The following is a 64162-nucleotide window of genomic DNA, read 5'->3' as shown; positions in this document are numbered from 1 at the left end:
GCAACTGAGGGAGCTGACTTAAATGAGTAAGCAGCTGATGTGCCAAAAAGCTGCAAAACATTATCAGGCAGCTGGTGCTCATAGCAAGCCTCACCAGACAGCTTCAATCCATATCGAATGTACAGGATGGAGTTAAGGGTCTGCAAGGACATCCGATTTCTAAGTTTGCTTTTTACCACACTCATCTGGCTGAATAATCTCTCGACCTCAGCATTCGAGTGTGGCAAGGACAACACAGACACAGCAGCCATGGCAAGTTCTTGAAACGGATTGATATCAGCTGTATCCCTGAACTTCCAAATCTCACTCCAGAAGCCCAGTGTGTTTTTTGTCTCCTTCCATTTACTAAGATGGATGGCACGCCATTGCTGGACAATCTCGTTTATCTCTGCAGGGGAGTAGCCAAGGAGCTTGGCTATTTTTTCTATTTCTCCATGGCTCTTGTTGTGCTTTTGAGTTTCCTCCACATTGACAACTGACATGTACTGCAATGCTTTGATGTTGTCTGGCAGTCTCACCCTCAACTCATTAGTGAAGGAGATGGTGAAGGCTACACACCGCTTTCGGACATTGTTTTCATCCTCAGGCACAAGGTGGAGCACAGCTGCCTTTGACTCAAAAAGGTAACCAAGGTACGGTTTGGGACTGATGTATCCATGTATTGGCCCTTTGAGTACAACAACATTTGCCAGTGGATTCAGCACCCTGCTGCTCACAGACTTGATCAGGCTAACCAAGCTGTCAAGTAGCTTCAAAGGATCTACTTGTTCTCCCTCAAAAGCCTTGATGGCCAACTGTACCACAATATGTTTTGAGGATCACTGTACATGGAGTATAAAACATCAGCCATGTAGCAGTGTTCACTGGACTTGGTGACTGCAAAATGCAGCCTAAGGTCCTCCCACTTGTCCAAAATGCGTGAAACCGCAGGTTCAATGGAGAGCCAACGTGTGACACACACCTTGGTTATCTGTAAAGGTTTCTCCCCACAGTTGATGTTCTCATATGTGGCCTTGTAGGCCTTCCTGCGCTTTGGAGACACTGAAAACCAGTTATAAGTCTCTCGTACCAAGGACTTCACACTACGGGGGATGGTGTCATTGGAAGCATGACTGCAGAGAGTGGAACACACAGCGAATAAAAACCAGATATTTGAGGCCATACTCCTTCCTCAGCACTTTATGGACCCCATTGTTATTCCCCGTCATAACAGAGGCATTGCCAGTCCCTATCCCCAGGAGTTTCTCTTTGGTAAGACAACACTTCTTGAGGAAAGCCACAACAGCACGGGGCTATAGATTTGGCATCTCCTCCCTCCAACTCAACAAGCCCCAGAAATGTTGAAACAGTTGTCTGCTTGGTGTCACTAAAGTACCTTATCACAACCCCCCAGGTACTTAGAAACACTTACATCCGTGGACTCATCGAGGAGGAGGCTATAACGCTGGTCACCCACATCTGTGACCAACTTTTTCAGAAAGTTTGGTGCTAGAACACCATTAATCATTTCTGTGCACTTTGTCCTGTCTGTTTTGAAGTGGGTAGCAGCAGTGGAGTCTGAGAAAGCAGCATGGAACAGTGTTCAGCGATAGCTAATAGTTGATTTTTTTGAAATCGTGTCGCTAGAGGGGTCTGAATACTCGCTAAATATAGCAAGAAAGTTGCTAAGTTGGCAACACTGCTCCAGCCCTGGAGTCGCATAGTGTCAAATTCGTCATGGGAACCACTAGATATAATTAGATATATACAGTCGCCGTCCTGTCCTTTTTTAAATTAGTTGCAAATAACATAAATATTTTTTGTTTCCTGTCGATTTTGTTCATTTTTTTCCCCAATTCCTAGCCATACAAGCTAGAACCGCCACGTACACTTGAAACAAATGGACATTCCACAGGTGGAGATAAGGGAAACGAAGAGTGCACCATTTAACATATACTACCGTTAAAAAATGTGTGGTCACTAGGAAATGTCATTCTTTTTGAAAGAAAACCACATTTTCTGTCCATTAAAATAACATCAAATTGATCAGAAATCAGTGTAGACATTGTTAATGTTATAAATGACTATTGTCGATGGAAATGGCTGATTTTTAAATTAAATATCTACATAGGCATACAGAGGCCCATTATCAGCAACCATCACTCCTGTGTTCCAATGACACATTTTGTTAGTTAATCCCAGTTTATCATTTTAAAAGACTAATTGATCATTAGAAAACCCTTTTGCAATTATGTTAGCATAGCTGAAAACTGTTGTGCTCATTAAAGAAGTAATAAAACTGGCCTTCTTTAGACTAGTTTAGATTTGGACAAAACAGAGATGCTTGTTCTAGGTTCCAAGAAACAAAGAGGTCTGTTGAATCTGACAATTAATTTTGATGGTTGTACAGTCGTCTCAAATAAAACTGTGAAGGACCTCGGCGTTACTCTGGAACCGGATCTCTCTTGACGAACATATCAAGACTGTTTCAAGGACAGCTTTTTTCCATCTACGTAACATTACAAAAATTAGAAACTTTCTGTCCAAAAATGATGCAGAAAAATTAATCCATGCTTCTAGGTTAGATTACTGCAATGCTCTCCTTTCCGGCTACCTGGATAAAGCACTAAATAAAATTCAGTTAGTGCTAAACACGGATGCTAGAAACTTGACTAGAACCAAAAAAGGTGATCATATTACTCCAGTGCTAGCCTCTCTACACTGGCATCCTGAGATAGGACTGATTTCAAGGTTTTACTGCTAACCTACAAAGCATTACATGGGCTTGCTCCTACCTATTATTCCGATTTGGCCCTACATACACCAAGTCCCGTGGTCTTGGCTTGCTAGACACTAAAGCATGCAGAGAAGTATTCAGGTATTCTGTTACTGTTTGTTTGAACTTTAGAATGTGCAAAATGACAGCACAGTCTGTGATGGTCTTTTGTAACTCAGAAAAGTTTCAAAACTTGTGCTGACTGTAATAAACTCCAACTGGACTTGAACAGTCTATCTCCTTTCCCAGTTTCATCAACAGTTTTGAATACACACTGTTCCAGATGCAATGGGGGTTGTACCTAATAAAGTGACCACTGACCACTGTATCTATAGACTTTCCAGAATGTGTTCTGGGAATACCAGGGGTATTAAACATTTGGCTGTAAGTGTTGAGCAGTTGACTCTATTACCTCAGGAGATGGTACCATTCAGCTTGTCTGGGGATGACAAAGAAGGACTTCAACAAAGACAAAATAGAAAATGATTGGAAGGGGTAGAAATTCAACATTGGCCATGGTGACAATCCAGGATGACTTCTGCCACGCTCAAAACAACTGGAAACTCGGAACTGGGAAATCTCAGACTTCAGTTCAAGACAACTGGGGAAAAAAGAGCTCAGACTGGGAAAATACGTTTTGAACAGTCATCTGACTCGGAATTGCAAGTCGGGAACTCTTGCCTCTTTCTAGAGCTCTGACCTGAAGATCACTGACATCATCATGATTCAACAGTTTTTTTCCGAGTTGTCTTGAAAGCGCCATAAATCCATAGAATGCCAGAATTTGATGACCAGTAGTGCATTGTTCAGGGAAAAGTTATAAGGAAAATGGTGACCTAGAACTTTTAAGTGTGTGCCCTCAGGCCACTACTCTACATCACATATCTATAACACAAAATCCATATGTATGTTTGTGTCTGTGTCTCTTCACAGTCCCCGCTATTCCATAAGGAGTATTTTTATACGCTTTTTCAGTCTGATTTTACTTCTTGCATAAGTTACTTAGAGCTCCATGTAGTCACGTCTCTATGTAGCCATGAGCCTCACCTGCCAACTGTAAACCCTTTCTCCATCCCATTCCCCCAGTAAAGCAAGCAAATAAACGTAGGGGGGAGGCTGTGATTGTAATTTATGTAGTAAATTACTTTTCCTGTCAATCACTTTATTTGATAAACTTCCTTTATTGTGCATGCGTGTCCCTTTTTGGACTTTTGGGGCCCTAAGCAAGATTTAGTTGGTGCCCCCCTCCCCCTCCCGACTTTATTCTTAAAATATTGCCACCAATATTATCATGCAAAAAAATTAATAATCCAAGTAACACCACCCGTCGCTGTTTATTTATTTTTTCTCTTCGATTGGCCCTAATATTCTTCTGTATTAAAATTGGAATAAAGCCATATTATATCTTTTTTTAAATCACAACAGCTGTGATTGAAACAAAGTTTGAATACAATTTTATAAATGCCGATAGATAATTTGTTGGCCATGATGGAATCTTTTTGTGTCTGTATAATTAATTATGCGAGAAATGGCAGTTTTCTTTATTATTTTGGTTAGGTCAGGGTGTGACATGGGTGATGTATGTGTTTTTGGACTGTTTAGGGGTTTTGCATGTTTATGGGGGTGTATACTATCTAGGTGTTTATGTATGTCTATGGTTGCCTAGATTGGTTCTCAATTAGAGGCAGCTGTTTATCGTTGTCTCTGATTGGGAACCATATTTAGGCAGCCATCTTCTTTGGGTATTTCGTGGGTTATTGTCTATGTCTAGTTGCCTGTGTCTGCACTAGTTTTATATAGCTTCACGTTTGTTGTTTTGTATAGTTTGTTAAGTGTTCTTCATCTTCATTAAAATATCATGTATTCACATCACGCTGCGCCTTGGTCTCCTCCATACGACGAACTTGACAGAATAACCCCCCTTAAAAGGACCAAGTAGACCGGAACCTCCTACGACGGGCCGCAGACCGGAACCTCCCACGACGGGCCGCAGACCGGAACCTCCCACGACGGGCCGCAGACCGGAACCTCCCACGACGGGCCGCAGACCGGAACCTCCCACGACGGGCCGCAGACCGGAACCCCACGACGGGCCGCAGACCGGAACCTCCCACGACGGGCCGCAGACCGGAACCTCCCACGACGGGCCGCAGACCGGAACCTCCCACGACGGGCCGCAGACCGGAACCTCCCACGACGGGCCGCAGACCGGAACCTACCACGACGGGCCGCAGACCGGAACCTACCACGACGGGCCGCAGACCGGAACCTCCCACGACGGGCCGCAGACCGGAACCGCAGACCCTCCCACGACGGGCCGCAGACCGGAACCTACCACGACGGGCCGCAGACCGGAACCTACCACGACGCAGACCGGAACCTACCACGACGGGCGCAGACCGGAGACCGGGGAACCGGAACCACGACGGGCCGCAGACCGGAACCTACCACGACGGGCCGCAGACCGGAACCTCCCACGACGGGCCGCAGACCGGAACCTACCACAACGCAGTCCGGATCCGCCAGTCTCCCTCCAGTCCGGATCCGCCAGAGTCTCCCTCCAGTCCGGATCCGCCAGAGTCCAGTCCGGATCCGCCAGAGTCTCCCTCCAGTCCGGATCCGCCAGTCTCCCTCCAGTCCGGATCCGCAAGAGTCTCCTCCAGTCCGGATCCGCCAGAGTCTCCCTCCAGTCCGGATCCGCCAGAGTCTCCCTCCAGTCCGGATCCGCCAGAGTCTCCCTCCAGTCCGGATCCGCCAGAGTCTCCCTCCAGTCCGGATCCGCCAGAGTCTCCCTCCAATCCAGAGGCGCCACTCACTCCAGACTCGACCATCAGTCCAGTGGCGTCCTCTAGTCCGTGGTTGGCGGTGAGGATTGGCGGTGTTCATGGGTGATGTATGTGTTTGTCTTGGGGTTTTGTATGTTTATGGGGGTGTATACTATCTAGGTGTTTATGTATGTCTATGGTTGCCTCGAGGCAGCTGTTTATCATTGTCTCTGATTGAGAACCATATTTAGGCACCCATCTTCTTTGGGTATTTCGTGAGTTATTGTCTATGTCTAGTTGCCTGTGTCTGCACTAGTTTTATATAGCTTCACGTTTGGTTTGTTGTTTTGTATAGTTTGTTAAGTGTTCTTCGTCTTCATTAAAATATCATGTATTCACATCACGCTGCGCCTTGGTCTCCTCCATACGACAAACGTGACAACCAAGCTTGTCTGATGCTTTAGGCACTGTGACTAAAAATGAAGAATCTCAAATTACTAAAGAGGGAGCAATATAGCCTAACCGGTGCAGCACAGCTATTTTCAGGTCTCTCCAGAGATGTTCGATCGGGTTGAAGTCCGGGCTCTGGCTGGGCCACCCAAGGACATTAAGAGACTTGTTCCGAAGCTACTCCTTCGTTGTCTTGGCTATGTGCTTAGGGTCGTTGTCTTGTTGGAAAGTGAACTTCACCCCAGTCTGAGGTCCTGAGCACTCTGGAGAAGATTTTCATCAATGATCTCACTGTACTTTGCTCCGTTCATCTTTCCCTCGATCCTGACTAGTCTTCCAGTCCCTGCTGCTGAAAAACATCTCCACAGCACGATGCTGCCACCACCACTTTTTATTCTCCTGACCATTTCATACTGACTGAAAAAGTTTTTTTTATTATTTTTATTTATTTTTATTTCACCTTTATTTAACCAGGTAGGCTAGTTGAGAACAAGTTCTCATTTGCAACTGCGACCTGCCCAAGATAAAGCATAGCAGTGTGAACAGACAACACAGAATTACACATGGAGTAAACAATTAACAAGTCAATAACACAGTAGAAAAAAAGAGAGTCTATATACATTGTGTGCAAAAGGCATGAGGATGTGGGCGAATAATTACAATTTTGCAGATTAACACTGGAGTGATAAATGATCAGATGGTCATGTACAGGTAGAGATACTGGTGTGCAAAAGAGCAGAGAAGTAAATAAATAAAAACAGTATGGGGATGAGGTAGGTAAAAATGGGTGGGCTATTTACAGATAGACTATGTACAGCTGCAGCGATCGGTTAGCTGCTCAGATAGCAGATGTTTGAAGTTGGTGAGGGAGATAAAAGTCTTCAACTTCAGTGATTTTTGCAATTCGTTCCAGTCACAGGCAGCAGAGAACTGGAACGAAAGGTGGCCAAATTAGGTGTTGGCTTTAGGGATGATCAGTGAGATACACCTGCTGGAGCGCGTGCTACGGGTGTGTGTTGCCATCGTGACCAGTGAACTGAGATAAGGCGGAGCTTTACCTAGCATGGACTTGCAGATGACCTGGAGCCAGTGGGTCTGGCGACGAATATGTAGCGAGGGCCAGCCGACTAGAGCATACAGGTCGCAGTGGTGGGTGGTATAAGGTGCTTTAGTGACAAAACGGATGGCACTGTGATAAACTGCATCCAGTTTGCTGAGTAGAGTGTTGGAAGCTATTTTGTAGATGACATCGCCGAAGTCGAGGATCGGTAGGATAGTCAGTTTTACTAGGGTAAGTTTGGCGGCGTGAGTGAAGGAGGCTTTGTTGCGGAATAGAAAGCCGACTCTAGATTTGATTTTCGATTAGAGATGTTTGATATGAGTCTGGAAGGAGAGTTTACAGTCTAGCCAGACACCTAGGTACTTATAGATGTCCACATATTCAAGGTCGGAACCATCCAGGGTGGTAATGCTAGTCGGGCATGCGGGTGCAGGCAGCGATCGGTTGAAAAGCATGCATTTGGTTTTACTAGCATTTAAGAGCAGTTGGAGGCCACGGAAGGAGTATTGTATGGCATTGAAGCTTGTTTGGAGGTTAGATAGCCCAGTGTCCAAGGACGGGCCCTAAGTATATAGAATGGTGTCGTCTGCGTAGAGGTGGATCAGGGAATCGCCCGCAGCAAGAGCAACATCATTGATATATACAGAGAAAAGAGTCGGCCCGAGAATTGAACCCTGTGGCACCCCCATAGAGAATGTCAAAGTACCGGACAGCATGCCCTCCGATTTAACACACTGAACTCTGTCTGCAAAGTAGTTGGTGAACCAGGCAAGGCAGTCATCAGAAAAACCGAGGCTACTGAGTCTGCCGATAAGGGGGTGCCAGTGCTTTTGAGAATACTTTTCTTTGAATGTCTTTCAAACTGAATCGTGACTGCTCCTATTCTCAGTTTTCTATGACTTCTTGGCCTATGCAATTTTCTTAAAAACAAAATACATAATGAAACCGTCTTTGAAAGCAGCCAATTACAATACTAATGTCACCTCCTGCTGCTGCACACAGAGATCGGTTTGGGCTTTTGAGAATGAATGGTATGCTTCAAAATAAAAGCATGAGCTGACGCACACCCAAAAGTGTAGAGGTGCTGACTAACGGAAGGTTAACTGTATAATTTTTTTAATCAGGTGTAAGAACACTGACTACCCAGTAGCAGCTCACTTTGTTGAAGCTAACCATCCTATCTCCTCCCTCAAATACATAGGTATCGAGCATGCTACTATACCAATAAGAGGCGGTAACATCAAGACATTTAGACTACAGAGGGAGGCTTACTGGATCTCCTGCCTAAAAAACGCTGACCCCTAGTGGTTTGAATATTGACTTTGATCTCAGGCCCTTTTTATGAATAATGACATCAACTCAATTAACATATTTTTTCTTTGAACCACAAGAACGTATGAAATTAAATAATGAAACAAAGATGAAATTACACTAAATGTTACAATAATGATCGATGATATTAACATAATATATTCTACTATATATGGGATATACAGTACCAGTCAAAAGTTTGGACACACCTACCCATTCAAGGGTTTTCTTTATTTTGACTATTTTCTACATTATAGAATAATAGTGAATACATAAAAACTCTGAAATTACACATATGGAATCATGTAGTAACCAAAAATGTGTTACATTTTTTAAAATATATTTTATATTTCTTCAAAGTAGGAACCCTTTGCCTTGACGACAGCTTTGCACTTGGTTGTCATTCTCTCAACCAGCTTCACCTGGAATGCTTTTCCAACAGTCTTAAACAAGTTCCCACATACACTGAGCACTTGTTGCCTGCTTTCCCTTCACTCTGCGATCCAAATCATCCCAAACCATCTCAATTGGGTTGAGGCCAGGTCATCTGATGCAGCACTCCATCACTCTCCTTCTTGGTCAAATAGCCCTTATACAGCCTGGAGGTGTGTTGGGTCATTGTCCTGTTGAAAAACAAATGAGAGTCCAACTAAGCGCAAACCAGATGTGATGGCGTAGGGCTGCAGAATGCTGTGGTAGCCATTCAGGTTAAGTATGCCTTGAATTCTAAAGCCAGTCTCATCATAGCGCTTGATGGTTTTTGCAACCGCACTTGAAGAAACTTTCAATGTTCTTGAACTTTTCCGCATTGACTGACCTTCATTCAGTGACCGCATTGACTGACGCTGTTGAAAGGAGTGATGACGGGGGTGGCGTTAAGTGCTGAAGAGGTGCAGTTGAAATTGAAGCTTCTCGGAGTATGTGACGCCCGCTGTTTGGTGAGACGAAGATCCGGTGGAGAGTGTGGGGAAAGACATTGTCTGTCATGCAGAGTTTCGATGCAGAGTCTTTGCCAGATAAGGTCAAGGTAGGAAGTGTCAGTTATCCCGTGAGATCTTTTGTTCCAAAAATACTATGGCATTTTAGGTGTCAAGTTTATGGTCATGTTGCAGCAGTGTGTTGGAGGGATATGCCTAGCTGTGAGATGTGTGCAGAAGTGCATGACATGAAGCAATGTGTTATTGGTGGAGAAAGTTATGCGTGTTAGTTGTGGAGGTGCCCTTGTGGCTGGAGATCAGAGTTGTCCGGTGAGAGAAAGACAGATTGAGGTTGCTAGTACAGAAAGTGTTGTATGCCGAAGCAATGAAGAGAGTGGTAGAGAGGAAGATTGGTACAGGGTGAGGGATCCTGAGAGGATTCTTGTGAGTAGGCAGAGACCAAGAGAAAATGATGGGAAGAATATGTGCTTCAGTGAGGTGGACTTTTTAGCGTTTATAGACATGGTTGTCAATTGAATTGCAGAAATGGATCGAAGGTCACAGAAAATAGAGGTTGTGGTGGCAGCGGTAGAGAAGTACTTGGGATTGCAAGAATTTACTGCAGAACAGCTGCAGAGGGTGTTAAGTGGTAGTGTTATGTCCTCTCAGACCATTGGCCTGGAGTAGGATTAGATAGGGTTAAATAGTGGAATGGGGAGTTCTTTTCTTTTTTAGAGTGGGCTAATAGTTGGAAGGGCAATTTTCCTTTTCCCGAATGTTGTATTACTGTATCAAATAATTTAATGTGGGTAGGCAATGAATGGCCTCACACACCAGTACAGTAGGTGGCGGTGTATGCACATAAATTGGATGTGAGGGGGGGGTTGTTGTTTTTTATTATGGACAAAACAAATACAAAAACAGAAATATACAAGAGTACATCAACCTAACAGATATGTGTATTACATATGGAGATACAATTTCAATTTGTCAAAAAGTTTGATGGTGAGTATTGCTTTTTTGTTTTTACCTTTACTGATAATTTCAAAATAATATTTAAATTATTGTAAATAATGTGAAGGGGGGTTTATTCTTCTTAATTTTATGGGTAAAGAATCTTCCATGAAAAATTAACAATGGAAGTTAAATCAGAGTCCATATCAATGAAACATAATATCAGAGTCTCTCAGATCAATATCAATAGTTGTTTCTTTTCAAATAAATCTAACTCACTCCAAAATGTTCTGAGATGAGAACAGTCCCAAAATAAATGGTGAAGAGTTTCTGGATCACAACCAGAAACTTTCTTTTAGGAGAATATAGCAATACTCTAAGTGCAACTGTTGAAGATTTTGTAGGCTCAATACAGCTAAAAGGAATTTATATTTTAAACTATAAATGCAAGGCCAGCATCCCGGAGTCACCTCCTCACTGTTGATGTTGAGACTGGTGTTTTACGGGTTCTAATTAATGAAGCTTCCAGTTGAGGACTTGTGAGGCGTCGGTTTCTCAAACTAGACACTCTAATGTACTTGTCCTCTTGCTCAGTTGTGAACCGGGGCCTCCCACTCCTCTTTCTATTCTGGTTAGAGCCAGTTTGCGCTGTTCTGTGAAGGGAGTAGTACACAGCGTTGTACGAGATCTTAGTTTCTTGGCAATTTCTTGCATGGAATAGCCTTCATTTATCAGAACAAGAATAGACTGACGAGTTTCAGAAGAAAGTTATTTGTTTTGGGCCATTTTGAGCCTGTAATCGAACCCACAAATGCTGATGCTCTAGTCTAAAGAAGGCCAGTTTTATTGCTTCTTTAAATCAGCACAACAGTTTTCAGCTGTGCTAACATAATTGCAAAAGGGTTTTCTAATGATCAATTAGCCTTTTAAAATTATAAACTTGGATTAGCTAACACAACATGCCATTGGAACACAGGAGTGATGGTTGCTGGTAACGGGCCTATGTATGCATATGTAGAAAATCATATATATTTTTTAAATCAGTCGTTTCCTGCTACAATAGTCATTTACAACATTAACAATGTCTACACTGTATTTCTGATCAATTTGATGTTATTTTAATGGACAAAAAATGACATTTTCTTTAAAAAACAAGGACATTTCTAAGTGACCCCAGACTTGTGAACAATAGTGTATGTCTGCCCTTCATAAAACCAGACTGGCTATCATCAATGATTTGGTCAATACCTTTTTTAAGTCTTGTTGCAAAGATTGATGCAAGTAGCTTTCCATAATTCTTCATTAATGTGATTGGTCTCCAATTTTCTAACATCATAGGATCTTTGTTTGGTTTGGGTATTACAGATATTAGGCCTTGAGTCATAGAAACAGGCAGGACCCCAAAGTCAAATGTCTCCTTAAAAACATCCCCCTGAAAATATTTATAGAATTCACTAAAGGCCATCATTCCCTTGCCGATAATGTTTTTTATTTAATTCATAGAAATAAATTCATCACGAGACTTTTGGAAGTCTTCATCTATGAATTTAGCATAGTCTTTGACATAGTCTAGAAAAGTCACTAGTAGAACAGGCATTACTCGTGTAAAGATTACCACAGAATTCTGAAACATATTTTGAAATATCATTGGGGTTTTCATTTTCTTTGCAATCTATATTAAGCTTATGAATAGAGGTAAATTCTGATGTTTTTTTCTCTAAATTGTAAAAGTATGATGTTTTTTTTCACCCTCCTCCAACCATCTTCTTGATCTTACAAATGCCCCTTTTGCTCTCTTCATACATTCAGTCCATTTCTAAAATAACCAACCCTTTTCTTCTTCATCAAGGTCCTCCTTAGAGATTAGAGAAAGTATTTCCTTAAGTTTATCTTCCCTCAATCTTTTAAGTTCAGTGATTTCTTTACCTCTCTTCATGGCTGTTTGTCTTATTTCATACCTTATTAATTCCCAATATTTTCCATAAGACTTAACTGGAGGAAGGTCCAAATATTTTTCTTGTATAATATCTTTGGCATCCATCTTGAAATTATCATCTTCCAACAGTCTACTATTGAGTTTCCAATAACTGATTCGGGGTTTATTAACTTCAGATCCATTCATATTTAACGATTTTGAATATAACTTTATGATCAGTAAGAATGGATGGTTCAATGGATACCGTTACTACAGCGTTATCTAATGAATTAGAAATCAACCAGAAGTCAATTGTTGACTGTCTGGACATGTCCTTGTTACTCCAAGTGTAGTCCTTTTTATCAGGATATTTAGACTTCAAATATCAACTAAACCAAGACAGATCATTAAACTCAGTATTAACAATGCTGGATCTGTTAGGAGGGGATATCTATCAATCATCACATTAGATACATAATTAAAATCTCCACCCTAAGATCATTTTGATATCCTGAAATACACCTATCACTCTATTAATCTCTTCTTTAAATTCTTGAAATAATATCATGTTGTTTTGTTTGTTGTTGGATGCACAAATATTCCCTAATAAACACATTTCACTGTTGAAATTCACTGTTAAAATTAACCTAAATGGACATCTTAAAAATGCTTGACATGCAAGAGTGGTTGTTGCCATATGATAACCAGATATCGTTACCCCGTTGATTTTTCAAAAAAGCTAGAACGGAAGGACAAGCCTGAGTCTCTTGTAGAATGTAAAAGCCTGCATTAAACCGTTTGCGATACAGGAAAATAGCCTTACGTTTGAGTAAATGACGAACATCCCTGACATGAACTGAACAAAGAGATAGATATAAACTTCTACCAAAAACCTTGTTATGCTAATATAAGCGTTCACTAAGGATATGTAAGTCAAAAGGATGTCCATCCCATTAATAACCCCTCCAACAAAAAAACTAAAAAATACTGGTCATAAAGTTAAATTATTCTTATTCCCACAAGGGGGAGACATTGTGTAGACCTTACAATAAGCGGTTATTCCCCCATAGTTAGTGTTAAATTGACCAGTTTTCATGTCAGCCTTTTCTCATTCAAGTGTTTGAGTAAAAATCTTTACAATAAAAGGCTGCTTTTCACCTGGCAATTGCGCAGAGTTCAGGCCTACCAGTTTTGTCCGAGTTAGACTCTGGCTCTCTCTCAAATGTTCAGATTTGGCCGCATTTCTTTCCCATTTTATGACCACTCTTGCACCGACAAAGACTTGTCTCAAGCTTTCAAGACCAGCAACTCCTAAATTCGGTAACGCCCAACTTCTACGTAACGAAGGAGGGAGTTGAGTCTTTTCCAAGATGGCGACGACCATAGACAGCTGCAATGCCGTACAGGCGACAAAGAAAAAACATCTCGGAATCCCCGAAGCAATATTTGTGGTGTGTAAAATGTGAATTATATACATTGTGGCCATTATACTATATGAAATAACACTCTCGCGTGTGTAATTGACGCTGTCCAGCCTCTAGGCTAGCCTGTCACGAATGTTCGCTAGCTATGTTCATTCACATCCTTTTAGGGAAATGACGCCTAGAAAGCCTATTAGGCCTAGCTAACTATCTATTGGATGTATATTGTCATCCAAATGCAATGAAACGGCCTTTCTTCAGCAATTTTGTGTGCTCACAATAAGTTTACTGTGCTGTGTGAATGACTCGCCTGAAAGCTAACGCGTAACCTAGCTAGTTAACTTTATGTCAACCTTTGTAGGAGGATGTCGAGTCGTTTATGAAGCAACCAGGGAACGACACTGCAGACGCCGTCTTGAGAAAACTGGATGAGCAATACCAGAAATATAAATATATGGAGCTCAACCTGGCCCAAAAGAAACAAAGGTAACTAATATACAGCATAAATTATTAACGGTAACTATTCAAGTGTCAAAACAGCAAAATGCTTGATTTGGTTTGCCTGGCATGTTATTGAGGGATTGCACGTGTTGGACTATTCCACTGGTTCCATTGTATCAAGTTTAGCTACTATTATTCCCAGAAGAGAGGAATTTGCCAAGCTACAAACTAGTGTGCTATTGTGTTGTCTTCTGAGGTGATATCATTTGCTTTATTTAGCTGATAGGATGACCCTGTGTTTTTGATGGATAAATATGTGAGAGTGTTATAGTTCGGCTTCTATGGTGTTTCTTTCTGCTGTACCCAGGTTGAAAAGCCAGATCCCACAGATCAAGCAGACTTTAGAAATCCTACGACACATGCAGAAGAAGAAGGTAAACAGCATACAGTGCAGCCAGTGCACTCCTCTTATACCCTTTTCATAGACAAAGATCCCACAAGTTTACCATGCCTGCTTCCCTTTGACCTACTTTTTGGTATATCTGAGTGGGGTAGGGGGTAAAAAACATGGCCAATTAAAAGCCACCTAAAGACCTAGTCATGATTCCTGCATTTTCACAGACACTGTAACATAGGGGCGGCAGGTAGCCTGGTGGTTAGAGCGTTGGACGAGTAACCGAAAGGTTGCCAGATCGAATCCCCGAGCTGACAAGGTAAAAATCTGTCGTTCTGCCCCTGAACAAGGCAGTTAACCCACTGTTCCTAGGCCGTCATTGAAAATAAGGATCTGTTCTTAACTGACTTGCCTCGTTAGATTAAGGTTTAAAAAAATATTACCGGTATCAGGTCTGTAAATGGTTCTCAGAGTTTTTGCAGGTAAATACATTTCCGTTGTTTGATACCTCCCTAATTTGTAATGCAAACACCCCCCATGGTTTAACACCCTTTACCCCTCTTTAATTTTCCAGTTACCCACTAATATATGGTAAATAAGTTGCTGTTTGAAAGGGGGTCATATAAACATTGCCTTATATTCTTACAGGTAATATACCACATCTTCTGTCTGGAATGGGTATTACAGTGATTACATCCTTGCAGGACAATTTGATCACTATAAGCTGTTGATCACTAACTTCATTCAAGATCAGTGGAGTGCAACGTATGTGGTGTTGAGTTGCTTTGTTTGCTTTCCAAATCCCTCATCCTATAGGAAACCACAGACCCTATGGAGACACACTTCCTATTGGCTGACAACGTTTACTGCAAGGCTTCAGTCCCGCCCACCGACAAAGTTTGCCTGTGGTTAGGGGTGAGTACTAATACATGTCGTGTTCCTAAGTAACATTGTTTGGGATTATCTGATCACTTGCTCCCTATTTATGGAGCCCACTCCTTATCCATGAGGTTAGCCCAATATTAGACCTCTGATTATTACTTAATGAGTCTAGGTCTAAGGGCATTCCATAGTGACATCGTGTGAGTTAAGTAATGGTAAAATGACAGTACCTGCTTGCAACATCCATAAAATTGTAGTGTTTCAATTGCCGATTGCATCGCTGAGCAGTGAACAAGAAACTTATTAAATCCACCTTTAAGATGCTACCCCTCCCCAAATCAAAATCTAATATGGATGTCAATGCTTTCTTCTGGCTTTGCACCAATACATTTCCTCTATTTCCCGTCTGCTGTAGCATGGTACCCATGTTGCGAGGCTGATTAGCTAGACAAACGGGTGTGAAACAAGAACTGGTGTACGTGCAAAGTGATGAAAACATGGACTCCATGTTTGGTTTTGGTTGATGAATTGAGGCTGTTCTGAGGGCTAAAGGGGGGGGGGTAAACTCTGTTTGGTATACTCTTGTCTGTGTATCTACAGGCTACATTGAGGTTTTTCTTGAATTATTTTTGGCTATCTGGCATTAGTGCGTAAGCCAAAAGATTTGGTGACGTTGTAGAAGAGGATCATGTCATTACCGGCTATGTTATGTGTGATTGTTGTGAGGCGCTAATAGGATTGGGTGACGTCTGAAATGACACATCGTCCCATCAACCTGTCCAAACATCGTTGATATAAGATTGTATCGTCTCTATTTTTTGTTTTATCCGGGGCAGGGGGTGGAGCTCGTTGGTTAGCAGACATCTGTGGCATTGTGTTGTGACAACTGCAGAGTTGCCTTTTATTGTCCCCAGCACAAGGTGGACCTGTGTAATGATCATGCTGTTTAATCAGCTTCTTGATATGCCACACCTGTCAGGTTGATGTAAATTATTAATTATCTTGGTAAAGGAGAAATGCTCATTAACGGGGATTTAAACAAATTTATGCACAATTTCAGCTCATGAAACATGGAACTGACACTTTACATGTTGTGTTTATATTTTTGTTCAGTATAATTTGGAAATGATGCACAAAAAATCTTTCCCATTTTATTCGTTATTGCATTTTCTCCCCAGTCCCTAAACATCTTGCTCTTCAAAAGAAGCTGAGATAACAGAACTTTACTTACTAATGTCAACTAGATTGAAACATACTTTCTGGTGAGCAAGGGTTTATTTGGTCTTCTAGGGCTACATATAATGACATAAGAGAATTTAAGCTGCATGTATCTGGTTATAGACAAGTTGAGTAACAAGTAGCCTAACAAAATGTCAGAAATTATAAGCAGAAACATATTTAAATAAGGCAAAAAAATATCCATCATCCACTGTCCAATTTTTTTGGCTAGGGCTTCCTGAGTGGCGCAGTGGTTTAAGTTACTGCAGTGCTTGAGGCATCACTACAGACCTGAGTAAAAATCCAAGGCTGTGTCGCAGCCGGCCGCGACTGGGAGACCCATGAGGCGGCGCACAATTGGCCCAGCGTTGTCTGGGTTAGGGGAGGGTTTGGCCTGCCGTGATGTCTTTGTCCCATCGCGCGACTCCTCCTGGCAGGCCGGGGGCATGCACGTTGACTTCGGTCGGCAGTTGTAATGTGTTTCCTGCGACACATTGGTTTCAAGGTTAAGCGAACAGGGTCGTGTTTAGAATGGTGCATGGCTCTCGACCTTTGCCTCTCCCAAGTCCCTTCGCTGCAACTGCCATACGGACAAGACTGTAAGTACCAATTGGATATCACAGAATTGGTGCGAAAAAGTCTGACAGCTTATTTTCTATATTAGCGGGTCAGGTGTGGGCCTCCAGATTTTCACTTATCACATATAGTCGGGCAGTTTCAGATGGGTTATTAGTAGGGATGCATGATATATCGGAATTGGCCAATATTAGCTAAAAATGCCAACATCTGTATCAGCCAATGTCTAGTTTAACGCTGATGGGCAAAACCGATGTCAAAGCTGACGTGCATACCTGTATAACGTAGGTACATGATGTAATGGCGCCACGTAAAATTTTGCGCAATACGTGCACCACAGCTTTCCTAAACTAGTCCACAATGTCTGCTGTGTGGATCGAGCAGTCAACAAGTCGAGCAGTCATTTGAAAGAGTAACAACATTTCAGCGAGACAACTCGGGCGAAATCCATTAGTCTAGATAATGGATTTAATTGCCCTTGACAATCAACAGTTCTCTGTTGTGGGTGATGTCTGCCTTCGCCGACTGGTCAAGCACCTGTTAACACTACCAAGTGCGCTATTTTTCCATTGTTGCCCTACCGGAGTTACACAGTAATATTGTCACTGCCATTAGCTTCACGACATGCATACTATGGAACGCCGTTTGGGTCTTTGCGTGTCAAAGATACAGTAGCACTGTCAAAGCTGTACAAAAAAGTCTGCAAACAAGCAATGTGTTTACAATACCGTGTTGGTAATAAAGCATAATTTGTTCGACCGCAACTTCTGGGGTAGCTAGCTTTAGCTTGGTACATAGCTAGCACCAGTACAACCAGCCTGAAAACAATGACCTGTAGAAACTGCAGTCGTTTTAATTGTTCTTAGCAATGATTTAGGAATCCTTGTGAGTAAGTATTAGCTAGGTTGCTACTTGTTCGCCTATTGAAATTGAACTTCAGTTCATGAAGCTACTTAACCCTGTTTCCCAAAGCTAACGTTATAAGCAACCAGCTAGCGTCATCTGGCTAGAGAGGCTCGACCGGACCGGGTTATATGTTGTGAAGCTAGCCACAATACGATTAGGTACAATAGTGGAATTTGCGGGTTGCCTTCAAAATAAGAGTTTGTCATTGACAGTGATGCAAATGAATACAAGTAGTAGAATCATGCCATACTTTTATTTGAAGGCTAACCGCAAGTCCACTGATGTGGCGAATCCTTATTGTGGCTAGCTTCACATAGATGGTCTGACCACCATTTATTAAATAAGAACTGTCTTATAAATTAGGGTTATTTTAGATGATGACACTTAGCTGTATTGTTAGCTAGCTAACTATATGGCTACTGAAACAGATTGTCGTTTTGATATGTTTTTGGGGAAGAACATTGTTTGCACCCATGAGCTAGCCAGCTTTTGTTTATGACCAGCACTGTAGGTGCGCAAGACAACTTTAACAACATCATAGCAATATGTATCGATGAGTCGTTGTGACATATGAAATACGAGTGATGGTGTAATCAATGTGTAATAACTACGTAAAAAATGTATGAACGCGTTAAATTATTGTGACGTGCACGTGCAGTCATATTCAGGTCCTGATTGGTCAACAAGCTTATCTGACACGTCAAATAGTGTTAAATAGTATATTTTTTGACACACGAAGACACAAACGCCAATCCATAAAAATCCTGGTTGAGACTTAAACAACTAAACAACACAGCAAGTAAGTGAAAGAAATAGGTTTTGATTATGCTTTACTGGTAATGGGGACATATGTAAATGCCAACAAAATAACTTTTTGGTCAGTGTGGTGTGTGTTTAACCTTTTATTTAACTAGGCAAGTCAGTCAGGAACAAAATACTATTCACAATGACGGCCAAATCCGGACAACGCTGGGCCAATTGTGCGCTTCCCTATGGGACTCCCAATCATGGCCGGATGTGATACAGCCTGGATTCTCACCAGGGACTGTAGTGACGCCTCTTGCACTGAGATGCAGTGCCTTAGACCGATGCGTCCATGTGTGTGTGATCACTATTTAACTGCACTAGAATGCTTAAAGGCCGCTAAAATGTTTAATATCGGTCATCGGTATCGTTTTTTTGGGGCAAGGAAAATATCAATATCGGACAAAAATGTAATATCGGTGCATCACTAGTTATTAACATTTGCGGGTAGACAAACAGCTGACCACTACTGTATAAACATTAATACACAATCATGGAAAACAAACACATTCTTCTGTAAAAAGATCCTCAATCAGCCTTTTGAATTGCCCAAGAGCATGGATGGGCAACTACAGTCAAACTTCCCCCCCGCCCCAGCTAACACCTCTGACTCCAATAATCAACATCTTCAGTTTAGCATGCAATTACACTGCATTTATTTATATGTAGTACCAGTCATAAGTTTGGACACCTACTCATTCAATGTTTTTTCTTTATTTTTATTATTTTCTACATTGTAGAAGAATAGTGAAGGCATCAAAACTATGAAATAACACATAGAATCATGTAGTAACAAAGAAGTGTGAAACAAATCAAAAATATATTTTATATTTGACCTTTTTCAAAGTAGCCACCCTTGGCCTTGATGACAACTTTGCGCACGCTTGTCATTCTCTCAACCAGCTTCACCTGGAATCATTTTCCAACCATCTTGAAGGAGTTCACACATGCTGAGCACTTGTTGGCTGCTTTTCCATCACTCTGCGGTCCAACTCATCCCAAACCATCTCAATTGGATTGAGACCAGGTCATCTGATGCAGCACTCAATCACTCTCCTTTTATTGTAAAATAGCCCTTACATAGCCTGGAGGTGTATTGGGTCATTGTCCTGTTGAAAAACATATTATACCAGATGGGATGGCGTATCGCTGCAGAATGTTGTGGTAGCCATGCTTGTTAAGTGTGCTTTGATTTCTAAATAAATCAGTGTCACCAGCAAAGCACCATCACACTACCTTCTCCATGCTTCACAGTGGGAACCACACATGCAGAGATCATCCGTTCACCTACTCTGCGTCTCACGAAGACACGATGTTTGGAATCAAGAATCTCAAATTTGGAGTCATCAGACCAAAGGACAGATTTCCACCGGTCTAATGTCCATTTTTCGTGTTTCTTGGCCCAAGCAAGTCTCTTCTTCATATTGGTGTCCTTTAGTAGTTGTTTCTTTGCAGCAATTTGACCATGAAGGCATGATTCATGCAGTCTCCTCTGAACTGTTGATGTTGAGATTAGAGGTCGACCGATTAATATTTTTTTTACACCTTTATTTAATCTTTATTTAACTAGGCAAGTCAGTTAAGAACACATTCTTATTTTCAATGACGGCATAGGAACGGTGGGTTAACTGCCTCGTTCGGGGGTCGAACGACAGATTTTCACCTTGTCAGCTCGGGGAATCCAATCCTGCAACCTTACAGGTAACAAGTCCAGCGCAACAACGACCTGCCTCTCTCTTGTTGCACGCCACATGGAGACTGCCTGTTACGCAAATGCAGTAAGCCAAGGTAAGTTGCTAGCTAGCATTAAACTTATCTTATAAAAAATAATCAATCATAATCACTCAGTAGACATGGTTGATGATATTACTAGATATTATCTAGCGTGTCCTGTGTTGCATATAATTTGACTGAGCATACAAGTATCTAAGTATCTGACTGAGCGGTGGTAGGCAGAAGCAGGTGCGTAAACATTCATTCAAACAGCACTTTTGTGCGTTTTGCCAGCAGCTCTTCCTTGTGCGTCAAGCATTGCGCTGTTTATGACTTCAAACCTATCAACTCCCGAGATGAGGCTGATGTGACCAAAGTGAAATGGTCTGGCTTCAAACTTGACTCGCTCTGAGCCTTGGGGTGGTTGTTTCCCTTGCTCTGCATGGGTAATTCTGCTTCGATGTGGTGGCTGTTGTCGTTGTGTTGCTGGTTTGAGCCCAGGGAGGAGCGAGGAGAGGGACGGAAGCTATACTGTTACACTGGCAATACTGAAGTGCCTATGAGAACATCCAATAGTCAAAGGTTAATGAAATACAAAGGGTATAGAGGGAAATAGTCCTATAATAACTACAACCTAAAACTTCTTACCTGGGAATATTGAAGTCTCATGTTAAAAGGAACCACCAGCTTTCATATGTTCTCATGTTCTGAGCAAGGAACTGAAATGTTAGCTTTCTTACATAGCACATATTGCACTTTTACGTTCTTCTCCAACACTTTGTTTTTGCATTATTTAAACCAAATTGAACATGTTTCATTATCTACTAGAGGCTAAATAGATTTTATTAATGTATTATGTTAAAATAAGTGTTTATTCAGTATTGTTGTAATTGTCATTATTACAAATACATGTTACTTTTATTTATTTTTTAAATCTGCCGATTTTAATCGGTATCAGCTTTTTTGGTCCTCCAATAATCGATATCGGTATCGGCGTTGAAAAATCATATTCGGGCGAACTCTAGTTGAAATATGTCTGTTACTTGAACTCTGAAGCATTTATTTGGGCTCCAATTTCTGGTGCTGGTAACTCTAATGAACGTACCCTTTGTAGCAGAGGTAACTTTGGTTATTCCTTTCCTGTGGCGGTCCTCATGAGAGCCAGTTTCATCATAGCGCTTGATGGTTTTTGCGACTGCACTTGAAGAAACTTTCAAAGTAATTGACATTTTCTGGGTTGACTGACCTTCATGTCTTTTAGGAATGATGAACTTTTGTTTCTCTTTGCTTATTTGAGCTGTTCTTCTCATAATATGGACTTGGCCTTTTACCAAATAGGGCTATCTTCTGTATACCACCCCTACCTTGTCACAACACAACTGATTGTCTCAAATGCATTAAGAAGGAAATATATTCCACAAATTAACTTTTAACAAGGCACACCTGTTAATTGAAATGCATTCCAGGTGACAACCTCATGAAGCTGGTTGAGGGAATGCCAAGAGTGTGCAAAGCTGTCATTAAGGCAAAGGCTTGGCTACTTTGAAGAATCTCAAATCTCAAATATATTTGTATTTAACTGTTTTTTTGGTTTCCACATGATTCCATATGTGTTATTTCATAGTTTATTATACAATGTAGAAAATAAAGAAAAACACTTGAATGAGTAGGTGTCAACTTTTGACTGGTACTGCATATATTTAAATATTTTGAATTGAATTAAAAATATTTATTACATGGAGTCTTTTGGTTCAACCAAAATGCATAATAAGCATCATCAACAGGTGTAAACATATTGGGTGTACGCTGATAAGCTGTAGGATGAATACATTAATTTACAAGACCTGTTCACCGAAAATGTAATTGGTCATAAGAAGGGCCTGAGATCAAAGTCAATATTCAGACCATTAGGGGTCAATGTTTTTGAAAACAATATCCAGTAGGCTTCCTTCTAGTAGTAGGATCGAGGGCTGGGTGATATGGCCAAAATATCATATGGTATTTTTGACTGTATTTTATGTTTTTGATTACTATTAGTAATCACCCTATGGTGGAATGAATCACTTTGGCCTGTACTTTATTTTATGGTGGAAACGTATGTATGTATTCGTTATTTCAATGGGTCTTTCTCCATTCGAATTGTTTAATGCTGTTCAATTCAACTTCAACCTAAAATAATTTCCTGCATTTCCATGTATTTCTGCATTTCCTGGGCTCATTTGAGATAATTTCCACACTGCCACCATATGGGCAAAAATACTAGGCCTTATTTTTAACCAAATGTTGCAATTGCATTTAGATCAAAACACTTGGGTGAACTTTTGGAATCATGGCAATAGAATATTTATTATAATACTATAGTTAGAATATAAATAATAGTGAGCACTTTGAATACAGTGTTTGACATGACAAAGAATGGAAATGCCATGGACGAGTTATTGTGACGTTGTAGGAACCAAAGTGACGTTTCCTAGGGGACCCTATAATCTTTGGCTACATTAAATCTTTATTCATATAGCCAACATATTCATTCTTCACCAATTCCTCTTTGATTTAGAAGATATTGTTGCAAAAACAACATGCAACATAGCTAGCCAGCAAACTAGCGATTAGCATTAGTGGCTAACACAATTTAGCTTAACTTGCTAAGAATATACAAACTAGCTATTTGCAGATGTAAGAAATGCAAACTAATATTGTACTTATGGAACGCTTGGGGATTTATATGAAGATCAAAGTGGAAACATTTGTCATCAACATTGTTGCATGTGCTGCATTGACCATGCAGACTGAACGAAAGTGTCTCATGGCCAAGCAGCAACAACATGCGCTCCTTGAGTGAATGGGGGTGGGACTAGGTCTGTGTGGAAAGTGGCATGGAGAGAGGGTATACTCAAGTAGCCAAGTAAACTATAAAAATGGACATTTACACACGCGTATCACATTTTAACAAACCAAACATTAAAATACCGTTATAGAAGGCAAAGTAAAAACCCTAACTGTTCCATGCATAAATACCGGTGTATATAGTAAAATACGGTACATTGCCCAGGCCTAGTAGGAACTCAATGTTACATCCTCTCCTTGGTAGAGCATCATGCTCAATGCCTGTATTTTAGGGAGGAGAAAGGATGATTAGCTTCAACAAAGTGGGTTGCTACTGGATAGTCAGTGTTCTCACCTGGTTGAGCTGAGGTGTTCAGCTATGTGTTTTAACTGTCTTTTCGTTTGACCTAAGTAGGCTTTCCCACATGTGCAGGTGATGAGAGAGATTACTCCCTTTGTCTTGCTTGAGATGATACCCTCAACGGGTTTTTCGACCTGTATGTGGGTGTCTGAAGAACAATGTTTTTTTTGCTATTGCTCATGAGCTATATTTGTAGTTCCCATTTGGAATGGGTGTCAAGTGTCTGAATGGGCTCAGGGGGCAGGTCAGATCTCACTAAGCTATCCTCAATATTGCGACCACGCTTATAGACTACCAGTGGGGGTTCCTTGAAGAGGTGTGCAGTGTTTTGGTCTGATTGCAGAATAAGCCAGTGCTTTTTCAGGGTTGCTTTCATTTTCTCCGAACACTGTGTACGTAGTGTACTTCGTGCAAAACTCTGTTTTTCTTCTTTGGTTTAGGCTACAAGGACAAAGCTCTAAATGCTGCAGTGATGAAAATATCTCAAAAGCCAAGAGGGGAATTGCTCAAAACTAAACCAAAGAAGAAAAACAACACACAAGCCAAAGTGATTTATAGGATATTTATTTTGTCCGGATATTTTCTACCTGCAGTCTGCAATGTTTTTAGTTGTCTTTATGTAGGCTATTTTTCCGTAGTTGACAATAGTTTATTTTCATTTAGATTTGGACATAATTTTGCTTAACGACATGACAATGATTTTGCTATATGAAGACATTTTAAATTTAAATGGATACTGTTCCACTAAAATGTGCATATGAAAATCATACCTGGCACACAGATTGGTAAGTTAACTTGGCATTCCACATGACTCCTCGTGTAGCCTATTACCTGCAACTTCAGGAGAGTAATGTCAGAATCTGTGAAAGCCAGCAGGAGTGGAAGGAGAATGATTGGGTCAAGTTAAGGTTTTTTCTTCTGTTTATCTAGATCTCTGGCTCCCTCGAGTTATTGTGTGTTATTTCATCAAACTGTAAGCTTAAGCATAAGACACGCTGAATGCATATATTAGATTTATTTAAAAGACATGGGTTGTGTGTATATATCAGAAAATACATGTTTAAAAATGTCGACCATGGCCTTCCGAGCAGCGCAGCGGGATCTTGAGTAGGGTGGTGCACAATTGGCCCAGTGTTGTCCGGATTAGGGGAGGGTTTGGCAGGGTGTGCTTTACTTGGCTCATCGTGCTTTATTGACTCCTTGTGGCAGGCCAGGCGCCTGCAGGCTGACTGCGGTCGTCAGTTGACGACACATTTGTGCCGCTGGCTTCCGGGTTAAGCTGGTGGGTGTTGAGAAGCGCAGTTTGGCGTGTCATGTTTCAGAGGACGCATGGCTCGACCCTCCCCTCCCGAGCCCGTTGGGGAGTTGCAGCGATGAGACAACGCAAAAAGGCGGTAAAATACAAATAATCTATATATGTTGACCAATTGATTGGTCGAAAGAACTGACTACTTTCAGGTCGACCAAGATGTATATATTTTTTTAGAAGGGGACAGCCCTAGGTCCCATGTTTCATGAGCTGAAATAAAAGATCCCAGAAATGTTCCAAATGCAGAAAAAGGTTATTTTGCTCACATTTTGTGCACACATGTTTACATCCCTGTTAGTGAGCATTTCTCCTTTGCTAAGATAATCCATCCACCTGACAGGTAGAGTTGATTGAACTTCATGATCATTACTAGGGTTGCACATTTTGGGGAATATTCAGAGGTAGAAACTTTCTGTGGGAATTAATGTGAATATATGTAAATTAATATTAATACCATTTAAATGTAATCTTTTTTGCATTGGATATATTTACCTTATCATATGGATACAGAAACAAAACCTTTTATCGTAACATAAGTAGACATTGCAAATGATTTAAATCCTTCCAATAGAATTTTAAGAAACTATTTAGCTACAAATTTAACTTTAATTAAATGAGTTGACTTTTCACATGGGATGATTTCACTGAACAACAAAAGAAAGGGAACATGGAATGATCCCCAGTGATCTATTGCATCTCACAAAAATGTTTTCAACATACATCTGTAAAATAATAGTCTAGAAACTAATGCTTAGGTTGTCTTCCTCCCTGGACCATCTCAATGTCCACGTCTTGAACATCAGACTCTGAGGCCTCATCTCCACTGTCACTTTCCAACCCTGTTGAAAAAGCCTAAAATTTGCCCAGAAGCCACCAATTTTTCAACCCTTGTATTGATCAGCCGGTTGCGTGCTTTGGTGTGTGTGTGTGTTCCCAAACAAGGATCAGTTGCGCTCTGAGGAGGCTGATGGGATTTGGAGGATGATGGAGGCAACAGGGGAAAGAGTCTCAGATCCACAAAGTCCCTTCCACCAGGTGGCTGATGAGATATGTTGGCACGGCTGCCCTATTGCATCTCCATTCCAAAGCCTTGCTTGGATGTGTACTTTACCAGACAGCCAAGAATCTTGCCCTCATCCAGGCCAAGGTGGCAGGACACGGTAGTGATGACACCATAGGCCTTGTTGAACTCTGCAGCAGACAGGATGCTCTTGCCAGCATACTTGGGGTCCAACATGTACGCTGCGGTGTGTATGGGCTTCAGGCAGAGGTCTTCATGCTTTTTGATGTGTTTCAGAACTGCAGTTTCCTCTGCTTGGAGCAACAGTGAAGTGGGCAGGGCAGTACAGATTTATTCTCTTACATCTGCAAGCAGAGTCTGAACATCAGACAGGATGGCATTGTCTCCCTCAATCAATGCAATTGCTACTGATATAGGTTTCAGGCTGCTGTACCGCTCTCTCCCAAAATACATCACCCAGGAGGATCCTCTTGATTGGGCTGTCCATATCGGCAGACTGTGATATGGCCATTTCTTGGAGAGACTCCTTTCCCTTCAGGAGACTGTCAAACATGATGACAACACCACCCCAACGGGTGTTGCTGGGCAGCTTCAATGTGGTGCTATTATTCTTCTAATTTTGCTTGGTGAGGTAGATTGCTGCTATAACTTGATGACCCTTCACATACCTAACCATTTCCTTGGCTCTCTTGTAGAGTGTATCCATAGTTTTCAGTGCCCTGATGTCCTTGAGGAGCAGATTCAATGCATGAGCAGCACAGCCAATGGGTGTGATATGAGGGTAGAACTCCTCCACTTTAGACCAAGCAGCCTTCATGTTCGCAGCATTCTCTGTCACTAGTGCAAATACCTTCTTGATGACTGACTTCAGCTCATCTGCAATGTAGAGACCGGTGTGTCTGTCCCTTGTGTCCATGTTCTTGTAGAATACTAGTTGAGCGGTGGAGATGATGTAGTTAATTATTCCTTGCCCACGGACGTTCGACCACACATCAGAGATGATTGCAATACATTCTGCTTTCTCTATGATTTGTTTGACCTTCACTTGAACTCTGTTGAACTCTGCATCCAGCAAATGAGTAGATAAAGCATGTTTGGTTGGAGGGGTGTATGCTAGGGGAAGAACATTCAGAAATCTCTTCCAATACACATTGCCTGTGAGCATCAGAGGTAAACCAGTTGCATACACAGCTCTAGCAATACATTCATGAGCATTTCTCTGACTACGTTCCTCCATTGAGTGAAAAAACTTCTGATTCCAGGAGGACCATGATTTGTTGCTATCGAAAAGGTGTGTGGTGATTCATTTTCACCTCAAATATAAATAGTCTTTTGTCAGAGGTTGTGAGTGCTGAGGGGACTTTATGCACTTACCCAGATGATTCTGTGTTTTTGTTGCACTTTTCACATATGATTTGGCACAGTATTTGCAAATGTATACAGCTTTTCCTTCTACATTAGTTGCAGTGAAATGTCTCCACACATCAGATAGTGCCGTGGCATATTCTGTAAAGATTAGAAAACAATTTGTATTAAAAAAACAAACATACAATTCCATGTCCTGATAAATAATTAAGCAGTTAGATTAAACTCTTTTAAATGAAACATGTATGGAAACGGGTGAATTAACACTCCTCAGTTAGCAGGCTCAAGCAAGCGGAAACCCACATGGTAGCAAAAACTAACTAGCAGAAATTGTTAACAAGTTAGAAATGATTTAAACACACATTGTGGAGGCTACTATTTACTAGTTAACAAAAAATTGTGTATGTCATGTAAAATATATTCACCCCACCCAGTATTGTAATCAAAACTTACCAGAAAGCATGTTGGCTCAGACCTTGTAGTACTGTGTTGCAATTCCATTGAATTGGGGATAGTTTAACCAAAATATGCCACAAGACCTAGAATTTCCTTATGCGTATCCCACAAAAAAGGTTCACTGTTATAAGCACTTTTTAAAATGAATTTAAGCAAAATCCCCAAATTCCAGGGCTTAACTAACCATGGAAAATGTATTTAAATTGACAGATTTAGTTATGAACTGTAACTCAGTAAAATCTTTGAAACTGTTGCATTTATATGTTTTGTTCACTATAGTTTAATCCGCTGTGTGTGCTTGGGGGGGAGACACCATTCCGGCCCCACGGGACTGGAATTGCCCATCCCTGCCCTGGAGGCATCAATTCATCCAATTTTAGAAATCCCTGGAGATTTTTCTACCAAGTAAAGTGCAAAAAAACTAAAAGCGTATTTACCCAACTCAGTGGAGATCTCCTGAGTCAGCAGAGATATCCCTGGGACCTGGTATATCGTACGTCTCTAAGTTAACAATAAGTAAGATACGGCTGAAGTTTATGCAGGAGGCCCTGTTTCTGCAGTTTACTTTAATATCGTTCACTCTTAACCTCCCACCATGTTTTCATCTCTGCCTCTCCTCTTCCAAGCCAATGTGACGTTGGAGGACGGCATAGAATAAAAGCAAGCACTATTGAAGTTTGCTGTTTATTTGTTGCTCACTCACTTTTCCTTGCTTCCCTCCATCCCCCCTCCTCTACCAGGCCAATGTGATGTTGGAGTACGACATCGATGAAGCCCAGTCTCTGCTGGAGAAGAATCTGGCGACCGCATCACGCAACCTGGACTCCCTGGAAGAAGACCTGGACTTCCTGCGAGACCAGTTTACCACCACCGAAGTCAGTATCCTTCTGCTTAAATATAGGCCCAGGGACTAGCATTTAACAGGCCTGGAGTCTGGAGAAATATCCAGGCAAAACTGATCCTAGATCAACACTTCTACTCGTAGAGACTATAGGGTTATAGGCTCAGGTTTTTGGGAGCTGAAATGTCTGCTTGTTTTCTCATTAGGACAGTTTTATGGTCTTGTAGGGCTGAGTTAATTGCTGCAGGCGTTTGACAGGTTATAGCTGTGGCAGACGGTTGTGTCAAAGCATGGAATGCAAAGTCTGTGTTCAGTAGGCACGAACCAGGGGGAAACAACACATTGAAACTGAGGTACATACTTAACATTGGCAATTTGATCTTGTTCACACTGTTGGGGTAAGTACTGTTCTTTTGATAGACTGTTAAAGATAGTGTTGGGTGCTCTAACAACTAAATTAGATGCCGCATGGCATGTACAAACAAGGTGTGGTACTCTCCTTATGAAAGTACTAGATAACTTTCATAGACTGAGATGTCATCCTTAACCCATTGCCCCTCTCAGACATGGCACGAGTCTACAACTGGGACGTAAAGAGAAGGAGCAAGGATAACCTCCTCAAATCAGTTGAGAAGTCTTAAGAAATAGGGATGTCCTCCCGCCCCTGCAACCCACCCAAACTCCATGTCTTTGTTCACATCTCTAGTCTCTACAGTACAAATCTGTATCCTGTTCCCAATATAGTGCACAACTTTTAACATCAAAAGTAGTGCATTGGATCGGGATAGGATGTCATTTGGGACTCAGGCCAAGCTTTATTCTATTGATTTGTTACTTTTTAAAATTATTTTTTCAAGTAAAAAAAGACAAAACAGAAGTTACTACAGCAGTTTTTTTTGTATGATGTTACTACTATTATTAAGCACTCATATTTTTTGACCGCCTGCGACTCTAGGTTTTCACTGTCCACTTTCTCACCCTCACTCTTTTTTGTCTTTTTCTTTGATGATTTTTCAAGCTGTTATTGACAATAATCTTCACTGTGTACTAGTTTGGGAACTTGGTTTGCTTTCGGAACACCCTGCGCTACTACACATAATCCTCGCTGAGCAGGAAATGGGAGCGAGGAGGAGAAACAGCTCACCAGTTAAAGCGGAAACCTTCCTCTGATGTGATTTCATGAGTGTGTGATGTCAAAATGGTGCACTCTGGATTCAGAATGTTCAGACGGTTGTTCCAAGCCCCCTCTTTCCTCTCCTCTGTTCTGTCCCTTACTCCCTGCATGAGTCTGAAATGGTGCCCTATTCTCTATATGGTGCAATACTTTTTACCAAAAGCCTACGGGCCTTGGTCAATAGTAGTGCACTATATATAGGGTGCCATTTTAGACAACTTCTCAGCTTTCTTGTCGCTCTTCTGCCACCACCTGCCTGTTTTGTTTATTTTATCTTCCTCCTGTCTAGTTTGCTCCTCTGTCCACTTCCTCAATGTATTTATTTGTCACGTTGTATCCATTAAGACACTTGAGTGGCAAAAATAAATTACAAAAAATAAACTTTACATGGTGGTCCTGTGTGGGTGACATGAAACATGTTAGAGTGGGTGTGCGCAGACATTTTACACTCACTTCACCTCTCACAAGTCGGGTGGTAGTCTGGCTAAAGCTACAACTTAATTTGGCTGTATATTCAAAATGTTTGATATGAGGAGACTACAGAATGTCACCTCATATCGTCACTGTGCAGTGTCGCTGCACAGCTATTTTCAGGTCTCCAGAGATATTCGATCAGGTTCAAGTCCGGGCTCTGGCTGGGCCACTCAAGGACACGCAGAGACTTGTCCCAAAGCCACTCCTGCGTTGTCTTGTTGGAAAGTGGACCTTTTGTCCCAGAGGTCCTGGGCACTCTGGAGCAAGTTGTCGTCAATGATCTCTGTACTGTGCTCCGTTCATCTTTGCCTGCATCCTGACAAGTCTCCCAGTCCCTGCCTCTGAGAAACATCCCCACAGCATGATGCTGCCACCACCACTTCTTATTCTCCTGACCGTAGGGATGGTACCAGGTTTCCTCCAGACGTGACGCTTGGCATTCAGGCCAAAGAGTTCAATCTTGGTTTCATCAGACCAGAGAATCTTGTTTCTCATGGTCTTGAGAGTCTTTTAGATGCATTTTGGGAACACACCCACACAATAAATATCATGTACCTTTCACTGAGTTGTGGCTTCCGTCTGGCCACTCTACCATAAAGGCCTAATTGGTGGAGTGCTGTGGAGATCGTTGTCCTTCTGGAAGGTTCTCCCATCTCCACAGAGGAACTCTGGAGCTCTGTCGAAGTGACCATCAGGTTATTGGTCACCACACTGACCAAGGCCCTTCTCCACCGATTGCTCAGTTCCTATAGCTTGCCAGGGGGCAAGTCTTGGTGGTTCCAAATTTATAGCATTTAAGAATGATGGAGGCCACTGTGTTCTTGTGGACCTTCAATGCTGCAGAAATGTTAGTACCCTTCCCCAGATCTGTGCCTCGACACAATCCTGTCTTGGAGCTCTACAGACAATTCCTGACAGCACCTGAGCTAAATTGAGTCTCAGAGCAAAAGGTCTGAATACTTATGTAAATAAGTTTTTTTTGTTTTTAATCGATTTGAAAACATTTATAAAACGTTTCACTTTGTCATTATGGGGTATTGTGTGTAGATTGCTGAGGAAATTGTTCTATTTAATTGATTTAAAATGAGGCTCTAACATAACAAAATGTGGAAAAAGCCAAGGGGTCTAAATACTTTGCTTAGGCACTATGTAATCATGGAAGCATCCACATTAATGTAGAAGGATGTAGTAAACATATATTCTACACAATAAAATGTACTACAAAATGACTAAGTTATTTACAATTAATTTCTATTGGGCACAACACAATCTGAAACAACCAAAACTAATTGCAAATGCTGTCATTATATGAGATGGCTGCCATTATACGGCCCCATAACCAATTGTGCTCGTGTGCTTTTTTCACGTTATTTGTAACTTATTTTCTACATAATGCTTCTGCCATTGTCACGTAACTGAAAAGACCTAGATATCTGGACAGTGATTACTCACCCGTACTGGTAGATTTTTTCTTTGACGAGTCGGACGTCAAGGATTTACTAAAGACACCCGACGAGGCCCTGATCCCCATCATTCGCAGGAGTAAGAGACTGAGATATCGGGGACGTAGGTCTGGGTGCCTTGTAAGGATCCAAGGGCGAGTGGGTAATCTGCCTTTACCATCGGTCCTATTAGCCAACGTACAACCATTGGATAATAAAATAGATGAACTAAGAGCACGTATATCCAACCAACGGATAAAAACTGTACTGTCACCACTGATTCGTGGCTGAACGACGACATGAATAACATACAGCTGGCGGGTTTTGTGCATTTTTAGCAGGATAGAATAGCGGCAAGGGTGGCTGTCTATGTATATTTGTAAACAACAGCTGGTGCACAAAATCTAAGGAAGTCTTGGTTTTGCTCGCCTGAGGTAGAGTATCTCATGATAAGTTGTTGACCACACTATTTACCAAGAGAGTTATCATCTATATTCTTCATAGCTATCTATTTACCACCACAAACCGATGCTGGCACTAAGACTGCACTCAGTGAGCTGTGTAAAGTCATAAGCAAAGAGGAAAACGCTGATCCAGAAGCGGCGCTCCTGGTGGCCGGGGATTTTAATGCAGGGAAACTTGCATCCTTTTTACATAATTTCTACCAGCATGTTAAATGTGTAACCAGAGGGGGAAAAACTCGACCATAATTCTATCCTCCTGATTCCTGCCTACAAGCAAAAACTAAAGCAGGAAGCACCAGTGACTCGGTCTATAAAGAAAGTGGTCAGATGATGTAGATGCTAAGCTACAGGACTGTTTTGCTAGCACAGACTGGAATATGTTCCAGGATTTTTCCGATGACATTGAGGAGTACACCACATCAGTCACTGGCTTCATCAATAAGTGCATCGACGACGTCGTCCCCACAGTGACTGTACGTACATACCCCAACCAGAAGCCATGGATTACAGGCAACATCCGCACTGAGCAAAAGTGGGAGCTGCCTCTTTCAAGGAGTGGGACTCTAACCAGGAAGCTTATAATAAATCCTGCTATGCCCTCCAACGAACCATCAAACAGGCAAAGCGTCAATACAGGACTAAGATTGAATTGTACTACACTGGCTCTGATGCTCGTCGGATGTGGTAGGGCTTGCAAACTATTAACGACTACAAAGGGAAGCACAGCCACAAGCTGCCCAGTGACACGAGCCTACCAGCTAAATTATTTCTATGCTCACTTCGAGGCAAGTAACACTGAAACATGCATGAAAACATCAGCTGTTCTGGATGACTGTAATCACTCTCTCCATAGCCAATGTTAGTAAGACCTTTAAACAGGTCAACATTCATAAGGCTGCAGGGCCAGACGATTACCAGGACGTGTACTCCGAGCATATGCTGACCAACTGGCAAGTGTCTTCACTGACATTTTCAACCTGTCCCTGACTGTGTCTGTAATACCAACATGTTTCAAGCAGACCACCGTAGTCCCTGTCCCGAGAACATGAAGGTAACCTGCCTAAATGACTACCGACTTGCAGCACTCACCTCTGTAGCCATGAAGTTCTTTGAAAGGCCGGTCATGGCTCACATCACCATTATCCCAGAAACACTAGACCCACTCTAATTTGCATACCGCCCCAACAGATCCATAGATGATGAAATCTCTATTGCACTCCACAATGCCTGTTTCCAAGTGGACAAAAGGAACACCCATGTGAGAATGCTATTCATTGACTACAGCTCAGCGTTCAACACCGTAGTGCCCACTAAGCTCATCACTAAGCTAAGGACCCTAGGGCTAAACACCTCCCTCTGCAACTGTATCCTGGACTTCCTGACGGGCCGCCACCAGGTGGTAAGGGTAGGTAACGCATCCGCCATGCTGATCCTCAACAAGGGGGCACCTCAGGGTGCGTGTTCAGTCCCCTCCTGTACTCCCTGTTCACTCATGACTGCACGGCCAGGCATGACTCCAACACCATTAAGTTTGCCGATGGCACAACAGTGGTAGGCCTGAGACAGCCTATAGGGAGGAGGTCAGACATCTGGCCGTGTGGTGCCAGACCAACAACCTTTCCCTCAACGGGATCAAGATAAAGGAGATGTTTGTGGACTACAGGAAAAGGAGGACCGAGTACGCCCCCATTCTCATCGACGGGGTTGCAGTGGAGCAGGTTGAGAGCTTCAAGTTCCTTGGAGTCCACATCACCAACAAACTATCATGGTCCAAACACACCAAGACAGTTGTGACGAGGGCACAACAAAGCCTTTTCCCGCACAGGAGACTGAAAAGATTTGGCATGGGTACTCACATCCTCAAAATGTTATACAGCTGCACCATCGAGAGCATCCTGACTGGTTGCATCACTGCCTGTTATGGCAACTGCTCGGTCTCCAACTGCAAGGTACTACAGAGGGTAGTGTGTATGGCCCCAGTGATGTACTGGGCCGATCTTCCTGCCATCCAGGACCTCTATACCAGAGGAAGGTCCTCAAAATTGTCAAAGGCTCCAGCCACCCTAGTCAGACTGTTCTCTCTGCTATACCGCACGGAAGGTGGTACCAGAGCACCAAGTCTAGGTCCAAGAGGCTTCTAAACAGCTTCTACCCCAAGCCATAAGAATCCTGAACAGCTATTAAAATGGCTACCCAGACTATTTACATTGCCCCAGACTATTATACCCAGACTATTTGCATTGTTACTCTCTGTTAATTATCTATGCATAGTCACTTTAATAACTCTACCTACATCTACATATTACCTTAAATATTTCAACTAACCGGGGCCCCCGCACAGCTATCCCCTTTGAGACTGTGTCTGTGCCTTGATCTAGGTTGGGAAAAACAAAACATGGCTGTGTTCACTCTAGCTATCCTACTGGAATAAAAACCTCCATTCCTGTCATTATTAAAAGAGATTGTGATTTCTCACATCTCAAAATAGGGCTACTTAATGTTAGATCCCTCACTTCCAAGGCAGCCATAGTCAATTAACTAATCACTGATCATAATCTTGATGTGATTGGACGGACTGAAACATGGCTTAAGCCTGATGAATTTACTGTGTTAAATGAGGCCTCTCTTTCTGGTTACACTAGTGACCATATCTCCTTTGCATCCCGCAAAGGTGGGGGTTTTGCTAACATTTACAATAGTGAATTTCAATTTACAAAAAAAGAAGGCATTTTCATCTTTTGAGCTTCTAGTCATGATATCTATGCAGCCTACTCAATCACTTTTTTATAGCTATAGCGTTCCCCACGGAGTTCCCTGAATTCCTATCGGATCTTGTCGTCATGGCAGATAATATTCACATTTTTGGTGACTTTGATATTCACATGGAAAAGTCCACAGACTCACTCCAAAAGGCTTTCAGAGCTGTCATCGAGTCAGTGGGTTTTGTCCAACATGTCTCCGGTCCTATGCCACAGTCATACTCTGGACCAAGTTTTGTCCCATTGAATAAATATTGTGGATCTTAATGTTTTTCCTTGTAATCCTGGACTATCAGACCACCATTTTATTACGTTTGCAATCGCAACAAATAATCTGCTCCGACCCCAACCAAGGATCATCAAAAGCCGTGCTATGAATTCTCGGACAACCCAAAGATTCCTAGATGCCCTTTCAGACTCCCTCCACCTTCCCAAGGACGTTAGAGTACAAAAATCGGTGAACCACCTGAGGAGCTAAATTTAAACTTGCGTAATACCGTAGATGCAGTCGCACCAACAAAAAAAAAAATGTCATAAGAAACTAGCTCCCTGGTATACATAAAATACCTGAGCCCTTGAACGGAAATGGCGCTACACCAAACTGGAAGTCTTTCGATTATCTTGGAAAGACTGTACCGTGCAGTATCGAAGAGCCCCCACTGCTGCTCGATCATCCTATTTTTCCAACTTAATTGAGGAGAATAAGAACAATCCCAAATGTATTTTTGATACTGTCGAAGCTAACTAAAAAGCAGCATTCCCCAAGGTAGGATGGCTTTCACTTCAGTGATAAATTCATGAACTTCTTTGACGAAAAAATCATTATCATAAAAAAGCAAATTACGGACAACTCTTTAAATCTCCGTATTTCTCCAAAGCTCAGTTGTCCTGAGTCTGCACAACACTGCCAGGACCTAGGACCAAGGGAGACAAGTTTTTAAAAATCCTAGATCTCTTGACACAATGATGAAAATAATCATGACCTCTAAACCTTCAAGCTGCATACTGGACCCTATTCCATCTAAACTACTAAAAAAGCTGCTTCCTGTGCTTGGCCCTCCTATGTTGAACATAGTAAATGCCTCCACCGGATGTGCACCAAACTCACTAAAATTGGTAGTAATAAAGCCTCTCTTGAAAAAACCAAACCAGAAAATATTTAAAAAACTACCCGCCTATATCAAATCTCCCATTCCTCTCAAAATTTTATAGAAAAAGCTGTTGCGCTACCATATTAAAGACAATGTATACGAAACGCTTCAGTCTGGTTTTAGACCCCATCATAGCACTGAGACTGCACTTGTGAAGGTGGTAAATTACCTTTTTAATGGCATCAGACCAAGGCTCCCCATCTGTCCTCGTGCTCCTAGACCTTAGTACTGCTTTTGATACCATTGATCACCACATTCTTTTGTAGAGATTGGAAACTCAAATTAGTCTACACGGACAAGTTCTGGCCTGGTTTAGATTTGATCTGTCGGAAGATAACAGTTTGTCCCTATGGATGGTTTGTCCTCTGACAAATCAACTGTAAATTTTGGTGTTCCTAAAGGTTCCGTTTAGGATCACTATTGTTTTCACTATATATTTTACCTCTTGCTGATGTCATTCGGAAACACAATGTTAACTTTCACTGCTATGTGGACAATACACAGCTGTACATTTCGATGAAACATGGTGAAGCCCCAAAATTGCCCTCCCTAGAAGGCTGTGTTTTAGTCATAAGGAAGTGGATGGTGGAAAATGTGTTACTTTTAAACTCAAAACAAAGATGCTTGTTCTAGGTCCCATGAAACAAAGAGATCTTCAGTTGGATCTGACAATTAATCTTGATGGTTGTACCGAGAACTACCAACTTTGTCAAGGCAAATGGTGGCTACCCTGAAGAATCTCAAATATAAAATATATTTGGATTTATTTAACACTTTTTTGGTTAAGACATGATTCCATATTTGTTATTTCATAGTTTTTATGCCGCCACTATTATTTTACAATGTAGAAAATAGTAAAAATAAAGAAAAACCTTTTATGAGTTGGTGGGTCCAAACTTTTGACTGGTACTGTAGGTGTCCTGGAGGGCAGGTAGTTTGGTCCTGATGATGGGTTGGGCAGACCATATACCACCCTCTGGAGAGCCCTGCGGTTGCGGACGGTGCAGTTGCCGACCAGGCGGTGATACAGCCCGACAGGATGCTCTCAATTGTGCAACTGTAAAAGTTTGTGGGTTTTATGGGCCAAGCCAAATTTCTTCAGCCTCCTGAGGTTGAAGAGGCGCTGTTGCGCCTTCATCAACACGCTGCCTGTGTGGTTTGAGCATTTCAGATCGTCAGTGATGTGTACGCCGGAACATGAAGCTTTCCTCCTTCATTGCGGTCCCGTCAATGTTGTTAGGGGTGTGCTCCCTCTGCTGTTTCCTGAAATCCACGATACTCCTTTTGTTTTGTTGAAGTTGAGTGAGAGGTTATTTTTCTGGCACCACTCTCGTAGGGCCCTCATCTCATTCCTGTAGGCTGTCTCATCATCGTTGGTAATCAGGCCTAATACTTTTGTGTCGTTTGCAAACTTGATGATTGAGTTGGAGACGTACGTGGTCACGCAGTCATGGGTGAACAGGGAGTACGGGAGGGGGCTGAGCATGCACCCTTCTGGGGACCCTGTGTTGAGGATCAGCAAAGTGGAGGTGTTGTTTCCTACCTTCACCACCTGGGGGCGGCCCGTCAGGAACCAGTTGCACAGGGCGGGGTTCAAACCCAGGGCCCGAGCTTAATGATGAGCCTGGAGGGTACTAGTGTTGAATGCTGAGCTATAGTCAATGAAGAGCATTCTTACATAGGTATTCTTCTTGTCCAGATGGGATAGGGCAGTGTGCAATGGCAATTGCATCTTCTGTGGATCTATTGGGGCAGTAAGCAAATTGAAGTGGTTCTAGGGTGTCGGGTAAGGTGATCTGATCCTTCACTAGTCTCTCAAAGCACTTCATGATGACAAGTGAGTGATAGTCATTTAGTTCACTTAGTTGCCTTTGCCTTCTTCGGTACAAGAACAGTGGTGAACATCTTGAAGCAAGTGAGGAGAGCAGACAGGGATTGATTATGTCCTTAAACCCTCCAGCACTCCACAAATGCAGCTTTAAAGAGTTTGGTCTGATCAAGCTGTTAACATTAGAACCCTCAATTACCTAGTTTATACATGTTTCTAATAATGAATGTATCCAGTGTCTAATGACTTAATCACTCTTGGTGGTACTTACTGATGCTCCACAGATACAGGCTGGTTGACACTGTCAGTGGCCATCTTGTGGTTGGTTTCAGGCACTGCAACTAACAATCAAGAGATTCTTAAATTATTTTTTGGTCCTATCCAGAATGTCGCCAATTCGGCACGTCCGGAGTCGGCGTTTTTTTGTCATGACTTTGAAAAAAAAATATCTGCGCTTTTTCCTGAAAATGGTTTTACATTTTTTTTTTTCCTATCCACAATGTCGTCATTTCGACATGTCTGGAGTCACCGTTTTTTTTTGTCACAAATTTGAAGAAAAAAACGGTACTTTTTAGTGAGTATGGTTTTAAATTATTTTTGGGGTCCTATCCAGAATGTCGCCAATTCGGCATGTCCGGAGTCACCGTTTATGGGTCACGAATATGAAAAAAATAATCTGCACTTTTTCGTGAAAATTGGTTTACCTCTTGATACTACCCATCCCGGATCTGGGATCGTGAATACAGCATCAGGCTCATTAGCATAACTTAACGTTAACGATTTCTGAAAATTGCAAATGAAATGAAAATAATATGCCTGCTCTCAAGCTTAGCCTTTTCTTAACAACACTGTCATCTCAGATTTTCAAAATATGCTTTTGAACCATAGCAAATCAAGCATTTGTGTAAGAGTATTGCAAGCTAGCTTAGCATTTTGCGTAGCATTTAGCACGCAACATTTTCACAAAAACCAGATAACCAAATAAATAAAATCATTTACCTTTGAAGAGCTTCGGATGTTTTCAATGAGGAGACTCTCAGCTACATAGCAAATGTTCAGTTTTTTCTGAAAGAATCTTTGTGTAGGAGAAATCGCTCCGTTTTGTACATCACATTTGGCTACCGAAACAAACCGAAAATTCAGTCACCAAAACGTCAAACTTTTTCCGAATTAACTCCATAATATCGACCGAAACATGGCAAACGTTGTTTAGAATCAATCCTCAAGGTGTTTTTTCACATATCTCTTCATTGATATGCCGTTCGTGGAAGCCTGCTTTCCCCTCAGAATCCCATGGAAAAATACCAGCAGCTGAAAATGACGCACCAATTTCGACGGAGGACACCGGGCGGACACCTGGAAAATGTAGTCTCTTATGGTCAATCTTCCAATGATATGCCTACAAATACGTCACAATGCTGCAGACACCTTGGGGAAACGATAGATAGGGCAGGCTCATTCCTCTCGCATTCACAGCCATATAATGAGACAATAGAAAACAGAGCCTCAAAAATCCTGCTCATTTCCTGGTTGCCGTTTCATCTTGGTTTTGCCTGTAGCTCCTGTTCTAGGGCGCCCACAGACAATATCTTTGCAGTTCTGGAAAATTCAGTGTTTTCTTTCCAAAGCTATCAATTACATGCATAGTCGAGCATCTTTTTGTGACAAAATATCTTGTTTAAAACGGGAACGTTTTTCATCCAAAAATGAAATTGCGCCCCCAGAGTTTCAAGAGGTTAAAGGGGAAAAATTCTGTCCTCTCCTCTACTCTTCCTCTCCATTTACCTGGAAACCGAAAAGTGGGTAGAGTGGTTGCGGAGAGTCAGTTCGTTAGTAGGCGAACCGAGGAGTGTCCTCACCTCGATAACCTGCTCTCCCGAAGGATACTGAAGTGCATCTTCCATGGAATAATTTGGAAATCTTCCCCACACCCTTTGAATCAGCTGTTGTTTAATCAGAGAAATCATGTTCACATTTAAAAACGATACGCTTACATAAGGTTCCATTTAGCAGACATTTTTAAAGTCATGCGTGCATACATTTGACCTATGGATGGTCACGGGAATCAAACCTACTAAGCTGGTATTACAAGCGCAATGCTCTACCAACTGAGCTTCTTATACTTTTATTAATAACATGTCTTCCACAACTACCTACATTTGTATCACTTTACACCTTTATTTTGGGGTTTACAACCCCTATAAAGGTAATTTGCCTAATGACGAGTGGGGGAGAGTCTAATATCATACAAGCGCATTTGTTTCATCATTTCCTTTCCTCGCATCCGCTCCTCAATTACCTCTGACATTTTTCAAAAGCAGGTGAGGAGAGGACAGTCGAGCAAACCAATTGAGATTCTCCCCAAGACTAGCCGACATCGTTTTACTCAAACAACAAGAGGCTCCATCTTTAGACACAAAGCAGAACAGGGTTGTTTTACCAGTCACATTTTATTTTTTTGTACATTTCAAGTTGTTTTGATAGATGAGTAGTGGCACAGATAATTCCATAGCCATTGTTGAATTGAAGGAACTGTAGTTACATGGCATTGTACAGCTTGGAGATGGAGACTTTGTCAAAGATGATGTAGAATGAAGAAGAGTCATCCTGGGTCGTATTCAGTAGAGCACAACATTGCAAAACATTTTCCAGTGGGAAAATGTGTTTTAATTAGGTAGTCAGGTAGTCTCTCTCTGTTTTCAGTGTGTTTTCTTCATTTTGGTGTCTAGTGAACACGACCCTGGTAGTGCTGTACATTGATTAACGTATTTTTGTGTGTTATTAATATGATGAGCAACTGCTAGCTTGGTATCACTGTTTCACTTAATTCAGCCTGGTTTTACCAGGCTAAGCACTTGCTGCAAACTCCTATGTTCTGACATGGCCTAGGAGCTGTACATGCTGTACGCCTCCATGAAGGTCTGGTTGTTTGTTACAGACTAGATAGACGCTTCCTCTAACCACTGACACAGGACGGATATTTGTCATTAGCCTACTGGTAAAGGTTAGTGCTCTGGGTTATCTGATCCTAGATCTGTGGTTGAGGGAAACTACCTAGAGAGTATCTTACTTGTTGATGAGGACCAACTGAAACAAACTCCTGAAACCCTCTGATTTGGTATAATGGAGCTCTAAGCATTGGAGATTTAAAGTGTGTAGAGATTGGTGAAGCCACTGTCGTTCAATTATGAGCGCCGGTTATGGCTGGACCATAGTTACAGAAGGAGATCAGTTATCAGCATGTCAGTTATCATGATGTCCAAGATTCCATTCTAGAACCAGAATGTCCAAGCAAGTGGAAGATGCAACGGAATCCAAAGATGCACATTCTTGATCTACGCCGAAAAAGTAATGAAAAGTCACACTTAATGGGATATCCATTGTCAAGGCCCTGCAAGATGTCCTCTTTATTGTAATAAATGATTGAGAACATTTCCGATCCTGTCCTCCTTGTCAGCGATACATTTTTAGATGAAAGTGCATTTGCACACTGTCAACTCCCCCTTTCCCTACAATGTTACATTCACATTAAATGGTGCTACCAAAACTCTCTTTGGATAAAGTGGATGATAGCAGCTCATCCTTGCAGTTATTATTACTCAGCGTAGAGAAGAAAGAATCAAAGTTTTGGATTCTGATTATCTGATAGCAGGAAGTAGCTTGTAGCGCTGATGACAAAGAGATTGACCTTGAACACAGTGGCTACAAAACATCTTGAACGGAAAATACGTAGGACATCTTTTGTTTCAAAACAGAGAGTTTTGTCCCTCCACCACCTATTGTGCCAAAGCATTTCATTTCTCAGTTACCAAACCAGAAATGTTGTTACATCCAGTGCGCCCAACTAAAATATGACTTTCAACACAACAGCATGGTCATTCATGATAACGTTATCAAACGATAATCTGATTATTTATGGAATGAATAAGACTGATATTGAGATATTGAATGCACATGTCTGTTGCCATACTTGTACTGTGTCATTAATATGTGTAATTTTAGATGCCTGCAGATATGGACTTGTAGTGTTTTTAGGGTGCGTTTCTCCCAGCTTCCTGTCTGTCCACTTTTACCATGGTTTCCTCAGCTAGATTCTGGAATCACTCATAGGCTCAAAGGGGACAGTTAAATGTTCAGGTAAATGTACAGGTAGTGTCGTCCTCCGGTTTGCCCAATATCTCATTGTCCGCCTTTACTTGGTCGTATTCATTAGTGCACACCATAGCAAAACGTTTTGAAACAAAAAAAAATATCTTATTCTCCCTCTCCAATTTCAGTGCATTTTCTTCCGCTTGGCGTCTAGTGAATACGACCCTGGAGTCCCTTTGTACAGTCAGAGAGTCAAACAGTCGTTCCCTTACATTCAGTTCCTTTCCAAAGTGTCCAATATGGCATTGGTTAATGGAGAAGAGTGAGGATTGGAGTGTTAGTTAGATGATGGGAGAAGTAGGTATAGAACCACAGAGTTTGAGTTTGGGACCAGACTTAATTTCCCAAAAGGGGAAAGTAAGAGACTCTGACACCCTCCTCCTCAGTCTCCTTTGAACAACTGAATCAGATAGGTTCGTTGGGTCAATATGGCCTTCTAAGGGGACGTGTGATGCCTTCTGGTCGTATCAATTGTTTTATCGGATTGCATAGTGGAAGAGAAGAGATCGGGGTAGCATGTGACTAGAGAGCTGAAATAGATCTGGATGCAATTCAAAAAAATTACCTAAAGCAGGGATGGGCCATGTTTAGCAACTCAGTCAGGGTCTCAACTTACTGTTGGGAGTTAGAATAGAAGAATTCACAAGGTGCAGTTTTGAAATGTGGTTGTGCATCAGCAGGTTTTCTCTTAAGTCACTCACTCAATTAGCTATGTCAGCTAACAATTATTTTAGAAAATGTTTTACTTGTAGTAGTCATGGCCGAAAACTGACCAGACATGCAGGGCACATGCCCAGGGGCCTTGACCTCCAGGGGGGAGCATTTGATTTTGTTAGTCACTCTCACTCATATATCATATTAACATGGCATAAGTCATGGCAAAAATGTGTAGATTTGCAGGAAATTAGTTTTAAAACTGCAAAAATGTATCTCCACTCCATGGCAAAAAGGATAGAATTGCAGGAATATAGCTGTAGAACTGCAAATTCTTCTCTCTGCCTCATGGCAAAATGAGTAGAATTGCTTGAAATTTGTTATAAAATGGCACACCTTTTCCCTCCACACCATGGCAAAATGTGTAGAATTGCAGGAAATGTACTTTTTTCTCTCCACCGTCAAGACGGGGGCCAGTAAAATGTTTTACTTGTGAGGTAGGGGGATGCCAACCAAGTCTTGCTTAACGCCACCAAAAGGCTAGGGACGGCCCTAGCTACTGGTATAATGCATTTAGTTAAGAGTTAAGTAGTTTAACTGCACAAATAGATTGATTGTACAAATCAGAGACAGGTGTGGGTATGGATGTGGGTACACAGACCGGTGAGCCACTGCGGCCCCTCATGATGAGTTCAGATTTTTTGTGTCCCCCACCCCCATCCAAGATCCCCATCCCTGACCTAAAGGGAAACCAGGTATTTGTAGGGAAGGGATCCATCATCCATCCAGATAGCAGATCACTCTGAAAAGTGGACACCTTTTGAGGACCAAGGAGGATCAAATGAAAACCAGGCAGGGATCTAGTTGTGGGTAGGATTCCTCCATCCAGATGCAGATCAGTAGAGGCAAATGGCTAGACTAGATAGCTGAAATTGATCTGGGTGCAAGTTCAGGAGGACCTAAGGGGAACCAGACTCGAGTCAGGGATCTAGTTGGATCTAGTAGATCCCTCTAGATCAGCAGAGGCAGCGCCGGTCGCTCTTGGTGACCTCCTCGGAGGAGTGGACCACGTTGGGAACGAAGCCGCTCTTCACCCCCTCCCAGCCCTCCTGGATAGTGATGTCACCGCTCCTCACCTAGGGTGAAGATACCAAGGTTAGAAGGGACAATGTTGTATTCACATGCTAGCCTGGTCCCAGATCTGTTTGTGCAATCATATCAACTCCTTGTCACTCATTGTCATGCCAAATGTCATGCTTGCCATGGCAAGGAGTTGACATGATAGCACAAACAGATCTGGGACCAGACTATTGACATGCAGAACATTTTGATAATAAACAATTCATGGGACCAGCTGTTGCCATTGCTAAGCTAGCCAAAGGTTGTACAGGACTCAATTTTAATTCATGACTCAATCTTTGTATCTTCAACCTGGAGCTCCTCACCAGCTGAAAGATGTCCCTGGTCAGCTCCGTGAAGGCGTGCTCCACGTTTATGGCTTCGCGGGCCGAAGTTTCTACGTAACGCATCCCATAGGCGCCGGCGAGTTTCTCAGCCTCCTGACGAGTTACCTGGAGAGGTAAAAATGCGATAGTATTGTCTGTTTATATGAAAATGTGTTGTGCATTACTTATATCATTAGTAAAGGTATCGGGAAAAATGTATTTATTTCAATGCTCAATCAAACACACACACACACATCCCACCTGCCCCCCCCCCCTCCACACATACACGTGAACTACTGCAATCTGATAGGTTACCTGGCGCTGAGGTTCCAGGTCACACTTGTGGCCGACCAATAGGAACACAATGCTGTGTGGTTGTACGTGGCTCCGGGCCTCCTCTAGCCAATCATGAACATTCTGGAAGGAACGGCGGTTTGTGATGTCAAACAGGAGGAGCCCGCCCACCGAGTTACGATAGTAGGCTCTGGTGATGGACCTGGAAGAGGGGAGGAGAAAGGGATGAGAGGGTGTTTATGTTAGGTGATGAGAAAGGGAATAGGGAGAGGAGAGAGACAGGAAGTAGAGGAATGAGAGGAGAGAGAATTGAGTGTTAGAAGGAGAGGGGAGACGTACAGTGTTAGAATATTGTAGGGAGGGAGGGAGAAATAAAAATAGATATGTGTTGGGAGGCGAGACAAAAGTAGCAAGCAACAGATGTGAAAGTGAGAAAGGGGGAGGAGAGTGTGCAGTGAGGGAGAGAGAAGGTTTGGCAGAAAAGAGGGAGAATGTGAGAGAAGGAAGGAGGAAGAACATGAAGGGGGGAAGAAGTGAGAGGAGGGATATGAAAGACATGCGAGGTGTGGGTGATGAGGGAGGGAGGTGCAATGAAAGAACGGAAGAAGAGGAAGACAGAAAGAGAGGATGAAGATAGGAGGACCGTGGTAAAATACATATTCAAAACATTTAACATTTACATTTAAGTCATTTAGCATACGCTCTTATCCAGAGCGACTTACAAAAGAAATAAATAACCAGTTTAAATGAATCACAGACAAAAGAGCAGGGTATGATGAATTATTATGGAACGCTGACCAAGCAAGGGTGTGTGACCAAGCAAGTGTGTGTGTGTGTTTAAAAGCTGTTAACTCTTTCAATATGTAAAATGTTTATCTATGAAAAGAGACTCCTGCATACTTGTTTTTCACTTTTTTAGAAACTAAACTATTTATAGGCCTATTCTAACTGTCACTGATGTGCCAAAGTGTAAATATTGATGTAGACTAACCTTTGTACCTTATGCACTGTTTCAATAAGGCACCTTTGAATAGTCAAACAACAATATCAGTAGTGGTATGACAAAAACTATTTGGCAGTTTAGACCTTGGTGCAAATGGCAACTGTGGACTATCCTATGATATCCTTGTATATACTTTGATCAACAATTATGAATGATAGCCTGCCTAATAGAGGGGCCTGAATAAAAATGATGTATACATTTCATGGTTTGGCCAGCTGCACAAGAAGCATCCTTGATAAACAAGAGCAAGCAAGCGTGATGGATTATACCGAAAGCACAGTTTATGCATAATCATATGTGTGACAGTTCTTATGGAGCCCCCCCCCCATACCTGAAGCGCTCCTGTCCCGCGGTATCCCAGATCTGTAGCTTGATGCGTTTCCCCGGCTCAATCTCCACCAGGCGAGAGAAGAAATCCACGCCGACCGTCGGGTCACTCACCTGGGCAAACCTTCCCTCCGTGAACCGCCGGATCAGGCACGATTTCCCCACCGTCGAGTCCCCAATGACGATGAGTCTGAACTGGTACAACCATATCGCCTCCATGGTGACTGCTGTCTAGCTTCTGTTCGTAGAATCGTGGTCGGATGGAACACATGCACAGGCACACACACCGTGAGACACAGACACATGCAGGGACACACGCTCACACAGCGCAAAAGCCTGAGTCAGTTAACCCATAACAACAGTGCTTTCAGAGGATAGATAGCCTCGGGCGCCCTGGTGAAAGCCTGTGAGAGAGACCTCGCAGACAGAGGGGCAGCTATAACGGAGATTTCAATTGGTTACTGCCCTCACTCCTCCACAGCACCGTAGCTTGGCTTCCCAACAGAGCGCAGCCCATGAATGATAACGAGGCCTTTGGATAGAGCACAACACCGCTACTCTTTGTGCCCTTGTTTTGTGTCTAAATTCCCTTTGGTGACAAGTAAAAAGCCACGTCTCTTCTGGATTTGACTATGGCTTTGATCGAGGCCTAAGCCCTCCTGCGGTGTTACAAATGCCTATTATCGTCCACATGTTTAATTACAAGCATGTAACTATTGGAAATCCGCTTTAGCCTATATTGGCCAACTTTCAAATCCCTTGATTGTGGCAACTATTTGATCGCCTGTGTTTTACGTTAGGCTATGAATGAAGCCCCATTGAACTTCCCTTTAGGAAGAATTCAGTTATTCCATTCTGTTTGTAGCCAGTGGCACTTAGGTCAGTTTACATACTCTATTCTATAATCTATTATTTTCTATTCTATTCCATATTCTATAGACCTATGCTTAACCCTACAATGCACGGATTTATTATGGTATTGCATTCTATGCTCAGGCCTGGTTATCCAGTCATCAGACTGCCTCCGGTGACATCTAGACACACCGCCACTTCCTCACTCTGGCTGGCCGGGAATCACACAGTGAGCTTGGTATGCAAACACAACCGTGGGCAAACAGATCCCCGAAATTATACCTGGAATATCCACCCCCATAGCTTTGTCTAAGACCGGATATAGGCTTCAGCTAGGGTCTCATGAGCATTGCCATGGACAGTAGCCTAGGCTAGATTGTACCCTACTAAGGTAACTACTGGTCATCATCATTTCTATTGTATTGTATACCATGGATATTTCACATCAGGTGCTTTTGGATAAACACAAATATGTTTAATTACATGGACAGTCTATTGTACAGAAGCCGTTACTGTAAAGAACTAATAGAGGGTTGTCGGTTAGATATTTCACATCAGGTGCTTTTGCATTAAATATCAACTGATTTATTCCAGATTCAATGAATAGATCCCTCCATTTTGCCTTATGGTAGGATCATTGCTTATTTTAGTCTTACAGGCATCATTTCACCTGATATGTCAGTAATGGTAAATGGAATGGAGAACAGAAGAATATAATCTCCACGATTATTTGATGCAGAAGTGCATGAGACAACATCACTTCTGTCGCTCTCACAATAGGCTTTAAAGACCAAGTAGTGTCGCTTTTCTTATTTCTCGCATCATTATCCTCAAATAAGAAGGCCTTGTATAGTTCACATTTGCTAGAAAGGCCTATTGCCTAAGAGAACGAAATGGTTTCATCTTACGTGGTTTGGTTGCGCGGCTCAGAACCCGATTGCTGCAGGTTCCATTGCATTGAGAAGCTTTCGTAGAACAAACGCCCGAAAGAACGTCTCACAGCAACGCATGAACAGCAGTTTACAATTGCCCTGCGGAAATCTACCAACGGGTCTTCGTTGTGATGTCTTTATAACGGTCTATTAATGACTCCCTAGAAAAATTCAAAGCACGCTTTACTCCCCAGAATGCTATCATTTGTGAATGATAGCCTAGGTCTACACTGTTGTTTTGAAATCACACAACTGTAAAATGTGATAGACCTATGACAACAATTCTGAAGGTTAATTTTGTTTTCACTCCTCTCCTTATCTCGTTTTGTGTTTTTGAAGGAAGCTAAACGAAATAAATGTTGCCGCTGATGAAATTGCAGCGCGAGCAGCACCATCACAGACCCTGACTCATTCCACCGCCCAGCCCCCATCAGCACCTCTACTACCGTAAACATCAATATCGACGCGCACAAACACTTTACCCGCATATCTTGTAAAAAAACACAGCGACACAAAACGTTGTTAATAAAACCATTAGAGCAATGACATGTAGATACATGTCCTTGTTCTTAAGTCGTTTTATGAAATGTAATTCATTTGACCTATTGACTACCACTTTTGGTAGGTTATTGAAAGAACCTCTCACCAATAGTCTTGTATAGCCTATCCAACAATATTAGTAAGCTAAAAGGCAAAAATATAGATAGGGCCACTGCCCAAGTGGATCCTATATACTGCGTACCAGTCATTGAACATATTTTGGACTTTAACTGACATAACGATTTGTAATCGTGAGTGTAAAATTGACAATATTGTATGCGCGTAAAGATACATAACATTGTATGTTTGGTTACCACAGCTGCTTGTGCGTTGATCCGGATACAGTGTATCAAATGGATATGTAGTTCGTTTCCTTTCCCCCAGCAGCAAAGTGGTGGACAGAAAGTACAGTGAACTATTGACTTACTGTATGTACACAACTTTATCAGTAAACTAAAGGGCTGTGGTTGCCTAATCTCCAAACAGCTGACGAGCAGAAGCTTCATGCGCAGATTAATGGCAACAGCTTCCAGGCGAGATGTGCGCGCACACACACGGTAGACTGTTTGACCAACATTGACAGTTTGTGGATGAAATGCGCTGACTACTCTTTTTAGAAGTTCTCATTTTTTTGCTCTGGATGGAATGAAGGTTGGGTAGGAGAAAGAACTAGAGAGAAATAATGAACGTTTGGTAAGAGAGAAGGGTCGCCAAAAGGATACATTGCATGACTGAAATAAGGACATGTATGGAATAGGACAATTGCAAGAAAGGAAGACCATTTCGGAATATTTTTGTACATGCACATTTTGAATAAAAGAGGGAGAAGTTCCTCTTATTTTCTGTCCTCATCAATTCATTAGTATTGTTTTCTCTTGCTACTAAGATTTTGATAACTATTCACCTTTGATATACAGGCAAATTCAGGCAACGGGAAAAGCTGCTGAAAAGTGGAATAATATGAAATAGAAAACTGAAAAAAGAGGACACTGACTTTTGTAATATTATTTTCACATATAATATTAAATTCTATGTGAACAACTAAGTTGTAGCCTATATTTTTTTCTATATCAAGCCATAACCCAACCATGCAGCAGGAACGCTTGCTGAAGGTTCTAGTCATCGGTGACCTGGGGGTCGGGAAGACGTCCATAATAAAGCGTTATGTCCATCAGATATTCTCCCAACATTACAGAGCCACCGTCGGAGTCGACTTCGCCCTCAAACTCCTCAATTGGGATCACAAGACGGTCGTGCGACTGCAGCTGTGGGACATCGCAGGTTGGTAAACTAATTACGAGTAATCTTCTTCGACAGTTCGCCTACCTTTACTTTTATAACTGTTATATTTGATTTGATACACAAGTTTAAAATATGTCAAACATATGTCGCGCACATGGTATGGTGTCTGTAATAGTAGAACATTGCCAGTTGGTAAACTAATTACGCATAGAATAAGAGTAGGCCTATTATAGTAGGCCTATTAGCTCTTCTACATTTAGTTTTATAACTCCTTTATTGTATTTGAGAATGGAACTTTAACAATAGGTAGTTACACACACACACACACACACATTTGTAATAGTAGTAGCCTAACCGACCCATTCTTGAGCCTCTCTATATTTCACATGACCTGATAATCGACATATAACTGACATGACCTGATGTAAGGCCCTGACATACACTGTCCTATAAAACAGTGTAATAGTGTGAGTGTTGGTGTATGTGTGCGTGTGTACGTGCACGCCTGGCTGTGCATGCGCGCGTCTGTATGTGTGTGGATTTTACCCCGTCAGTCAATGCACATGCACTAGACATTTTAAGACTCGCACACATCGCACCGAATGTGGGACTAGGGTTTGTCTGCTGATCGTTCCTCGTAGATTACGTTTTTCAAATCGGTGCTCACTCGGTTCGCGAATTACATTCAGAGGTAGGAAGTACTCTCGGCCAGCAAACGCTATGGGTGTGTCTGAGCCCTTATGGTGCTGTATCTCTAAACTGTCAGCAGATTTTTCCTCCGTATCATCTCAACGGTAGATAACGACCTCATCACACCATGTCTACCACTGTCACCCACTGTCTGGTTCATAATAATGGACTATTCCACCATGAGTCAGTCCCCATGCATCGTTTCACAAGATATGATTGCAAACATGATATTCATTGAAATTAAGCTGCAACAATTAAGGCTTTTAGCGCAGGGCAGAGAAAGGAAAAAGAAAGAAACTAGATGTATGTTTTGCCCATGTATCTGATGCTGTCTGGCCAAAAACAGAATGGCATGTCATACTCTTTTTGGCCAGACACAGCATCAGATACATGGGCTACATACAGTATATAGTAAGACAGAGGGGCACTGTTTCGCTCACTTGAATGCTTTCTCCGGTGAGATAGTTTCAGCCACTTGCGAATTGAAGGAAAGTTGAAGGGTGCACAGTGCACTGTTCAGATGCTGGGATTATTTTGAATGAATGTGCGACGGTAAACTACTTTTTGAAGTGATTTGTTTGACAATAAGATGAAAACATCATGACTGGTTGTGTTCATGGCACATTAACAGGTAATACATTTTTACAGTTAAATTAAAGGCCTCAGACTGGCCTCTTGCTGATCCAGGATCAGGTTCACCCCTATCCATTGAGTCTTATTAATTTAGACAATGTATGTAGGCAGTGGAAAGACAGAGGTAGACATTGTAGGAGAACATAGCAGGAAAACCAGTGTGATGGTATTTACACAATGCATGCTGGCTATTGGCAGTGACAACCAGTGATATTTCAAACCGTATTCTGTATGTTATGTGTTGCTGTTAGAAAGACCCTGCTCTCTCTCTCTCTCTCTCTCTCTTTCTCTCTGTCCCTCTCTTTCTCTCTCTCAGCTGTATCATGGTTACTCACTGGTATATTACAGTCATGTGAGAGAGGTTAACTTCCGGGAGAAATGCCATTTATATGTCAACACTCACTTAAACACACACACGCACACATTCACACACATAAATATACACACACACACACACACTTGAAATGTCTCAACACATTGGAGTATAGCTTTGCTTCTTAAGTCACTTTATTGAGAAATATTCATTGTTGTTATGTTGTTGATTTAGATGGTATAGTTGTAGATGTTGTTGTTGGTGCTGTTGTTGTTATATCATTGTTGTTGTTGTTTTTCCCCAGGCCAGGAGCGCTATGGCAACATGACGCGGGTTTACTACCGCGAGGCTGTAGGAGCGTTGGTGATCTTTGACATGACGCGGGCCTCTACCTTCCAGGCTGTCCTCAAATGGAAGGGAGACCTCGACTCCAAGGTAAGAGATGCATTATTACTTTAACATGCTTAGAACTAGTCATAATGAAGTATACATGCAGGTTGTACTATACAGTGAGGTGGTAGTGAGTGCCTGTAGCCTGAGTGGCTCAACTAGTACTATCCTCCTTCAAATAAAACATCTCCACCGTTGTTTTCATTTCATAAAGACTTTTTATTTTTTACGTTTGTTAAGATCCTTCTCTCCTCTCATCCATCTCACTCCCATTTTCTCTATATTTCCTTGCACTTACATCTTCTCCCCCATTTTTCTCTCCAACCCCCCCTCTCTCTCCCTCACCCCACACCCCTCCCAGGTTGCTCTGGGTAACGGGATGCCAGTTCCGGCCGTCTTATTGGGTAATAAATGTGACCAGCTGAGTACGGGTCTCTGTTCCAAACTGCCCAAACTGGAGAACTTCACTAGAGACCACGGCTTTGTAGGGTGGTACGAGACCTCCGCCAAGGTGAGGGGTGTGTGTGTGTGTGAGAGAGAGCAAGACCATGGTTTCGTAGGGTGGTAAGAGGTCAAGGGTCATGACATGGGGTCGCGGCATAGAGAGGGATGGGTCTCTATTGTTGCTGTATGTAGTGTCTATCAGGGGATGCAAGCTTTGTGTTTGGAAATGTTAAGAGACGTTCTGTGTGTTAGCAGACAATGTTTTGTGTGTATGAGTTGCTTTCTGGAATGTAAAAAGCATCATTATACCTACTTACTGCTAGCTGAGTGAGGGATTGTGTCTGTGCATATAAAGACTGTATTTTTTCCTTCCCATTCTCTTGCTCTCTCGATCTGTCCCTCACCCCCTCTCTTTCTCTTGCTCTCATGTCTCTCTCTCACACAAACATCTCTCTCTTTGCCCTTCAATTCTTTCCCCCTCTCAGGACAACATCAACATCGACGCGGCCATCATGTGTTTGGTAGAGAGCATCATGGCTGTAGAAGAGGAGAGGCCGCCAGCTGGAGATCCTAGAGACCCGAGCATCCTGGTCTCACCACGCTTTGACTACAATAGGACAGGGATGGCTGGACTGCCGGGGTGCGATGGGTGTAAAAAGCGACCTCTGCCTGGCCGAAGGGAGATGGAGGATATTTGAGGGATGAGAGATGGGGGGGGTGGAGGAGAGAGGATAGCGAGCTTTCTAGTTGTGATGGGAATAATAAGTTAACTTTGCTGGGCTAGAGGGACATGGGCGATATCTGAAGGGGGGATTGGGGGAGAGAGAAGGACAGTGGCTTTTGACTCCAATGAACTCTCTATGCTAGGATGGAAGGGGACTGAGGGGGAGAGATGAAGGAGGAGATGGGAAGGAGTAGGGGGATAGAGAGACACACACAGAGAGAGGGGGATGGGAAATATAGTGAGTGTAAAAGAGAGAGCGATAGTAGCATGATGCATTAGATATGGATGGACTGCTACAAAGGGTCATGTGAACTGAGCTAAGCCTGGATGACATGAGAGATCTAATCACATCACAGTGGAGGACAGAAGCATCCACATCGGTAAGGAAACAGCTGTGATGTTATCAATAGCGTTGCTATTGCAACACACTCATCACGAAGGCTGCTTTTGTAAATTCACTCTGGCTATCTTTCCCGATTTCAGCGCACTCTCATCTGAGTGTGTCAGAGTGCAGAACAACTGATGAATTTACAAACTTTCAACACCCGCTGAATAAGACCGGTGTCAATAAACGTCTGCAAGAAAACGTCATTCAATTGTTGCCAGGAACACAGTTACAGTCACTAATGCTCTAGATAACATGAAAACAGCCTAACCAGCTCTGCTAGGGTGAGTAAAATGGCCAGTGAGGTGTTCTCTCATATGTGTCTAGAAGTAGCTAGTGAGCTAGCCAACTTTAGCCAGTTAGCTTGGGTGCTTGATTGCTGTTGCGAGGTCAGAACACTCGGATCAACCCTTCTCCACGGGCCAGAGCGTCCAGTTTGCGCTCTGAACGCTCCGAGAGCAAAAACGCCGATTCATTATCACAGACTAACTTACACCTTTCAGCCTCCCAGATTTTACAATCTGACAATGCTCTGAATTTACAAACGACCCAGAGCGTACTATGAAACACTGGGGGCAATTTATGAACACACCCATAGTGAAAAAGAGACAGTGTCGTTCTATACCAAAATAAGATATAGCATCTTCTGTCTGTATGTGTGCTTGTGTATTTAGTTATAACAATCAATATTAAACTTCTGTCTCTACACAGCTCTGTAAAGTATAATTAATGTTCAACAAGCTATGGCCAGGTCACACCCATTAACCAACAGCTTGAGAATGATGCGAAAGCTTACTGAATGCTTCCCAGTCGAAACAGTTTGGACCGGTCTCCTCCCCTTCATCGAGACTGATTGAAATGGATTTCCAAGTGACATCAATAAGGCATCATAGCTTTCACTTGGATTCACCTGGTCAGTCTATGTCATGGAAAGAGCAGGTGTTCTTAATGTTTTGTGTACTCTGTATATATTATGACAACATTTTGTGGCATTTTTGTTCGTTTTGGTGTTTGGCCCCTTTGTCTGTGATTGGTCAACAGTAGGGATTCCTCAATGAAGTGTTTGCTGTCAATCAACGACAAACAACTAATTTTCATGCAAATCTTGTCACTTGAGAAAAACAGCACCAAATATCTTAGTTGTCAAATTGGGTGAAAAAGACCTCAACAAAAATGTAAACATTTGACATTTCTTGATTTATCTTAAATTGATTTGGACTATTTTGAGGAAGTATGTTGTTGTTATGTTGTTACGGTGTCTCAAGAGGGTCAAACAGTAATATTTTGAAGCAAATATCATTTTCAGGGAGTATGTTAGGCACAGACGTTCACTTCGCCTGGCTGAGTTCTGCTAGGAGCAAACCAACCAAGCAGGTGGACGCCTTTAGTCTGTGATAATGAAATCGGGAGGCTGAAAGGTGTAAGTTAGTCTGTGATAATGAAATCGGGAGGCTGAAAGGTGTAAGTTAGTCTGTGTCTCAAATTGCACCCTATTCAGTAGTAATGATGTGGATTTTTTTTAATACAGTTACACATCACAATATTATTTTGGACGCTATTATATCGATACTTTAATTGGCTCCAAGTATGGATATTTTATTTATTTTTACTAGGTAGCATTAGCTAACGTTAGTCAGCTGTACCTTTACCAAAATTACAGTATTTTTTTATCCTATCGATGTTTCTCTATTTTCTTTTTAAATAGTGAGACACCATGTTTTCAGCACTTTTACTTCCGTGACTGATCAAAGCAAACGTTTGTATGCTCTCTCTTGCATCTTTGCAGCAGAGATATGTTTAAAACATCAAATTGCAATAGAACCGCAGTATTGAGTCGCAATACATATAGAATAGTGAGAATCTTATCGGCACCTAAGTATCATGATAATATCATATTGTGAGGTCCCTGGAAATTCCCAGCCCTATTCAGTAGTGCAGTGTGTATTTTATTTTATTTTATTTCACCTTTATTTAACCAGGTAGGCTAGTTGAGAACAAGTTCTCATTTACAACTGCGACCTGGCCAAGATAAAGCATAGCAGTGTGAACAGACAACACAGAGTTACACATGGAGTAAACAATTAACAAGTCAATAACACAGTAGGAAAAAAAGGGGAGTCTATATACAATGTGTGCAAAAGGCATGAGGAGGTAGGCGAATAATTACAATATTGCAGATTAACACTGGATTGATAAATGATCATGTACAGGTAGAGATATTGGTGTGCAAAAGAGCAGAAAAGTAAATAAATAAAATAAAAACTGTGGGGATGAGGTAGGTGAAAATGGGTGGGCCATTTACCAATAGATTATGTACAGCTGCAGCAATCGGTTAGCTGCTCAGATAGCTGATGTTTGAAGTTGGTGAGGGAGATAAAGGTCTCCAACTTCAGCGATTTTTGCAATTTGTTCCAGTCACAGGCAGCAGAGTACTGGAACGAAAGGCGGCCGAATGAGGTGTTGGCTTTAGGGATGATCAGTGAGATACACCTGCTGGAGCGCGTGCTATGGATGGGTGTTGCCATCGTGACCAGTGAACTGAGATAAGGCGGAGCTTTACCTAGCATGGCCTTGTAGACGACCTGGAGCCAGTGGGTCTTGCGACGAATATGTAGCGAGGGCCAGCCGACTAGAGCATACAAGTCGCAGTGGTGGGTAGTATAAGGTGCTTTAGTGACAAAACGGATGGCACTGTGATAAACTGCATCCAGTTTGCTGAGAAGAGTGTTGGAAGCAATTTTGTAGATGACATCGCCGAAGTCGAGGATCGGTAGGATAGTCAGTTTTACTAGGGTAAGCTTGGCAGCGTGAGTGAAGGAGGCTTTGTTACGTAATAGAAAGCCGACTCTTGATTTGATTTTCGATTGGAGATGTTTGATATGGGTCTGGAAGGAGAGTTTGCAGTCTAGCCAGACACCTAGGTACTTATAGGTGTCCACATATTCAAGGTCGGAACCATCCAGTGTGGTGATGCTAGTCGGGCAAGCGGGTGCAGGCAGCGATCGGTTGAAAAGCATGCATTTGGTTTTACTAGCGTTTAAGAGCAGTTGGAGGCCACGGAAGGAGTGTTGTATGGCATTGAAGCTCGTTTGGAGGTTAGATAGCACAGTGTCCAATGACGGGCCGAAAGTATATAGAATGGTGTTGTCTGCGTAGAGGTGGATCAGGGAATCGCCCGCAGCAAGAGCAACATCATTGATATATACAGAGAAAGAGTTGGCCCGAGAATTGAACCCTGTGGCACCCCCATAGAGACTGCCAGAGGACCGGACAGCATGCCCTCCGATTTGACACACTGAACTCTGTCTGCAAAGTAATTGGTGAACCAGGCAAGGCAGTCATCCGAAAAACCGAGGCTACTGAGTCTGCCGATAAGAATATGGTGATTGACAGAGTCGAAAGCCTTGGCAAGGTCGATGAAGACGGCTGCACAGTACTGTCTTTTATCGATGGTGGTTATGATGTCGTTTAGTACCTTGAGTGTGGCTGAGGTGCACCCGTGACCGGCTCGGAAACCAGATTGCATAGCGGAGAAGGTACGGTGGGATTCGAGATGGTCAGTGACCTGTTTGTTGACTTGGCTTTCGAAGACCTTAGATAGGCAAGGCAGAATGGATATAGGTCTGTAACAGTTTGGGTCCAGGGTGTCTCCCCCTTTGAAGAGGGGGATGACTGCGGCAGCTCCAGTCCTTGGGGATCTCAGACGATATGAAAAGAGGTTGAACAGGCTGGTAATAGGGGTTGCGACAATGGTGGCGGATAGTTTCAGAAATAGAGGGTCCAGATTGTCAAGCCCAGCTGATTTATACGGGTCCAGGTTTTGCAGCTCTTTCGGAACATCTGCTATCTGGATTTGGGTAAAGGAGAACCTGGAGAGGCTTGGGCGAGGAGCTGCGGGGGCGGAGCTGTTGGTCGAGGTTGGAGTAGCCAGGCGGAAGGCATGGCCAGCCGTTGAGAAATGCTTGTTGAAGTTTTCAATAATCATGGATTTGTCGGTGGTGACCGTGTTCCCTAGCCTCAGTGCAGTGGGCAGCTGGGAGGAGGTGCTCTTGTTCTCCATGGACTTCACAGTGTCCCAGAACTTTTTGGAGTTGGAGCTACAGGATGCAAACTTCTGCCTGAAGAAGCTGGCCTTAGCTTTCCTGACTGACTGCGTGTATTGGTTCCGGACTTCCCTGAACAGTTGCATATCGCGGGGACTGTTCGATGCTATTGCAGTCCGCCACAGGATGTTTTTGTGCTGGTCGAGGGCAGTCAGGTCTGGAGTGAACCAAGGGCTATATCTGTTCTTAGTTCTGCATTTTTGAACGGAGCATGCTTATCTAAAATGGTGAGGAAGTTACTCTTAAAGAATGACCAGGCATCCTCAACTGACGGGATGAGGTCAATGTCCTTCCAGGGTACCCGGGCCAGGTCGATTAGAAAGGCCTGCTCACAGAAGTGTTTTAGGGAGCGTTTGACAGTGATGAGGGTGGTCGTTTGACTGCGGCTCCGTAGTGGATACAGGCAATGAGGCAGTGGTCGCTGAGATCCTGATTGAAGACAGCGGAGGTGTATTTGGAGGGCCAGTTGGTCAGGATGGCGTCTATGAGGGTGCCCTTGCTTACAGAGTTAGGGTTGTACCTGGTGGGTTCCTTGATGATTTGTGTGAGATTGAGGGCATCTAGCTTAGATTGTAGGACTGCCGGGGTGTTAAGCATATCCCAGTTTAGGTCACCTAACAGAACTAACTCTGAAGCTAGATGGGGGCAATCAATTCACAAATGGTGTCCAGGGCACAGCTGGGAGCTGAGGGGGTCGGTAGCAGGCGGCAACAGTGAGCGACTTATTTCTGGAGAGAGTAATTTTCAGAATTAGTAGTTCGAACTGTTTGGGTATGGACCTGGAAAGTATGACATTACTTTGCAGGCTATCTCTGCAGTAGACTGCAACTCCTCCCCCTTTGGCAGTTCTATCTTGACGGAAGATGTTATAGTTGGGTATGGAAATCTCAGGATTTTTGGTGGCCTTCCTGAGCCAGGACTCAGACACGGCAAGGACATCAGGGTTAGCAGAGTGTGCTAAAGCGGTGAGTAAAACAAACATTTACATTTACATTTAAGTCATTTAGCAGACGCTCTTATCCAGAGCGACTTACAAATTGGTGAATTCACCTTCTGACATCAGTGGAACAGCCACTTTACAATAGTGCATCTAAATCATTTAAGGGGGGAGAAGGATTACTTTATCCTATCCTAGGTATTCCTTGAAGAGGTGGGGTTTCAGGTGTCTCCGGAAGGTGGTGATTGACTCCGCTGTCCTGGCGTCGTGAGGGAGTTTGTTCCACCATTGGGGGGCCAGAGCAGCGAACAGTTTTGACTGGGCTGAGCGGGAACTGTACTTCCTCAGTGGTAGGGAGGCGAGCAGGCCAGAGGTGGATGAACGCAGTGCCCTTGTTTGGGTGTAGGGCCTGATCAGAGCCTGGAGGTACTGCGGTGCCGTTCCCCTCACAGCTCCGTAGGCAAGCACCATGGTCTTGTAGCGGATGCGAGCTACAACTGGAAGCCAGTGGAGAGAGCGGAGGAGCGGGGTGACGTGAGAGAACTTGGGAAGGTTGAACACCAGACGGGCTGCGGCGTTCTGGATGAGTTGTAGGGGTTTAATGGCACAGGCAGGAGCCCAGCCAACAGCGAGTTGCAGTAATCCAGACGGGAGATGACAAGTGCCTGGATTAGGACCTGCGCCGCTTCCTGTGTGAGGCAGGGTCGTACTCTCGGATGTTGTAGAGCATGAACCTACAGGAACGGGCCACCGCCTTGATGTTAGTTGAGAACGACAGGGTGTTGTCCAGGATCACGCCAAGGTTCTTAGCGCTCTGGGAGGAGGACACAATGGAGTTGTCAACCGTGATGGCGAGATCATGGAACGGGCAGTCCTTCCCCGGGAGGAAGAGCAGCTCCGTCTTGCCGAGGTTCAGCTTGAGGTGGTGATCCGTCATCCACACTGATATGTCTGCCAGACATGCAGAGATGCGATTCGCCACCTGGTCATCAGAAGGGGGAAAGGAGAAGATTAATTGTGTGTCGTCTGCATAGCAATGATAGGAGAGACCATGTGAGGTTATGACAGAGCCAAGTGACTTGGTGTATAGCGAGAATAGGAGAGGGAGGAGGCTTCTGATGTTGACATGCATGAAACCAAGGCTTTTTCGATCACAGAAGTCAACAAATGAGGGTGCCTGGGGACATGCAGGGCCTGGGTTTACCTCCACATCACCCGCAGAACAGGGAATGGGGTGGTGCCATTTGAGACAACCTTAGTTAGCACATGTGCCTTCAGAAAGTATTCACACTCCTTGACTTTTTCCACATTTAGTTGTGTTACAGCCTAAATTTAAAATGTATTAAATTGAGATTTTGTGTCACTGGTTAACACCCAATAATGTCAAAGCGGAATACATTTGTTTGATTTTTTTTTACAATTAATAAAAATGAAAAGCTGAAATGTCTTATGCTAATAAGTGTTCAACCCCTTTGTTATGGCAAGCCTGAAAAGTTCAGGAGTAAAAATGTGCTTAAAAAGTCACATAATAATTTTGACATCTCTTTACCCCACACGTACAATTATCTGTAAGGTCCCTCAGTCGAGCAGTGAATTTCAAACACAGATTCAACCACAAAGACCAGGAAGGTTTTCCAATGCCTCACAAAGAAGGGCACAAATAAAGAAAGCAGATATTGAATATCCCTTTGAGCACGGTGAAGTTATTAATTACACTTTGGATGGTATATCAACACACCCAGTCACTAACAGATACAGGCTTCTTTCCTAACTCTGTTTCCTAACCCTGAATACATAAAAAAAACATTATGTTTGGGGCAAATCCACCACATCACTGAGTACCACATATTTTCAAGCATGGTGGTGGTTGCATCCTGTTATGGGTATGCTTGTCATCGGCAAGGACTAGGAGTTTTTAAGGAAGAAAAGAAACAGAATAGAGCTAAGCACAGGCAAAATCCTGGAGGAAAACCTGGTTCAGTCTGTTTTCCAACAGACACTGGGAAAAAATTCACCTTTCAGCAGGACAATAACCTAAAACAAGGCCAAATATACACTGGAGTTGCTTACCAAGACGACATTGAATGTTACAGCTTTGGCTTAAATTGGCTTGAAAATCTGTGGCAAGACATGAAAATGGCTGTCTAGATATGATCAACAACTAACTTGACAGAGCTTGAAGAATTTTAAAAAGAATAATGTGCAAATATTGTACAACCCAGGTGTGAAAAGCTCTTAGAAACTTACCCAGAAAGACTCACAGCTGTAATCGTCGCCAAAGGTGATTCTATTGACTTGTGTGTGAATACTTATGTAATTGAGATATTTATGTATTTAGCTTTCAATAAATTTGCTGCAATTTCTGAAAATATGTTTTCACTTTGTCATTATGGGGTAATGTTTGTAGATAGGTTAGAAAAATAATCAATTTGTAATGAACACGAGGGGAGACAGAGAGCTGGTTTTAAGCGCAGGGCGCAGCAGGTGTTTATTGCAAATGACCACAGGAGGCAGGTAGCTGGGTCCAGGGGCAGGCAGAAGGTCATACACAGAGATCCAAAAGGGCAACAGCAGAGGCAGGGAAAAGGCTAGTAACATAGTCTGGGAGATCAGGCAATAGGTAGATAACAGGAAATACGATAGGCTAAAGTACAGGCAGGGAATAGGCAAAAAGGCGTTATTAGTGAGGCAGTCAAAAACGATCATATACGGGAGGAGTAACTCACGGGAAAAACAGCGCTCTGAAAGACGTGTCACAAAACAAACAATACCTTTCAGTGATGGGGTGCAAAGAACTGAACTAAATAGTGTGTGATAATGATATACAGGTGTGTGAACAGGTGATCAGAATTCAGGTGATTGGGATCTGGAGAGTGAGCTGCATTCAAAGGATCTTGGTGTTTGAGAGTATGAGCTGGAAAGTGGGCTGGAAAGTGAGCTGCGTTCAGGGGATCTACGTGTTTGAGGGTGTGAGTTGGAAGCAGACGTTACACAACTGAATCCATTTTGAATTCAGGCTGTAAGACAACAAAATGAGGAATAAGTCAAGGGGTACCAACACATTCCTGCAACATTGAAGGTCCCCAAGAACACAGTGGCCTCCATCATTCTTAAATGGAAGAAGCTTGGACCCAACAAGACTCTTCCTAGATCTTGTCGCTAAACTGAGCAATCTGGGGAGAAGGGCCTTGACAGAGCTCTAAACTTCCTCTGTGGAGATGGGAGAACCTTCCAGAAGGACAGCCATCTCTGCAGCACTCCACCAATCAGGCCTTCATGGTAGAGTGGCCACATGGAAGAGGAGGACGACCGTGACACCGGGCTCCATTCCTATCAGCTAAAAGCAAGAACAAGCAGCTCCAGTGGGCATGCGATCACCAACACTGGACAAATGAGGAGTGGAAAAACATGACCTATTCTGACGAATCCCTGTTCCCGTTGCAACATGCTGATGGTAGAGTCAGTATTTGGTGTCCATGGCCCCTTCCTTCCTGGTGTCAACGGTACAGGCTGGTGGCGGTGGTGTAATGGTTTCAGGGAATGTTTTCTTGATGCACGTTAGGTCCCTTGAATCCAACTGAACAATGTTTCCATGCCCCAAATAATTCAGGCTGCTCTGGAGGGAAAGGGGGGGTCAGACCCGGTACTAGCTGGGTCTACCTAATAAATTGGCCACTGTGTGAAGTTGTGTAATTATGTACGCGCTTGTGTGTGTGTGTGTGTGTGTGTGTGAATGTGTGGTACAGATCAAGTGCAGTGGCTTTTGTTGTGTATTGTAAGGGTTCTTTATTGTCACATGACAAACACATATGTGTATACTGTTATGTTTGTGTGTGTGTGTGTGTGTGTGTGTGTGTGTGTGTGTGTGTGTGTGTGTGTGTGTGTGTGTGTGTGTGTGTGTGTGTGTGTGTGTGTGTGTGTGTCAGTACGAGTATGCTTAGCATGTAAATTGGTCACTGAGTGTTCACTAATTATCTAGGTAATAACGAGTCGGTCTCTTTGTGTCTCTTTGTATATGCATCATCATGTGTGTGTGTGTGGTCTGACATTTCTTTAGGTATTAATATATGCTCCAGTTGGGCTGAGGGATTTACATGATACTCTTCCCTCCCTCCCTCTCTCTCCCTAATTTCTCTTTCTCTCTTCCTCTGTCTGCTTCTTTCTGGTTTCTCTCTCATGCTTCTATCCTCTATCTTTCTCTTACATTCTCTCTCTTTACTTTGCCAATTACAAACTCACTCCTGCTGTGCTAGATTCTCCTTTTTCTCTTCCACTCTCTCACTTCAACTTACCCTGCCTCTTTCCCCTCTCTATACCTCTCACTCAGACTCCCCGTCTCCCCCTCTCTTCCCCCGTTCTCCCCTTCCACTCAATTCAATTCAAATAAATTCAAAAGGCTTATATTGGCATGGGGAACATGTTTACATTGCCAAAGCAAGCGGAATAGGTAATAAACAGAAGTGAAATTAACAAGAAAAAATGAATACTCATAATCTATACCCTCACAACTGTAGAGGTGTGAAAATAACCACAGCTCCACTAATTTAATTAATTGGGATTCATGTTTCCAATGATTCTACAACACACACACAGCGACTGCACATGGATGAGTCATATTGCATTCAAAAGTATGATTAACAAAACAAATCTGCAAATCCAGGGATGGATGTACATACTACCACACATCGTTCAATCATAAATAAATGTTGTTGGCATTATTCTACTTTGTCTGCATCCAAGATGGCACTCTATTTCCTTTATTCCAAAATGGTACTCTGTTCCCATTACTTTTGACCAGGGCCCATAGGGCCAATGAGGAGCCACAAGAATCAACGGCAAGCTCTCCAGGCGCAACCTCTCCAACGGCTGAATCAACCCCACACGAGAAATGTGTAAAGGAGGGTCTGAGGCCACTGGAGTGCCATTGTGTCCATTCACAATGGAGCACTCAGGTCCCTCTTTGAGAAAAACAGACGATAATGTGTGTTTACTCGCTATGCATAAAGATCTATGTCAGCCCTGAAAACATTTGCCATCTCTGTGAGACCACCCAGGGGTGTAGCCTTCACTCCTGGGAGAGAGGGCCCCCCTGGATAGATGATCTGCACCGGAGTTGATGCAATTGGGGACGTGGGACCCCGAAGCGAGCGCATGTGCGCACTGCCCCCCAGCAATGGGGAGCGAGCCAAGGTTAGGAGGGTCTGAGAGCCAGATACACCGTTAGGAGCTCCAGGTAAATGATATGCAGTGCACTCCGCACCACTGTCTTTCCCCCCGAATCAAGTTGCCTCTATACCCCCGAATCAAGTCTACCTCGAGACCCAGAAACGGAATAAGCTGAGATGGAGTTAGACACCTCTTTTTCTGATTTACTATGAAGCCTAGAGACTGAATACGGGAGAGTTGCATGGATCTGTGTAACACTGTTTGCTTCCTCAACTCTGCTGCCACCAGCCAATCGACTGTAATAGCCGGCGGTTCGTGAGCATTCTGAATTTGTAGACTTGGTGATAGCAGGTAGGTTTAGAATAGGACGCAAAGTCCCAACCCCTTTCGGAACCAAGAAATACTGTCTGTATCATCCATCCTGGATCTTTGACATAGGAACCACTCGGATTCCCTGCTTCTGGGGACGGGAAGATATTTCCTCTTTCAAAACAGGCGCTGAGGCCTTGGGCACAGTCGACGTGATGATGCTGCTGAAGCGTGGGGGACACATAACAAATTGTATCCTGTACCCCGATGTCACTGTTACACGATCCAGGGTGACACTGCCTATGCGTACCATTGGTCGGAGCAGACAGCGAGCCTGCTGTGAAGTGCCATCTGAAAGGGAGGGATGCCAACTTGTGGACTGGGAAAGATTGTTTATCTTTCCATTTCCACCACTCTTGACAACCGTGTGTCTGAATGTGGGGAAGGTATACCTTTCAATGAACTCACATGTGGGAGACAGCACTTTTTGACACTTGTGAACACTGTGAAACTAGGGGTTGAAACAAGGGGTTTATGCGCCAAGTTTTGCCTGAAGCCTGGCCCCACTCTAGGTACAAGGGCTCTGGCAATCAGTGACATACCCCGATTGGCAGTGCCACTTGGGGGCACTCTTGTCACCACAAGCCCTACTCGGTTTTGGCAGTAAGATACGTCCA

At 42.8% G+C, this 64162-nt stretch overlaps 3 protein-coding genes across 6 annotated transcripts; 2 read left to right on the top strand and 1 right to left on the bottom strand.

The window, feature by feature from the left end:
• Positions 1-13468: 13468 nt before the first annotated feature.
• On the top strand, positions 13469-30228 carry vbp1 (von Hippel-Lindau binding protein 1). Its single transcript, XM_064940130.1, has 6 exons — positions 13469-13578; positions 13910-14034; positions 14357-14423; positions 15200-15298; positions 28561-28699; positions 29226-30228. Exons 1-6 carry the CDS (start codon positions 13498-13500, stop codon positions 29300-29302), a joined length of 588 nt encoding a protein of 195 aa, XP_064796202.1. The 5' UTR covers positions 13469-13497; the 3' UTR covers positions 29303-30228.
• Positions 30229-43511: 13283 nt separating this feature from the next.
• Positions 43512-48023, bottom strand: LOC135516092 (ras-related protein Rab-39B-like). Of its 2 annotated transcripts, XM_064940129.1 has the most exons (5): positions 47586-48023; positions 45830-46063; positions 44517-44697; positions 44202-44327; positions 43512-43892 (listed from the first exon to the last, which is right to left on the bottom strand). In XM_064940129.1, exons 2-5 carry the CDS (start codon positions 46042-46044, stop codon positions 43773-43775), a joined length of 642 nt encoding a protein of 213 aa, XP_064796201.1. In that variant the 5' UTR covers positions 46045-46063; positions 47586-48023; the 3' UTR covers positions 43512-43772. The 2 variants fall into 2 exon arrangements, with proteins under 2 accessions (XP_064796201.1, XP_064796200.1); XM_064940128.1 differs by having other exon boundaries at positions 45830-48023.
• Positions 48024-48662: 639 nt separating this feature from the next.
• LOC135516091 (ras-related protein Rab-38-like) lies at positions 48663-54197 on the top strand. Of its 3 annotated transcripts, XR_010451897.1 has the most exons (5): positions 48663-49430; positions 51332-51462; positions 51779-51928; positions 52347-52965; positions 53069-54197. XR_010451897.1 is itself a non-coding variant. In XM_064940125.1 (4 exons), the coding sequence occupies exons 1-4, from the start codon at positions 49238-49240 to the stop codon at positions 52557-52559; spliced, it is 687 nt and encodes a 228-aa protein (XP_064796197.1). In that variant the 5' UTR covers positions 48663-49237; the 3' UTR covers positions 52560-54197. The 3 variants fall into 3 exon arrangements, 2 of the variants coding, with proteins under 2 accessions (XP_064796197.1, XP_064796198.1); XM_064940125.1 differs by having other exon boundaries at positions 52347-54197; XM_064940126.1 differs by lacking the exon at positions 48663-49430 and adding an exon at positions 50549-50712 and having other exon boundaries at positions 52347-54197.
• Positions 54198-64162: the final 9965 nt, after the last annotated feature.

Source organism: Oncorhynchus masou, chromosome 27 (assembly GCF_036934945.1).
Source record: "Oncorhynchus masou masou isolate Uvic2021 chromosome 27, UVic_Omas_1.1, whole genome shotgun sequence".
NCBI lineage: Eukaryota > Metazoa > Chordata > Actinopteri > Salmoniformes > Salmonidae > Oncorhynchus > Oncorhynchus masou.
The sequence above is the reverse complement of the archived record's forward strand: the minus strand, read 5'-3'. Positions and strand labels throughout refer to the sequence as shown.

What these genes read in the sequence shown, in the direction of transcription:
- LOC135516091 (XM_064940125.1), top strand. Translation starts at nt 49,238, where the DNA reads ATGCAGCAGGAACGCTTGCTGAAGGTTCTAGTCATCGGTGACCTGGGG. An exon ending in AGGGAGACCTCGACTCCAAG is followed by an intron (nt 51,463 to 51,778) that starts GTAAGAGATGCA and finishes CACCCCTCCCAG; the next exon opens with GTTGCTCTGGGTAACGGGAT. An exon ending in GGTACGAGACCTCCGCCAAG is followed by an intron (nt 51,929 to 52,346) that starts GTGAGGGGTGTG and finishes TCCCCCTCTCAG; the next exon opens with GACAACATCAACATCGACGC.
- vbp1 (XM_064940130.1), top strand. Translation starts at nt 13,498, where the DNA reads ATGGCGACGACCATAGACAGCTGCAATGCCGTACAGGCGACAAAGAAA. An exon ending in CTGGCCCAAAAGAAACAAAG is followed by an intron (nt 14,035 to 14,356) that starts GTAACTAATATA and finishes TGCTGTACCCAG; the next exon opens with GTTGAAAAGCCAGATCCCAC. An exon ending in AAGTTTGCCTGTGGTTAGGG is followed by an intron (nt 15,299 to 28,560) that starts GTGAGTACTAAT and finishes CTCCTCTACCAG; the next exon opens with GCCAATGTGATGTTGGAGTA.
- LOC135516092 (XM_064940128.1), bottom strand. Translation starts at nt 46,044, where the DNA reads ATGGAGGCGATATGGTTGTACCAGTTCAGACTCATCGTCATTGGGGAC. An exon ending in ACCTGGAACCTCAGCGCCAG is followed by an intron (nt 44,328 to 44,516) that starts GTAACCTATCAG and finishes TTACCTCTCCAG; the next exon opens with GTAACTCGTCAGGAGGCTGA. An exon ending in CCAGGGACATCTTTCAGCTG is followed by an intron (nt 43,893 to 44,201) that starts GTGAGGAGCTCC and finishes TCTTCACCCTAG; the next exon opens with GTGAGGAGCGGTGACATCAC.